The sequence below is a fragment of the Schistocerca cancellata genome, chromosome 3, assembly GCF_023864275.1.
Source record: "Schistocerca cancellata isolate TAMUIC-IGC-003103 chromosome 3, iqSchCanc2.1, whole genome shotgun sequence".
Classification (NCBI taxonomy): domain Eukaryota; kingdom Metazoa; phylum Arthropoda; class Insecta; order Orthoptera; family Acrididae; genus Schistocerca; species Schistocerca cancellata.
Genome location: NC_064628.1, coordinates 522375883 through 522433244, shown reverse-complemented (window position 1 = coordinate 522433244; position 57362 = coordinate 522375883). Strand labels below are relative to the sequence as shown.

The 57362-nt window shown below is 39.5% G+C and overlaps 1 protein-coding gene across 1 annotated transcript; it reads left to right on the top strand.

Annotated features, from left to right (window-relative positions):
* The first annotated feature begins 14435 nt into the window (after positions 1-14435).
* On the top strand, positions 14436-51954 carry LOC126175334 (dynactin subunit 2). The gene is made up of 9 exons (XM_049922053.1): positions 14436-14495; positions 14584-14655; positions 14773-14912; positions 32533-32644; positions 37971-38128; positions 46401-46629; positions 49048-49257; positions 51249-51351; positions 51481-51954. Exons 1-9 carry the CDS (start codon positions 14460-14462, stop codon positions 51660-51662), a joined length of 1242 nt encoding a protein of 413 aa, XP_049778010.1. The 5' UTR covers positions 14436-14459; the 3' UTR covers positions 51663-51954.
* Positions 51955-57362: the final 5408 nt, after the last annotated feature.

The window sequence follows — 57362 nt, the reverse complement described above, 5'->3', positions numbered from 1 at the left end:
TGCGTCTTGCTGTAAGATAATCTCTGGGAAGTGTCGTAGTTATTGTCCTCCGGAAGCTAAGTTCTGCACAAGTCAATGTACTTACCTCATGATAAACAAAGTGAAATGCTTTGCGTATAGATTTCTTAGTTATTACGCTTATTGTCGTGGTGAAGAACGTACTGTGCTGTAACGTATTGTTGTCCTACGAAAAGGCTGTCTCCTTGTAGCAATAGCACAAAAGTTACTACTAAAACATGTTTTACTTTACAGAAGAATTCAGAAAAAACTGTGCAGATATCAAACAGATACACCGCAAAAGCAACATTGTAAATTGTCACTCATTAGTAACGTCGTGATATAATCGTGTAGCTGTCACACAAACCAACCACTGTGTCATCTGGCATTTCACAGAAAGCACCTCAAATCCAGAATCCACTCGTAAGCAAACCAAAATGTTGCATGAAAATTTCATTAGCAGTGCTGGTAAATGTTCTAATCGTGCAACTAACAAGCAAGAATGTACACACACAATTACGCTGTGTCGTCTGTTCGCAATAACAATGCATTCGTAATTTCTGTTTAAATAATTTCTCTTGGTTCTTGACTGGATGGTTAGTTAGCTTTAAAACATAGTTGCATGTTAACAGTTTCTCAGTGTGACAAATTGTACAAGTAGCGTGAAGTGAAAATTGCAAAGACTAAGTTAAAAAGCAGATTATCTGTCAATAAATGGTTTTACATGAGAAATGTGGTGTAAACCTTTACTCTTCCTAGTACGCAGAGTTTCAACTTCAACGCAATTATCATGTGGTATACGTCGGATTCTGTAAGGTCCATTGTAAACTAGAAAGAATTTGTGACTCAAGTGTTTCTTCTTATGTGACAATGAATGAGCTTTAATGAGAACTTTCTGACCAATATATAATTTCTTTGCATTTGCTTTACCGTGTAGTTTTCTCCTTTTGTCTGCTGCAGATTTTATATTTTTAAGAGCCAAATCAATTATGTCTTTGTGTCGACGTTTACGTGTATTCGGGAAAGGTACAAGCTCTCTGATTCTGTTCGGAGGTTCTTCATTCTTCAGTACAAGAGTAGGTGGTAAAGCAGTGGAATCATGAGGCATTTCATTCAGCACATTTTGAAATAAGTGTAAATATCTGTCCCAATGCTGGTGCTTTCTGTGACAATAACGTCTGCAAAGCTTATTGATTTCTTTCATAATCCGTTCAGACGGGTTACAGTGTGGTGAATACAATGAAATAAAAACAGGTTTGATTTTATGATTCCGAAGCATGCGTGACCAAACAGCAGATCTGAATTGCGGTCCGTTATCTGAAATGACTTTACTAACGTGTCCCACTTCACGTAAGAAATTTTTAACAAAGGCGTTGGATACAGACCGTCCAGTGGCTTTACGTAACGGAGTGAAAGAAACAAATTTTGAAGTAAGTTCAACGGCGACTAGAACGTACGAAAATCCATTCGATGTTCTGACAAGGGGTCCCAAGAGATCAACAGCAGCAAATTCTTTTAATTTAGAAGGAATGATAGGAAATAACGGAGCACGATGTGAGATAGTAGATGGTTTCGCCTTTTGACAAAGTTTACAAATAGACAAGACTCTTCGAATTCGCTTTTCCATATTGTTAAAATAACAAGTCGTTCGAAGAATATGATAACATTTTCGTGGGCCAAAATGTGCGTAGCTGAAATGAATGTACCAAATGAGCTTATTAACAAAATCGTCTGGAATGCAAAGTACCCATAGCTTGTCATCAACAGTGCAGCGTTTGAAGAGTATGTTGTTTCTAACCAGGTAATAATGCCGAATCGGAGTGTGTGTCTTTTCATGCCATTTACTTTTGATATCTTTCCAAATCGGATCTTTATCTTGTTCATGAGCAATGTCCTTTAAAGATGTGGTGATGAAGTTTTCAAAGGCGACTTTCTGAATGTAAAGAATACTGAAATTTTTCTCGAGGTTGCCTTCTGTGTTACTTTTCTTAAGCCCAGCCGGTGCGCGTGACAGCGCGTCCGCAACAATGTTCTCCTTGCCGGGAATGTAGACTATTGTGAAGCGGAATTCTTGCAGAAACAATGCCCAACGTTTTAACCTATCATGATTTAATTTTGAAGACATAAGAAATTGTAATGCACGATGATCACTGTATACTTTTACGTGCTTACCAGAAAGAAACAAACGGAATTTGTTAAATGCCCAAACGATAGCTAAAGCTTCTAATTCAGTAACGGAATAATTTTTTTCAGATTTTGTTAGCACTCGGCTAGCAAAAGCAATGGTTTTCTGAACAGTAATGTCATCTTCTATGGCTTCTTGAAATAAATGGGCACCAAGACCAACTTTGGAAGAATCAGTGCTAAGGCAGAAATCTTGTGACAGATCTGGATGAGCTAGTATTGGCGCGTGAAGTAACGCTTCTTTCAAAGAATTGAATTCCAACTGTGCTTGTTCGTCCCAGTTCCAAATAGCATTTTTTCCAGTGAGAGAACAAAGTTTTGGTGTAACTAGAATTTGCATATTCAGAAAACGACGGTAAAAATTTACGAGACCTAGAAAACTGCGGACTTGTCTTTTTGTGGATGGAACAGGAATGGCTCTGATTGCTTCTAACTTTTCTGGATCCGGCTGAATGCCTTCAGAAGAAATAATATGTCCCAAAAACTTCACCTTTGACCTACCGAATTCAGACTTTTCCAAGTTAACTGTAATTCCAGATTCTGCAAAAATACGTAACAAACTGTTGAGGATGCGGTTATGTTGTTCCCATGAAGCTTCTGCTATTAGAATATCGTCCACATATAAAGTGATGTGACGTTTTAAGAACTCAGGTAATATGGAATTTAACCCACGAATGAATGCTGCTGAAGAAACGTTCAAACCAAAAGGAAGTTTCCGAAACTGATAACAAACGCCGAAACAAAGGAAAGCTGTGTATTTTCTGCATTCTGGATGAAGTTCGATCTGATAAAAGCTGGATCTGAGATCAATGGAAGACAACACTTTTACACCATTAAAATTTTGAAGAAGTTCTTCCATCGTCTGCGGCCTGTCTGTTTCAGGAATAATGATAGTATTGATTTGTCTCGAATCTAAAACAAGCCTGATCGATCCATTTTTCTTCTCAACAACATGTAATGGATTGTTGTATGAGCTTACTGCAGGCTCAATAATGCCCTCGTCAAGCATGGATTGTATTTCTGTTCTAACACGGTCCCTATAATGTGCCGGAATTACGTATGGTCTAACACAAAATTTAGTATGCTCACGAACACGAAATTGGTATTGAAACCCCTTGATTGTTCCTGTTTTGTGAGTAAAAACTGTGGAATGTGCTTGTAAAATCTCAAAAAGGTCCTTCCTATCAGTGTCATTACAATTCTCAATTGTCTGAATTTTATTCTGAATTAACTCATTAATTTCAAATATGCCGTCGATGTCATCCCTGTCAGTACTTGCAAAGTGATTGTTGGTGTCTAGTTCCGTAGAAAATTCCGAACTGTTGTCTAACAAAACGTAAAGCCGATTAATTTCCTCATCATGGTTTGAGAGCCAGTCTTCAAATTTCAAAGCTATTGACTTACCTTCTTTCTCTAAACTTATTTCAGCATCGTGAAAGCTTAAGATTGCTTTGTATTCATTCAAAAAGTCTACTCCCAGTATAATTTCCGTCGACAATAATGGAACAATAAGGAAGTTCATAGAGAAGCTGTGGCTTTGACAAAAGAATTCTAAATTGGTTTGTTGGCGTACATCTACACTTTTTCCAAAGATTGCACCTTGTAATTTAATCTTACGTAACGGAAGTGTGGGGCAATCGTTCGCTTTGTTGCATTTGCTAAAAGCTGTTTCGCTAATTACTGAAATGGGACTGCCAGAGTCAAGTACTGCCGTAAATTTTACGTCATTTACAGTAATGTGAATCACAGGATATGCAATGGTGTTACGTGTTACGTCGTGTTCCTGGAGTAAGATGTCCCTAATGTCTTCCATTTTTACGTAATTACTAGCTACGGCAGCTGCGTCATCAGTTTCATAAGTACGTCTTGTGGCTGCCAGTGGTGTGAGTCATCGCCTATTGTCTCTTTGTTGGCGCGCGTCGTTATTGGGATTTGGAGACCTAACTTCTACAAATTCATCGTGACGAGAGTGCTCTGCTCTATTTAAATCTCGCCAGTTCTGATGCAATTCAGGTCTGTCGTTACGATCATATCGTCTGTCGTCATGTCGGTAGGTTCGATAGTTTCTTTCATGTCGGTCATGTGGTGGAGAATTTCTCCCAGAATCGTAACTACGCGCTGGACCGTTGCGTCTAAAGTTATTCTGTCTCCCTTGATAATAGTTATTTTGGTTCCCATATTGTCTGTTTCTCTGATTGTCTCTGTGATAGTCATTACCGCGGAAAGGTGATCTTTCCCTGTAACTATTACTCTGCCAGTGGTTATCATATGGGTGGTGTCTGTTTTGGTCACGATTTACGTTGTAAGAATAGGTTTGTCGTGGCCATTTATTGTTTCTGTCGTCACGGAATTGTGACGGATGTGACCTGTAATGATTGTTTTCCTGTTTTCGCATCCCGCGACTGTCTGTGTCAATTTCCAGTTCTTGTAACAGTCCCTGAAAAGCTTCAATGTCGTCTTTGCAACGTCCTGCTAAAATAATATGTCTCAAATGTTCAGGCAGTTTGATTAAGCAAATGCGGATGAGTTCTGAGGGGCTGTATGGGTTTGACAGGTACTGATTCTTGTGCAACATGTCTTCAAAATATTTGACAAGACTGGAAAATTCAGATTGTTCAAAGTGTTTCATCATCATGATACTATGTTTCACGCGATCTTGTGTAGCTTGTGACCAATATGCTGAGAGGAACGCATGGTAAAATTCTCCTTCACTGTGGCAATCGTGAATGACCGATCGCATTCTTACAGCTGGTTCATTCTCCAAATAGCCACACATAAATTCTAATCTGTGTTCTAATGACCAGTTGGGAGGAAAACAATGAGAGAATTGATGGAGCCATGCTTGTGGATGAATGTCGTTGCCAGAATTCTTAAATGTTTTGAATTTACGTGTAGTAATGAACAGCTTATAGTCAAAATCATCATGTCGGCGAGTCACATATCGGTCATTGTTACGTCGTGTCGGCGGTTCCATCTCAAAATTCGGTGCACCTTGCCAATTCCTTTCATAATTACCGAAATGCTCTGTGTTATTATTTTGTGGCTGTTCCGTATTTCTATGTCCCTCTTCCCTTATTGGGGCGCGAGTGTCCTCTGAAATACGTAATTCTTGTATTACCTGTGTCAGCTGATCTTGTACTTCCCGCATTTCTCTTTTGTATTGCGTATTAATTTGATTCTGATTTTGTTTGAATTTTCTTATTTGTTCATACTCTTCTGTGTCAGTGAAGGCTACGGGTCTTGTGTCATTTAGATCATCATCTACCTTTGTAGATAAGTTAGTGACCTGATCCGAAAGTTCAGCTACTTTCTCCGATAGTGAACACATTTCCTCAGTGTGTTTTTCTGAACCAAGTTTCAGAGTGTCCATTTGTGTTGAAATCGAATCTACTGTGTTCTTTAAGTTTTCCTGAGTTTTTGCCAGTTGCGTAACCGAATCGGTAGATGCAACTGAGTCAATTTTAGCCCACAAGGTCTCATGATTTTCATGAACAATGGTTTGCAGCTCTTTTATGGCTGCTTCGTGATTCTGTAATGCATTTTCATGCCGCGAAAAAATAGGCTGAAAATGCTCACAAATTTGTGTTTTTACGTCATTACAGACTTTTTGACATTTCGATTCAATGTTATGTAATTCAGTAGTTAAATCTTCACGTGTTTGTTCAAGTGTGGTGTCTAACTTCCGAAGATTTTGTTCCATTGTGTCTAACTTTTGCTGTGTTTGTCTCTGGTGTTGTTCCATTGTGTCTAACTTTTGAAGATTTTGTTCCACTGTGTCTAACTTTTTAAGATTTTGTTCCATTGTGTCTAACTTTTGAAGATTTTGTCCCATCTGTCTCTGATTTTGTTCCATTTGTTGCATTAATTGCAATAATAATGTATTAGTGTCTGGAATCTGTTTCTCTATGCTTTTTAGCAGTGCATTTTGACCGGCAACATTCACATTTTGACAAGCAGAAAATGTGTATTGACTCATTTGAGAAAAAGGTGAGGACCCAAAACCTGAATCTACAGTATTTGCAAAATTGTGTCCTATCATTTCGGATTCCTGAGGCGAGCTGTTGCCGACCGATCGATCGATAATGCTTCCCTGATCACTACCTGTTTGACTGTCTACGCCATTGTTTGACGCCCGCTCCATTTCCCTATGCACAGTTACCAAATTACTACTTTGAACATTAGTTAACTCATTACACAGTGGCGCTAACACATTGCTTTCGTCTTCACTGTCGTTTCTTAGTTTACTTTGGAGCCGAGTGTTACGTTTTTCACACGCCATTATTGAGACAATATTTCACACGATAACACACAAAAACACAATTTGAAGAGCAAAAATAAGAGAACACATTAACATAGCACTGAAAATAATATGTAGTTAATTACAAGCGCAGCTGCGAAATACTTGTTGCAAATCTACATGCATGCCACAACTGTTTTACATTACAACAATGAAAGACTGCAACTACAAAGGAGATTCTCTCTACAATTACGCGCTAGCAATAAACAAAAGCTACACTAAATACACAAACTACAAGAAAAAATCAGAAGATTCCAGTGAGGTATCCTAGGCTAAGGGTCGACATATGAAACGTCCCCTTAGAACAATTTATACATATGAAATGTCCGCTTAGAACAATTATACAAGCCTGTGCTTAACCTGACACACAATATTATTTAGCGCAACGCAATCTGACTTTCAATAACCCCTACAAAACAATGGCCCGACTAACTTTAACCTATACCTTTTACAAATCACTTACCTCACAAAAATCTTCGCTACTCAAGCTACTGCAAAACAGCGAGCGCCACTATTGCCAGCTAAATAAAAGATTCAAACCACTGAAGGTACTAACTACTGATAGGGATAGTTAGCAAATGAAAGATATTAATAGAGAACAAACAATGTATTTACCTTAATATTCATAATTGACATTCAGTCTTACAGATTATCAAAACTCCGCCATCTGTCTCCCCACGTCCACCACTGCTGGCGGCTCACCTCCAACTGCCCAACGCTATCTGCTGTTCACATCCAGCTATAGCAGTTCATGACAACAATGGCAGGCAACAATGCAAACTAGCCACATACTGCACACAGCACAGCCAGTGATTTTCATATAGAGTGCTATGTAGCGTTGCCAATAAAAAACATAAACAGCAAACTTACATAAAGAAAACCTAAACAGCCTACTTACATAAAAACATAAACAGCAAACTTACACTTTTACAGAAGTTATTGTAAGGCATTGTGGTAATATGAGTGGCAACAGCAAATCTCACCCTTTATTACACAGGCAGGCAAAGGAAATAATATTTTGCATGTATCAGTTCTTTAGATGGGAGTTGGAAGCGGCAGCCACAACTGACAAAAAAGCGTCACCCAGTGTTGCCAAGTGCCAAGAACGAACAGCTGAGGCATGTGGTATCGGTGTGAGAACTGTACAATGGATCGCCAGTGAAGCCAAAGCATCTACTGAAGAGAACGAATCATTTATTTTTAAGTCACCTGGTAAGTGCCGAAATCGAAAGAAATTCGTAAGTGAGCTCAATGATTTCAACAAGAATGTGTTACAGCGCAAAATATTCGACATGTGTAGCCAAGGTGAATATCCTAAGGCAGATAAATTATGTTCCTACATGAAAGAAGCCGAAAGTTTCAACAGCAGTAAATCTACCATGCTCAGAAAATTAAGGGAGATGGGATTTAAATACAGAAAGAGCAATGGTGGAAGAAAACTGCTCTTAGAGAGAAGTGATACGGTTGCAGCAAGAACTGTGTTCTTGAGAGAAATGCACCAGATAAAACAAGCCAGAAAATCATGTATTTACTATCTCAATGAAACATACATGCACCAGAATCATTCATGACCAAGGTGCTGGAAGACAAGTGATGATGTTAGTGGCCTGAAGGTTCCTGTGGGAAAAGGAAGACGCCTTATTGTGCTTCACGCTAGTTATGCAGAGACAGGCTTCATACCAGAGAGTAAATTAATATTTAAAGCATCTAAGACGAAAGAATCAGTTGACCATCACTCTGAAATGACCTATGCTGTCTTCAAGAGGTGGTTTGTCCAACATCTACATCCGTCCATGGCAGAGAATTCTGTTTTTGTCATGGACAGCGTAAGTGTGCAATCTGTACAAGTGAATAAGGCTCCTGTTTCAAATACCAGGAAGGATGAAATTATTTAATGGTTGTTGTCTAATGGAATTTCTCACACAGCATTACAGACCAGAGCAGAGTTACTCATGCTCATAAATGCATACAGTCCTAAATACCACACTTACGAGATAGATGAACTAGCAAGACAGCATGGTCATGGAGTAATCAGGTTACCACCATATCACTGCCATTACAATCCTATTGAGCTGGTATGGGCGCAAGTTAAAGCTCATATCTCAGAAAGAAACAGCACCTTCTGAATAGCTGATGTGGAAAGACTCACACATGAAGCAGTGGACAACGTAAGCATCTGCATGGACAAACTGTGTCAGACATTCGGAAACACTTCAGGGAGAAGATTTTAAAAAGGAAATCGACAGAGACGCGGTGATGGAGCCATTCATAATTCATCTTCACGATTCAGATTTGTCTTTATCAGACACCGAGGACGAAGACGATTGGGATACCTGTGGCAGTACTGCAATTCTGCGCTAAGCATTTAATCATATATCGTAAATCATAAGCCTGTATTATGTAACTTGAGTCTGGGTTTGCCTGGCTGGTAAAGTAATTATAAAAAGATTTTAGTTTCTTATGCAATTTCGTTGTGGACTTTGTTTAAAGCTTGTCTTCAGTTATTACACTCATCGATTTTCTTATTGAATTATCCATCAAATTACGTAAAATTTGGTTTGTATATATGATAGTCAGACTGCTGTCTTCATTTTTCAAAAAGTAATTGTTCTTGCTTTCCTGAAAATTAGTCCCAACAAACAGCACATGGAAACGTGTTTTGTATTATGTATGATAATAACTATGTACAATAGACACAATATCAACAACTATAAATTATTTGTTGTAAGTGAGATGTCTAGAAACTGAAAGTGGTTTTGGTTCTTTTATTAACGATTTTTAATGTATGACAGGCTGTTTTTATATTTTCTGAAACATGATTCTTTCAGATATGTGCCGAAAAGATGCTCTATATGTAGACTGCTCAGACGTTAACATATGTTTTTGAGTGGGGTCCGCCTTTAGCAAAACATTATTTTGTTTTTGTCTTAGACATGTTTCACTGCAGTTACAGCATCATCAGTGGTTTTTTATTGTTATGGCTGTTAAACATAAGTAATGTACTTTACTGTTTAAATACATACAAATATTAGTTTCTAAATCGTAATTACAAGTTTTTGAGGAGCAAAACTTTTTACGATTGCTTCTTGTTCATTATTTCTGTTGTGTGCACGTGACAGCTGTTTGAAATACTAAAAATTACAAAGCTTACATGAATAACGTAGTGTCAGAAGGCAATTTCGGATGTTGTTCTTGAATGGGTATTTGCTCTAGTAATACAACACATTTGACCTAGTTAAAGTAACTTGTTTTTTGTTGATATATATCGACTAAGTGAGAAGAGAAGGAAGTGATGGGAAAATCATGCTATTGTAATCCATTTAATTCAGTTTTTAATATATTTGGGGATTACCGAAGAATGGGATACAACCTGTTGGCTTTAACCAATGACGTCAGAAGTTACAAGAGATGATGTATTGCACAGAGTTAACCATAGACCATATATAACATAGACCACACATCTTCCTAACTCTACCATGTTAAGGCTTGAAACCAACATCTAAGTCATGTGACTTGGGGCAGAAAGCCGTGTTTCTGTCATTACGCACTGTATGGAGTGGAACTGACATTTACAGTTTCTCTCATTTATAGCTGAAATCAAGCATTGATTTGGACAATTCAACGAAATGTAGTACTACTCTTACACATGTAATAGTGCAGTTAATCTATTTCTCCGAAATTACTGATAATAAAGCGGTGGTTATCGTTTTTACATGTGGTCAAGTTGAAACTTATTGACAATTATTATAACAAGCGTGGAAGACAGGAGTAGAAGACAAAATAACAATTTTGAATGCAGCATCGATTTTCTAACGATTCCACAAGAATATGTGTGTAATGTTTTAGTAAACTTTTCTAAGAAAGGAAATTCGTTTATGTGCGTAATGTCAGGTATTTACACAAAATAAGCGCATATGTTTTCTGACTTTTATTTAATTCAGTACAGACACCGAAATGATATCAAGATAGGAAGTGTAATATATTCCAAAATGTTGATTATACTGATGTAGTGAGCTAGATATTAACGATATGTCGTCTCAAAATCTTAGTCATTCAGCAAGTTTTACTTCCAAGGGCCAACATCCATCCTAACTTTCAGCTTATGGAAATACCTCTGCAAGTATGTTAAAGTAATTCACTTACACAACTGAGATTTGCGTCACACCACCTACTCTGTAGAACACTAAACAAGACTAATCTGGGCATATGTGAAGGTCTTTACTTTTGCATCTAGTAAAAAGCACATTTTATCTGTAGCAAAAATGTCATAAATTGTGCGCTATAATTGCGTAATGACATGCATGGCTTCATTTCCCGAGTTACGTGACGTAGGTGCTGGTTAAAGTAAAATAACATCATGCACAGTTTATGTTACCTATGGTCTATGGATTTAACAGCAAAGACGAATGTTGAGAATAAAAGGAATACAGGACAGAGAAAACAGATGGTAGACCTATATGACATACTTCCATATTTCGAACAAAATGTTAGATATATCGCTTCTTTGAGTCCTAGTATCCTATTCTTCAGTTGACCTATGTAGCTCAGCTGAAAAAATCGATACTAGCGCAAAAAAGGGATAGAAGTAACGTTAGCATGGACTACCTCAGTTGATGTATGAGTTGTATCCAGGAGATGAGTTGATATGTGTAGGTTAACTGCAGTTGGGGATACAAATTTTACAGTTGTTGCTTTTGTCGTCTCCACTACTACTAACATCCTATTTTCAGCTGAAACCAGTACTACCGAAGGCGAAAAGAACGATATGCATAAAATTTGTATCCCATATATCAGTTGACCTATATAGGTCGATTTTTTCGCCGTCGCTCGTACTACTATAATACTTTTCAGTCGATACTATTACTATCATAGGAGAAAAAAATATTGTATCTCATACTTCGTTGATCTATATAGGTAGACTGAAGTATGGGATACAAATTTTTTCGCCTTAGATAGTAATAGTACCGACTGAAAAGAATCATAGAAGTACTAGTGAAGGCGATAAAAACAACAACAGTAAAATTTGTTTCCTGTACTTCAGTTGACCTATGTAAGTCAAATGAGGAATACGATACTAGAGCTAGCGAAGACGAAAAACTCGACATATATAAAATTTGTACCCCATACTTTAGTTAACCTATGTAGGTAAATTGAAGAATATGATACTGCTGCTAGTGAAGACGAAAAAATCATCATAGGTAAAATTGGCGTACTGTAGATCAGCTAAACTACAAAGGTAGTATCTTATTCTTTGGTTGGCCTATATTGGTTAACTGAAGAATAGGGTACTAGAGCTAGCGAAGATGGAAAATAGCGATATACATACCATTTGCATGACATACTTCAGCTGACCCATATAAATCAACTGAGAAACAGGATACTACCTTTATAGTTCAACGGAAGCAGACGATGCCAGTGTTACGTATGTCGCTTTTTTCGTGTTTTTGCTAGCTCCAGTATCCTATTCTTCACTTGACCTAAAGAGGTCAACTGATGTACAGTATACAAGTTTTTCGTATGTCGGTCTTTTCGCCTTCGATAGTTCTAGTATCAACTGTAAAATATAGCAGTAATTCTAGTTCTAGTGAAGGCCAAAAAAAAGCGACAACTGTACCATTTGTACCCTGCACTGCAGTTAAGATAGATGAATCCATACCCATAAACGAACATCAAAGAGTGAAAATTATCCAGAATGAAAAATTATTCTTCCAAAATATCTGAAACTAAGAATGAAAATAAGAACTGAATGAATTGGAGTGAACAAATAAATTAAATTAATACAGGCGACAAAAATCCTACATGATGTCTAGCTCTGTCTTTTAAAAACACATATATTTATTTCAATTTACGATGATGAGGCCTCGCCACAGTAGATAACCGATTTATTATCTACGACTCGAAAATAAAAGCATTAATATCTGTGAGTAAACTACGACACATTGATCAATACCGACTGTTGTATCCCATTCTTCATTTGACCTTGTATTTGTAGTGATAGCAAATGAAACTGGAACTCTAAAACCAATGCTTGTTTGCTAACTGGTACTGCTTATTGTTCGTTACATTTTCAGCTTTCAACACACATGCACAACATTTTTAATATTCACGTTTGAAAAACATTTTTACGTGTTCTTTGCTAGCCCATAAACGTGTGTCAATGGGGAAGGACGCAAAGCATGCTATCATATCTTGTGCATATCAACAAACTGAACGATTACTGAAATGTCAAAGAGATAGATACCTCCACATAGAATAGAGTTCTTGTTTTATTACATGGTCAGTACACTACTTTCACTGTAGTACTCATCTTCTCATTTTGAAGTCTTACTTATGATGCATCATTCAGTGTATGACCAACAATAGCAACTTACAGGGTAAAAAAACCACATAATTTTTTAAACATGTTCCACCGTTGTGCAATACTATACACGTGATTAAGGGAACGATCTCAAACGCTTAGGCCCCATAAAATGGATACTTGTCTTTTACATGTACGTAAGTCTTTCTTTTTTTTTTAGTAATGGCAGCCTACCACTTTTAACATTTAGGCCTACCTTTCCAACAGTAGCATGTTTACTTTTTTTCTGGAATATTTTTCGTCATTAATTCTGTCAGTTTTTCAGTAATAACCAAACACATCACAACTGGAATGTGTGAGTACTTTGATCATCTGCTTCGTTTTACCTCTGAATTACATTTTGAGGTTTTCAAAGTATAGAAGTCTGTACCATGCCTTGTGATATACCAATAGTTTCTTAGTTTCATGTTCTAAGTATCATTTTCACAATAAATTTTAATGATGTGGAGTGAGTAATTTTACATTATCATAATTTTTTTGTAAATATGCCTCCATGCTGATCATTTTTTTAGGTTTTTTGCTTTGTTTTTTAATTAAAGCCAGACATATTTAAGTCACTAATTCATAGTCTTCACCATTTACACATTAAGATAATAGATAGTCTTTTCGCCAAACTTCACGAGGGAATAACTGTATTGTGAAGTGGTTAGATTGCTATCATACGCCGAGCAGCAGGCACACATGACGAAAAGAGTGTTCGGCCAAAGCCATTATCGGCGGGAGGTATTTAGGACATGAAATGCTGCAACAACAATCTGCGCGGTTACGTAGGAGTATGTTGTGCGGGAACGAGACCGTTGATACAGAGTGGCTCCGATGTCGGAGGAATTGCGGTTTGAAAGGCAATGAAAACCACAAGAAAAAAATAAAAGTAAACAGCGCAACCATAATTCATGTGAATCAAAAACTATTGCTTGAACTGCTCCACTTACGAATGAAATGTGATTCCCTTAAACTTGATATTAAGATCGGATAGACTGGCAAATCCGCAAAAGACGCAAACTGACATTTTTGATAAAACAACTACGTCTCCACACAATCAAAGCACCAAATGGTATTTGGGATACGAAAATCGATAGTTATTCCCAACTGTCGAACCTGGACATGGACACATTAGAGAGTGACGTCACGGGGATATGCAGCGCAGTCAACCATAGTGCTATAAATGCGGTGAACCTAACGTTTTGGGCTAAATAAGATGGCGGCCGTCGGCTTCCAGTTTGTGACATAATGACAGCTCCCCTCTTCCTTGTTACCTCCCTGAATCCATACTGCTTGCGGAGTTGCACAGTGACTGAGGCCGTTACAGCCTAATGCATAAAATTAAGAAATTACATTCATTTAAGACAGACTTGTTTGCTCAATAGGAGTTGCGAAAGATACTTTTTATGTTGTTCTTCGGTTTCCTTTTGTTGTCTCTAATGCTGTTCAAATCACTAGGCCAGTATTCATATTCGTCTCTGCAAATCGGGGAACAGTTGCCTAACTTTTCCACTACTGCGTGGTAGAGACTTGGTGATTATTAGCCAAGGAGGTTATAACTTCTTTCTTCCAGCTAAGTTTGACGTTTTGTATGACGTTTATCTCTGAGTTACAGAGTTTTCGATACGAAAACAGCTGGAAATGGCAGATCCAAAGTATGCTGACTTGCCCGGCATAGTAAGCTTCTGAATTTTTTGATCCTGCAATAATTTTAACTACTGTGTTAAAGAATTGAGCAACTGTGTGATATGTCTAACTTTTGCAGGCATATGATCAGCCGGACGTTTACGAAACAAGCGATCTACCAGAATCTGACCAGAATGCTGCGTATTACGAGGTAATTCTGAACATGGGCCGTGGCAGCTTACACAGTGTGGAAAGCTTTATTTATGTATCTGATAGTCTACGAAGTATACGCCCACTTGCTTTATTTTTTCCTTAACTTTCATTGTAGGAAGAGAGTGATTCAATCGAACGCCTCCACATCAGTGCGAATGAAGCTTTCACGAAATTTAATAGGAGCGTGTTGGATACCAATAATGTTGATTTCTCAGATACAGTACGGAGAACTTTGAGAACTGGATATAATTCAAGGTAATACACAGTACATGCATGAAATTTTACACACTATATTTTCTGTAATTTCTGCCTTAAATTGTTTGTGGGGTGATTCAAGTGGTGACCAGTAACCTAACCCGTAATAGTTTACCCGTATTAAAAATGAATCGGTACTTGCTCTTCTGAGTAATAATTGTTTTTTGCCAGAATCGCCCCAGGAACTATAAAGATCCATCAGCGTAAAGGATATTAAATATCTGCATTACTTTAATTTACTGTTCAGCGGACTCGAATTAACCTTATCTCAGTCTCTCCAGAAATCCCAGTTAAATCAAGTGCAGTAAATAAATTGCCCCGAAAAAATAAATTGCCCCGAAAAAATACATTTCGGTACATAAATCACAAGGAGGTAAGGAATTCTAATTTTTCTTCAAACAGTTTCTAGGCAACATAAGTGTTGTCCCAATGAACAAGTGTGGAAACTACTACAGAATGAGGAACAGTTGTGAAGGCAGCTGATGCTTTTTTTTATGCAAGTTGCTGTGAAACAACCATAGTTAAAGATGGTGCAGCTTAAATTGTGCCTACTCCTGTGCAGTGGTGGGGTAATAGTATCTGATTCTGCAACCCAGAGCTAATGAGGAAGTAACATAGACAGGACCAGATCAGTTAAGAGCTGAAGTTGGCGGCAGTAAGGTTATGAGTAGGACTGTTGACTGGTTTGTGGTCAAAAATGTCAGTTCAGTAACGAGATTAAATAAACATTGAAGGTCTATTAACATTGCTCTATACATTTACAACTGATTCAGTGTTTTGGAGATTATGAACAAAAGTGTGGAGATTACCTAGGGAGTTCGGGAACAGGATGACAAGACTGGGACAAAACTTCATGTTAAGGCTAGTAGTAGTAGTAGTAGTAGTAGTAGTCAGAAGATTAAAAAGACCAAGAAGGTCTTCTTCTTAGGCCTTTAGTCATGTGTGGGGATTGTTGTAATACAGGTGTCCCTGTGTAATCAGTACCAAGAACTGGTATTTTGAAGTCTGTGTGGGGCTAAGCAATGTCACTTGTGATTTAGGCACGTGTGTGCAGATTTTGTTTTTCAGTCATTGCTTAGTGCTATTATAAAAACTCATAATCCTTATTCTTGCATTTCTTCAGTTTTATTCTGCAATTTATAACCAGTAAATCGTGGTCAGAGTTCCCACCAGCCTGCTGAAAATATTTTGCAGTCCAGAATTTGGTATCAAGATCTATCTTACCATTAATGTTTGATGCTCTGACCAGTAGAGTGCCAGATGAAAACTTACTAAGAAATGGATATTTTCTGCATTTAGAAATTTTAAATTTTAGCATTTCCAACTATTTTTGTAGAATAGAATAAAAAATGGAGGAAGTTGCATATATGTAAAATAAAATGACATAAAAGAATTTAGACTGTATGTGTATTCAGTTTTGAAAGAAATTTTGAAATCTCAGATATGTAATTAGTGTTAGAAGTAAAACTATTATTGCTGTATATTCATAGAGCTTTTGTCAGCAATATAAATGTCTTAATCAAACATCTTGGTCATGCTTTAGGCGAAACTCAAATGTACTGGGGAAACGATGGTCTTCTGTGGAGATTCTCCCATTGATTTTTCTTAGAGCTCTCAGGAAGGAAAGTTCTTAAATATCACAGAAAACTGTGACTTGTATATGACAGTTCTGACACGTAATGGATGCAGTGCCAGTGTCCTTGAACAGAATGTGTAAACATTGCCAAGTGCGAATCAAAAGAATTTGATACTGGCCAGAGCAGCCACATTTAAGATTCTTGTAAATCACATATCATGCAGCTAGGAAAATGTTATTTATAACTTGTTCCTGGTGGATAGGAATTGGTAATCAAAGCTAATTCAGTGCTCTGGTACGATTGTCTGAATCTTTTGAGGATTTTTCCTGTTACGGCAATGTGTGAAGCAGTATTGGCAATAAAGTTTTTCCAGAACATGACAAGCCATGTCATTTACTTCTCCCTGTAGCTTGTTAATAATTTGTTTTTCACTGTTGGACTGTTCATTGTGCCCCATTCGATATTCTGAAATGAGTCCGCTACTCTGTCGCCCTCCGGCTAGCTACTGTCGCCCTCCCGCTCTCTTCCCTTCCCCTCACATACTCTGCCACTCCCACACTGTATCTGTCCCACTTTCTCCCAACCTCTTCATCCCCTTCCTCACTTCCCTCCCCAACCCTGGTCCATCTCCCCTGTTCTTCCACTGTCTTGCATCCTCAATTCATAAATTACACTTAATGATGCAGAGAGTTAAGGATTGGGCAGAAATACAATGTGCATTCATTTTAATCATGTCTCTTACAGTTTTGTTTGACCAGAAATATTGTAATAGCATAATTCTCCATTTTATCTGTCAGGTTCTTGGGTGTAATGTTTAGTTTCAACCATACTTGTAACATCATAAAGCCTTAGAACTTTTGGAAGTGCATCACAAAATGATTGCACAACTAAAAGACAGAGAGAACACATACACATCACTGTACAGGTCATCTCTCCAAATATTTATTTGCTGTAAGATTACTCCAGGCTCTTGATGAATGATTCCTGTACACTCTCCACCTTCTCTGTTGGCAGTCACAGCCATCCTATTTTCTTTGCACCACATAAGTAGCCAGTCTTTTAACATATTAGTAGATGCTGTGTTACTCCTCTTCACCTTAAGGGTCTAATTATATATTTTCTTTTGTTGGTAATTTCAGGGTGCAGATGATGGAAGGTTCAGTTAATAATGTGAATCACTGACTGTGGGATTTCTTACCAAAATTACTGTCTGTCTCAAACTGTTTTTTTCTATGCCGTGATACAGAATTAATCACTCGGCACTGAGAGTTTGGGAGTGTAAGAATGCAGCACAAATAATTAGTTCATATACATTAGCTAGCACAGACAACTGATGACAATGACAAACTCTTAATCAGCTATTCACTACCACAGTGCTACGCCAAAAGCATCCACAAAACAATAATCACAGTTTCAAAAGTTATTGTCGTGTCCTTGACACATACTCTCTGGTAACACTAATTCCCTAAATTTGACAGGCATTCTGACAAGGGAAGATATAAGGTCCTCAGACATCACCACACCTCAAAAAATAAATTTCACCTGGAAATTTGTGACAACATAGTTTGTTTGTAATTAACAAGCAAAGAAGGGCACCAGCAAGTAGGAAAGAGATGGTATCTAAATATTAGATGATGATAAATTAGGTTACCTATGTTATATACACTTAAGAAACGTCACTACATGAAAATATAACTTCAAATAAGAAGTAAAAATGTTATCAGAGAATAATGCACGAAATATGGTACTCAGGAAAATATAAGTGAAAAAAATACATTTAAATGTAGCAATTACATGTGAAGGTAACTATGTATCAATAGGCACATTTTAATGGGAAAAGAATTAACTGTCTTTCCTCGCATAGGAGTACTCATGACTCTTTCATGAGTATGTGTGTACGAGTATGGGGCCCCAAGCTGTTGCAGAACCTGCATACTTTCCTGTCCCACAGTCTCGTATCTCTGTCTTTCCTTCTCTTGCTCTCTTTCTCATGGTGGCCGCCTTTGATGTCAACCCAGCTATTCCCTAGGTTTTGCTTTTATTACTTGGCATATTCACGCACTACCTTCTGCCTGAAGTAATTTGTGGCCCCATTCTGGATTTGATCCTCATTTTCCAAATTTTTCTGTAGTGTGGATTGACTGAGAAAGAATACCTCAAATAGCAACTATTGTGTGCAGTGTTAAAGATCACCTGCGCACAATACCTTTGTGAGCCCTTACTTGGTCTTCAAAGCCAACACAGTAATCAGTCCAATGTAGTGAGCTCATTATGTACCCTGTCATGTCAGCCCCCTGACAGCACAGGGATCACACTGTTGGTTTCAGTCCCCTGACAACTCAGGGATGCTGGTGGCTGAGCTGCTAGCTCCCCACATGTGCCAAGGAGTAGATGCCTGTCTTCGTGGAGTAACAGGACTCCTGGCAACAACCATTGTGGCAGATTGCCTTTGCTGCGAATGGGTGGCACCCATGGGGAGAGCCCTTGATTGGAGTAGGTGGCATCAGGGCAGATGTTTTACATATGAAATATATTAAACTGTATCAAAACAGTGGCTCCTTTTATCCAACCATGTCATCACACAAGAATAGAAATTTCAATGTGCATAGTTATAACCCTACTACTTTACCAATCCTAGGTTATCCTGTGGGAAGAGGGACAAGCCTGACATGTAGGAGTGAAACATTTTCCCCAATATTTAGTGGATGTTGTAACTGATGGAGGTACTTTCACTGTGACAAATCCATTATTTTTTGTGGGACATACTGAAGATAAATCTAGAGAAGTGGAATTATTAGGAAAAATGTGAAATGGATTGCTGTTGATTCCAGCCTCTTCTGCTGCACAGTCAACAGCTTGTCAGGCATGAGAACATCTGGGTGATGTACTAGTGACCATTGCTCCACACAGGACTTTGAATATTGTCCAAGAAATCATATTCCAGTGAGACCTTGCACTACAAACAGACAAGGAGCTATGGCTGATCTTGAGCAATGAGTTTTTGGTGCTTGCACTTTGGTCGTAATATCCTGCTGCTTGGCGGATCCAAAATGTGGTAACTGCAGATAATCACCCCATGAAGGTAGTCCTTGTCAGCAACCACCTTTCTGTGTAAATTGCATTGATCATCCTCCACATTCACTAATTTGTGCAGTCTTCAAAAAAGAAAATACAGGAATATAAATCTATTGACTGTCTGTCATACACTGAGGCATGTAAAAAGTATGGATGCATACATCCTGTTGATAATATATCCAATTATGTGAAAGTCACAACCATCATTCCCACTACATCAATTTTTTCGAAACCAGTTCTCCCACTACCCTCCTCTCTCCTGCAGCTCTGTCTTCAGAAACCACTTTCTGCACCCTCCTGGAGAGACGCTTTCCTCCTCCAACGCCTACTGGTGACAGGAGTCCCTCATGGGAAATCTCTCCAAAACACCACAGATCAAAGGCATGATACCAGCCAATGGTTAAGTATACTGTGACCTGTGGACCAGAGCTGCCTGCTATTTGTCTGTCCCTACGCTCATTGCGGATAGGCCCTCCCAAGAATCCCTGCCACCAGTGCATCAATGGCTGCGAAGAAGAAGGAGGAGGAGGAGAAGAAGAAGAAGAAGAAGAAGAAGAAGAAGAACTGGGACAAGGCTACTCCATTGTGTCCAGAGGTGTCAGATCCCGCCATGCCATTGGATCATGAACCAGTGCTCTTAGATAGGAGTCCACCTAAGTCTGTGACAGGCAGTGATCCTGGGGCATGACTAATCCTCCTGACACCTTCATGCTTATCCTGGACACCCATAATGTGTTCAATCAGTGCCATTGTAGTGGATATTACTGTCACCTGCTGGAACTAAAACAGTTTATTTCCTTCTCTTCTGTAATTTGTGTTGCTCTACAAGAAATGCACTTCACTGGTGACAATTGCCCAACACTCTGTGGTAATCATCCATCCTGTCAGAACCATGTTGCGTGGATTCACCTTTGTGCCACAGTGGAAGCAATAGTGGTGTGAGTGCAAAAGACATCAGTGTTCACCATTTGCAATATTTATGTACCTCCAGACAGCCCACAGCCCACTTACTTACCTTGAATTGAGTACCTTAATCCAACAACTCTCTGCCCCTCCCCCTACTTTCCTCCTACTTTAGGATTTCAATCTGCACTGCCCCTCTGTGGAGGAATACAACTTTGTCTGGTAGAAGCCTTCTACTTGACCAACTTATTACCAACCATGATTCTCTCTCCTCGGTAGTTGTACTTGTACCCATTTCAGTGTCTCCCAAGGCACCTTTTCAGCTACTGATCTGATGATTTCTTTTCCCAGTCCTGTGGCTTTACTCCACCATTTTTGTCACAGCGACCACTTTCCAGTAATCCTGTTGTTTCCTCGCCACCACCAAATGGACCAGTTACCACATTGGGTTCTTTGAAGAGACATATGGCAGTTGTACACCTCAGCTGTTACCTTCACCCCATTTCTGCCAGACTGCATTGATGAGGTTGTGCAAGATGTCTCCAACGTGACCACCCATGCTGCTGAAACTGCTATTCCACTTTCTACAGATTCCCCTCTCCCCCTCCCATTAGCCAGTGTCATGGTGGGCAAGACACATTGTAATAATTGTTTAGGATCACCAAAGAGCCCTGCAGTGTTTCAGGTGACATCCCTTGCACCAACCTTGTCACTTTTAAGAGACTTTGTGCCAAGTCTTGCAATCTAATTGAATGAAGGAAGGAGGAGTGCTTGGGGTGCTACATCTTCTCCTTGGGAATGTATGCCTCTTCATCCCATATGTTGGCAGAGCTCTGTGGTCTTGTGGGCTGCCCATGGTCAATAGCTGTTTCGGGTCTTATCCTTCAGGGTGGTCTTTGTAACACTGTTGGTTCTTGCTGAACACCTTATGACCCACTTCATGGCAGCATTGGTATCTCCTTTTCCAGCTACCTTCCTGCTGCAAAAATGACAAATTGAAGACATCCCCCCTATGTTTCACTCCCCTCCAAGCCAAATCATGCAATGAAACATTCACTCACTGGAAACTGCTTCAGGCTGTTTTGTTGTTACATGATATAACCCCAAGCCTTGATTCAATTCATAATCATATGCTCCAACACATGAATATTACTGAGAGGTTACATCTGTTCAGGGTCTTAAAACATTTGGCTCGGAGGGGTCTTCCCTTCGCAATGGTGAGATAGTATCGTCATCCCAATCCTTAAGCCAGGCAGAAACAAAATGTCTCATGACAGCTACCAACCAGTTAGTTCCACCCATGGGCTCTGTAAACTACTTGAAAGGATTGTTGGCCATAGATTATGCTTGTGTTCTTGAGTCAAGGGGCCTTTTGCCCCAGTCCATCATGCTTTCCAGGAAGGATGATCCTCAACTGGTGATCTGGTCCAGTTGGAAACAGCAATCTGTCAGGCTTTTTCTAAACTCCAGCACCTCATCAGTTTTTTTTTTTTACCTACATAAAGCATATGACACTGCTTGGTGCCATCATATTTTACTTACCCTCCCCAACTGGGGCTTTCGAAACTCCTTGCAAGTGTTTATTCATCAGTTTTTATGCCACCGGTTATGGGTTTGAGTTGTTGCTTCATTCAGCTCTCCACACATCCAAGAGAATGGCATCTCACAGGGCTCAGTCCTGAGTGCCACACTTTTCCTAATTGTTGTCAGTGGACTGATGACCTCTGTCGGGCCACTGATCAACCCTGCACTGTATGTTGACGATTTCTGCATTTAGTACAGCTCCCATTTAGTAGCCTTGACTGAACAGCAGCTCCAAAGCACCATCCAAAGGGCCCCTCCATGCACCGTTTCCCATGGTTTCCAATTCTCTCCTGCAAAAATGCAGGTCATGCAACTATCATTATTCACGGCACATCCTTACACAGAACTCTACGAGGGTACTCGTCACTTGAATGTTGTTGCATAATCCAGTTTTTTTTAGCCTCCTTTTTGATAAAAAGCTGACTTGGCTGCCTCCTATTTGTCAGGTAAAGTCTAATTGCATGCGGAAACGACACACTCTGTTCCTTGCCAAAATCTCTTGGGGAGCTGACCGGCTACTCTTCTCCATATTTATTGGGCCCTGGTCTCATCCCAACTGACCTGTTGTTGCCAGGGAGCTTGTCTCCCCCACAGACTCTTCATACTATGCCAGGCAGCCATGTCTGGCCACAATCTAGTCCTTGCAGACTCCGTCGGGCAGCACCGCCTTCTCTTTCCACCACCTGTACCTTGCTATTTGTCCTCCTTCCCCTCCCCAATCAAGATTGCTGCTTTTTCTTGACATGACACCATTGCATTCTGGCTGGAGAGTGGTAAAGTATGTGTGAGGTGTGCTTGCTTGTGTGAATGTGTGTGTGTTTCCTTTTCTGAAGAAGGCTTTTGCCAAAAACTCAGAATGTAACAGTCTTTTCATTGTGCCTGTCTGTAACAGCAGGTCATCTTTGCAGTGAGTAGCAATCTATCCTCTTCATAATATTTGTGGTATTCCAGTCTGGACTCTCCAGTATTTGTGAAATGTTAGCCAAGTTACTATTCTTTACACAAACCTGGTGGCTCTCAAACAGAAGAGGTGTGCCCATATAAAGACTTCCCTCATCTGTTCTCACTTGATGAGTCCTCAGCAATCCTTAGACCTAGCAGAATACACTGTTTTCTTTGCAGAATCAGGATAAATAGATGTCATTTTGTTGGGTACTAGAGCATGTTGGAATCCCTGGTAATGAGACTGTAAATGTAGCAGCCAGGTAGGCTTGTGATGAAAATTGAATGACTTCATGTGAGGTCCCCCTGCAGTCTGTGTCACTGATAAATACATTCATTGTTATGTGTAAAAGTGGCTGCAAATGAGTGAAAATAGTCTGGGTAGTTATACTGGCTACTGGACCATGTCTGAATGTCTGACACTGTCCTTATCTTCCTTCTGTGTCATGGAAAAGCTTCTGGAATACCCTGCACCTGGCATAATTTTAGTAGTTGCCATATTTTGACTGAATGTTTTTTGGACCCTGACAAGAAGTCATTAAGTACGCTGTCTGGAAACATGCTCTCTCTTTTAAATAATCATCAGTTGTGTGTACTACATGTTTCAAAGTTTTGTTAGGAATCAGAGCTATTCTCTCTTGTTAGACAGTGGTAGCTACTTCCTGAGGTATTGTTTTTGCCCAACCGATCTAAATAAGCAGTATTTTATGTTAAGTTCATCATAATTGCATTTAACTGGGATACTTACATTAGTGTATTTTGTGAGAGGCACATAATTGTACAGATTTTTGTTGCTTAGTGGTCTATAAATAATTTTGATTATCTAAAAAATACCTCTGTGTATTTTAAGATTTCATTACAATTTTTTACCTTAGACAAGTGTTGGACGGGTCTGACATTGGTTTCGTTTTTGGGCAGGGTGTGTGTGGGGTTGCAGCTGTGGCTCTCGCTCAAGGTCCTGACAGACAGTGTATCTTATTATCAGTGTTGTCACACTTCAAAGAAAGCTGATAATATATTTCTCTGGTACACCATTGCAGTAATGTGATTTTTAAAGAAAGATTTTTCCCCCATTTCTCAAAATGTACACATTCATATTCATCTAGGGCACAGATAACCTTGCAGTTAAGTCCCTCAAATCACCATCATAGATTGTTGTAGCAATCCCGAATCCATTTATTATCCAACTTTTCAGTGGAATTTGGGAACATAAACAAATTTTAAATCATTCTAGATTCAAAGGGGTTGGCAGAATAAAGTACTAATGCACAAGTGTATTTTGTGTTACTGCTTTGTCACATGCATGGTTAAATCCAAAGATAAGGAGATAAATACAATAAGACAAAACAGTTTGCATAATAGACAGCATTATTAGCAGTACATAGGGAATTACATGTTCCATTCAAGTGAGAGTTGCATTCCGGTTGCAGATGCCTTTAGTAGTGGTCATCTGTGTGTGAGGTGTGCTTATTTGTATGATTGTGTGCATGTTTTCTTTGCTGAAGAAGGCTTCAGCTGAAAGATGTAATGTGAATAGTATTTTCGTTGTGTCTGTGTGCAATTCAGTGGGTATCTTTTTGGAGAGTAGCAATCTATCCTTTTCCTAATAATGTTGATTTACCTGCATGTAATACATTCATAAACACAACAGGCAAGTGATCAGACTTACCAAACTGAGGATTAGCACTTTGCACCAACCCCTTCATATGGAAATATTCATAATTTTCAAATAAAGCTTTAAAGACATAACGACATAGTCATCTCTTGGTGCAGAGGTACAGTACTGGCAAGTTTACAGGATTAGCTGCCATTATTACTATTTTAGTATATGAAATAAATGGTCCACATGGTAGATATATCAGAAACTGTTATGGTAGCTTTATTAGAAACTGTTATTAAACACTATAGCATACAAAAATTATTTGTAAAAGGAATTGTAAATAAAATTTAGGATGTGACATGCTGAACAGTCAATATTCATTAGTTAAGGCTCTTGTGGACCACGCTGAAGTCAGTGTTTGCTGTTGGAATGGATTGGTGATGTGAATAGCAACTTAGTTTGGTGATGAAATCAAAATTTTACTCAGAGGATTAAAAATATGTAGCAAATGGATTACAGTGTTAAAAGGTGCTAGTCTATACCCTGGCATGTACAAGTACCAAAATGTATGGGATTGTTTCTGCAGATGCTTAGCAAGATCCTGTTGACTACAAATATGGCCAGCCTCACATATGCCAGGTGTGTGTGTGTGTGTGTGTGTGTGTGTGTGTGTGTGTGTGTGTGTGTGTGTGTGAGAGAGAGAGAGAGAGAGAGAGAGAGTGGGGGGGGGGGGGTTGCTGAGGACTCATAACCACATAAACTGAACTCGTGCATGCCCTGTAAGCATGGAAGTTGGAAAGTGCTAGTGATTAGATTTGTTGTCATTAACAATGGTGCTAAAATTTTTAGCTATGGGATCCAAAAACCACTTGTTCGTATTTTGCTTAGTGATAAATATTCTTTAAAATGAATAGTTACATGAAAAAATGAGTGTATGTGATAAATTTAAATTGTTTGATGCAAGAATAACTGGTTTATGTTGCCTCACTATCAGTTTTGCTATAACTATTTGTTTTGCTCTCAGGCACAGGCTCAGGAATGCATAAGGTCTGTGTTCGGGGGTGGGTGTTGGCATTACCAGAATACAATTTTAATTTCATTACATGCTTAATAAAAAAAGCCATGAGAGTGCATGTGGTATGCTTCTTTTACAATGAAAATATTTAACTCTGTATAGTTTTCTGATAGACTGTTCTCAGCATGTTTACTGGTCTTTTCTTCCCTGCAATTGGTGAACAGCTGAATATGAAGTGCATTTTAGTTTTCTTTCTTGAAAAAAGAATCTGTCCAGAAATAATTTAATCCCTGGCCCTCCTTCCCCTCCCCCCCTCCCCCTCCCCCTCCCAAAAGTTCTGTAGTAGGATCTCTTCACATGTCTAGTCATGTAATTAATTTGTTAGTTAAACTTTATAGGATTATTTTAGTAAGTTATTAATAGTTCCAACAGTCTGTTCAACTTAATCCTTGTTTATGAAGTAATGAACTGTTAGTGAGGGGCAACAGTGGCTACACACTGAACTCTTAAATCAGTGACTCCTTGTGTTCGTGAATGACTTTGTGAATTCTGGAATAAATCCTTTCAATATGCCTTGACCTGTTCTCAGTACCAAACTTGTCCAGTCCTTGCTTGAGTTTAGCATCCATTGACATTATTGTGGGATACCTTAATCCCGGCATGCCATAATCTTTTTTTTATGTGGTTATAATCAACACCTTGAGAGAAGTGTTTGACTCTCTTCAATTTAGCAAATGCTTTACCAAAATATTTAAGTTTTGCAGATGATACAAGTATTTACTCTATTCTAGTCTGAAATAGTTTGCAGATTAATGTTGTGAGGTAATCAGTTCTGAAAAGCTAGTGTAAAATCCTGTACATTTTCAGATTAGCCATTAGTGACAACTACTTCATTGGTATATTTCACTGATGATGACAGTGAGCTAGTAAGTTGATCGCTTACTGACATTATAATATGAAAATGTCTGCAATATGAATAAAAGTGAGCAAGTTAATATAATTTGCTAAAAATTGGTACACATGAAGGGATCTCTTTAAGAGCAAAGTGGATAAGATAACACTGGAACAGCTTTATTATTACAGAGTTCAGTTATGGATTATATACCCCCTTTAAAGTGAATAACTTAGTTCTGCAATCACAATTGCTTTCATTGTAGAATATTCATTTTGTGCTTTGTGAATTTTTGTTGAGCATTTCATATTAATACATTACATGTGATGTTTTAAATTTTTTCTTGTGCAAGGGCTTGCAGAAAAATAATGCCTCCATTTTTTTTTTTTTTATTCTGTGCTCAATATCAGTTGAGGTATTACACATCATGCATCTTTGCTGATGCAAGTTGCAACCCTCTGCCGCTGGAGGATTCCGAACTGTAACATGTAATATGGCGATTTTTAATGTAACTATGTCGGCACATGGGAAACGGCATGCTGCAATAGTGTTTCTAACCACAGGAAACATGCCTACAATTGAAATCCATAGAAGAATGAAAGCTGTGTATGGTGACGATTATAATGACATCAATATTGCGCAACTGTGTTTTGTTTGTACTCATAATGAAGGAAACAGTGGTTCGAACCTCAGTGTGTGTGATGACAGAGCTCAAAGTGGATGACCATGTACATCAATCAAAGTCTCTCTTCAGAATTGGGTTGATGAACTCATTAGAGAAAATTGTCGGATAACGGATACAACTATAATGTAAGTGTGGCTAATCAAAAGAGGGTATAGAGATCATCACTGCAAAACTGTGGAACAGGAAACTGTGTGCGTGGTGGATGCCTGGAATGCTCACCTCTGACATGAAACAAGGGAGATTGGACATGTCAACAATTTCTTTTGCGTTTTTGAGGGTGATGGGTTCCTTAACAACATTGTGACTGGTTATGAAAGCTGGGTTCACCATTTTGACCCCGAAATTGATAGCATCAGTGGTTTTCTGCCACAAAGGATCACTAGTGCCAAAAAAGTTAAAGATCATGCCATCAGCAGGCAAAGTCATGCTCACAGCGTTCTGGGACCTTCACGGAGTGAATTGTGAATTCATGCCTAGAGGCACTACCAATAACTCTGAAAGGTACTCTGTCACTGTTATAAAACTAAAACTATGAGTTTGAAGAGTTTGTTCACACATGGAACACCCTCTCCTTTAGCATGACCCCCCTCCCCCTCTTGCGGGTCCAAGGGTTAGAATAGGCCCGAGGTATTACTGCCTGTCGTAAGAGACAGCTAAAAGGAGTCTCACACATTTCAGCCTTTATGATGGTCCCCTGTAGGATTTGACCTCCATTTTTCAAAATTTTCCCGAAGTGCGAGCCAGTTGGTAAAGGGCGCCTTACATGGTGCATTGTGTCCATTGTGCATTGAGATCTTTAGCCCACTTTCTTGTCATCGCATTACAGTCCCGTCCATTCTCCATCTCTTGGGCGAGGACACCTTCCTGGGTGCACCTTCCACCATGCCTATGCAGTGTCACTTCCTGTGCCGATGATGACCATGTACTTCTTTGCACCTCATATCCAGCACGGTAGCCAGTCCATTGTGGTGGGGCCACCATGTACCCTGTTGGTTGTAGGCTCCTGACAACACAGGGATCGCTCTGCTGATTCCTGCGCCATTAACTCCCCACATTTGCCAAGGAGTAGATGCCAGTCACCCTGGGGCATCGGGACTCCCGGCAATGGCCATCCAGTGGCCTTTGCTGTGGCTGGGTGGCATCAGAGCAGATGACATGCCATGAAGCATAGTACGTCATCTCATGGGGATGGTCTGCCGCCAGCAGTCTCTAAGTGGGCGAATTCTAACTTCAGTGCCAAGAAATATGACCTCAAGTTGTTCCCCTCCCTGCCCATACCATGGGAGGAATGCCAGGCTAAGGATGGCAGTGAAGCTTATTTGCCCCAGTATATCGTATGTATGAGAAGTGATGGGGAATCTTTAATGTCCATGAAGCCTCAGTTTTTCGCGAAGCACTTGGATGAAAAGTTTGGAGAGGTGGAGGGCTGGTCCAAAATGCACTCTGGGTCAGTTTTGATAAAAACAGCATCCTCTGCCCAGTCATGGGTATTACTTGCTTGTGGCAAGCTGGGGGATGTTTCTGTTATCATCACGCCTAATAAGAGCTTAAATATGGTCAAGGGTATTGTATTCCACAATAACATTCTTTTTCCAGTCTGACGGCGAGCTGCCTGCCAATTTAGAGTGGCGAGATGTTCATTTCGTCCAGCGCGTCCATCGGGGTCCGAGGGATAACCAGGTTACTACTGTTGCCTTCATCTTGGCCTTAGAGGGTGACACATTGCCCAAGAAGGACAGGGTGATGGTCTACCACTGTGACGTCAAGCCAATATGTCCCTCCCCTGATGTGGTGCTTTAAGTGCTGGAATTTCGGCCATATGTCTCCCACTATAATTCCAGCCCCACCTGTTGAGCTTGTGGACGCCCATCACATCCCAATAATCCATGTGCCCCACCTCCCATCTGTGTCAACTGTGGATAGCATCAGTTACCTTGCTTGCCAGACTGCAGGATTTTACAGAAAGAGAGAAAAATCATGGAATATAAGACCCTGGACCGACTGACCCTCACTGTGGCTAAGAGGAAATTTGAGCACCTACATCCTGTGGCTATGACCTCATACGCCGCCACTATGAGAACAGTTGTTGCCCTATCAGTTCCTCAAATTCCTGTCGCCTCTCAGAACCGGGAGACTACACCTGCTTCCTTGATGGTGGAGGCCACTTCCCTCCCTGTTGCTCCTGCACCACCTACTTCAGGAGCAACCCCCAACCATCGGGGATTTCAGTCCCCACTTCTGAGCCAGGGAATCATAAGACTGCTTCGGTTCCTCTCGCTAGGAAGGGATCACTTGGGTCACTCCCTTTCCAGGTTTCTGCTAGTGGGAAAGATGACACCCACCAGTGGCTTAAGAGCTAAAAAACAGCAGGTCGTAGGGCTTCACGCTCATCCTCAGTCCCGGAGACTGATTCATTGAAGTCCTCCCAGCATGGGGAAACCCAAGGAACAGCGCAAGAAATCGAAAAAGAAGACGCCCAAGAACAAAGACCTTTCTGTGGCACCCACACCACTGCTACCTATGAGCTGTGCATTTTGGGGATGGGGTGGAGATTCTGGCGTACACTGTGGACCTGGATCTTGCTGTACCCTCACACTATGGATATAGACTGCTCAGGCAAAAAGTTGGTGGCAGCAGGTGACCCTGAGGCGTAAACTGCCTCAGTGAATGTTCAATGCCTTCCCAGTCTCAAGACGATGTCATCCTCCAGTGGAATTGCGGCGGTTTTTTTCCACTGCCTGGCTGAGCTACAGCAACTGTTAAGCTTTACACTTGCTTTCTGCATTTCCCTCCAGGAAAGCTGGTTCCCAGCTATGCAGACCCCTGCCCTCTGCAGGTAAAGCATATTACAGGAACCATAGTGACTATAATCAAGTGTCAGGTGGAGTTTGCGTTTATGTCCTAAACTCAATCTGTAATGAAACTGTGCCCCTTCAAACCTCTCTTGAAGCTGTGTCTGTCAGAATATGGACGACGCAGGAAATAACTGTCTGCAATGTATATCTTCCTCCAGTTGGTGCAGTACCCCTGAATCTATTAGCTGCACTGATTGGTCAACTCCTTGAACCTTTCCTACTTTTGGTAGATTTTAATGCCCATAACCCCTTGTGGGGTGGCAATGTGCACATTTGCAGAGGCAGAAATGTCAAAAAATATACTGTCACAACTCTATCTCTGCGTCTTAAATACTGGGACCCCAGGACACGTCGGTATCTCAGGCAACGAACTTGCCGACAGGCTGGTCAAACAGGCTATGCGGAAACCACTTTTGGAGATGGGTATCTCTGAACTTGACCTTTGTTCTGATTTACGCCATAGGGTTTTTCGCCTTTGGGAAATGGGATGGCACAACAGTACACACAACAAACTGCATGTCATTAAGGAGATGACGAATATGTGGAAGAATACTATGCAGGCCCCTCGCAGGGTATCAGTTGTCCTCTGCTGGCTCTGCATTGGCTGTGCTTGGGCGACCCATGGTTACCTCCTGCGCTTTGCAGACCCACCTGACTGTCATTGTGGCACATGGTTGAGTGGCCCACTTTTACTGCCCCAGTGATGAAATATTGGTTTACCGGACTCGTTGCTGCTAATTTTATCTGACAACGCCTCATCGGCTGATTTAGTTTTACGTTCTATTCATGAGGGTGGGTTTTATCATTTGATCTAAGTTTTAGTGCATGTCCTTTGTGCCTCTGTGTCCTCCACCCTAGTGCTTCTAGGGTGGAGGTTTTAATGTGTTGCAGAGTGGCTTTCTCCATTTTTATTCTTGTGGTCAGCCAGCCATGGTAATCTGCTGTGTTGTTTTAATCTCTTCATCCTGTTTCTTACATTTCTGTGGTTTTCTTGTCCCCTTTTGTCCATTTACATATATGTTGCGTGGCCGTGCAGTTCTAGGCGCTGCAGTCTGGAACTGCGAGACCGCTACGGTCGCAGGTTCGAATCCTGCCTCGGGCATGGCTGTGTGTGATGTCCTTAGGTTAGTTAGGTTTAACTAGTTATAAGTTCTAGAGGACTAATGACCTCAGAAGTTGAGTCCCATAGTACTGAGCCATTTGAACATATATGTTGCCCTTCATCATTCTAGTGAATTTTCCTTTCATTCTGTTTCGAGTTGTCAGTGTCGTTTGTTTTATTATCACAATTGTGGTATTGTTTTATTCAGAAATAGGGACTGATTACCTCATAGTTTGGTCCCTTCCCCCTTCTTTGAATCCAACCAACGAACTAACTTCAGCATGACAATACCAGACCATACAAAATTGCTGCAACAATCCAGTGCCTTGGGTTCACTGTCATCAGTCATCCTTCATGCAGTCTTGACTTGGCCTCATCCAATTTTTCATCTCATTTGTTTCCAAAACTTAAGAACACCATTGAAGACTTCACTTTGATTGTGATGAAGTGATCCAAGCAGAGGTGAGGTTGTGGCACCATCAACAAAGTCAAACATTCTACAGTTATGGTATCTGCAAACTGGTCTCTTGTTGGAAGAAATGTGTTTGTTCGTGAGGGTGACTTATTTATGAAGTATGTAGACATGATGAATAATTATGTAAAATGTTAATTAAGTTTGTCTTATTGAAAAAGCTATGTTTTCACATAAATTCAGAAGCATTACTTTTCAGCATGCTCTCATAAATTTTCTGTCAGGATAATGATTTGTGATTAACTACTATTTAATGTGTTGTGAATTCCACAGTGAACTTTGTTTTTAGGATATTTTACTGTTATAAACAGTAAAATTCTTCAATGTCTATATGACTGACAGTCCCGCATACCAATACAGCTTTAGTCTGTACAGTATAATGTGGTAAATTTATAGATCAGTCATTTTTTTGAAAACCAATATAATTCAAATCAGTTGTCACTCTTGTTGCTCGTAATTTACATGATGTTGATGTTTGTGAAAATAAATTTAAACAATATAAGGTGGAGAAAAAGGATGAATACCATACATATATATCCATGATTTGTTTTCATTACCTTTGTTAGTATATAGCTTGACAAATGTGAATCACTGACTTCAAATTTTCTAATAGAGTATTTTTTTCATTTATGCAAAAAATTTGTTATTCTATGTGATCAGTGTTAGGCAGTTCCATTAGAAAGCATTTGAATTTGTAAAACAGATGTCATAACTTATAACAGTACTGTAATACTTCATAGTATGCTTGATCTGAATATTGATACATAAAGTGCATTATATCAGCTTGTGTGTTGTTGTTTTGAAATAAATAATAGATTAAAGCATTTAGGATTTTCATTAATAGAATACAATTTGTAAGCCACAATGATTTCAGTGAATGTAGTTGGATGGCTATGCTGAAGATACATATGTTTTCAGATTGAATGAATTGGAGCTAGCTGGCATGGGTGAGAAGGAAACTCCATTCCAAAAATATGAACGTCTTCAGTGTGAAATGAAAGAACTGCTGGAAGAAATATCACAAATTCAGGTTAGAAATACTGTATGGTCTTAATTTCCAAATCCAGTAATAAAAATTCTCTCTCCCATACTGTGTAATAGATATTAAAAACTGAAGTGTTATTCAAGAACACTTTTGTATTATTGTAATACAGCTTAGAGTAAATAGTTACATCCTTCATCATGAAATTACTTGCACATTTGTTTTTATAAATTCATTTACTGTTAATAGGGACTGCAGTGTGATAATACTACAGATTTTCTGTGTTCTGTGAATAATTTCATGGGATGTAGATAGGGATATTTTATTCTATTGTGTTGGTGTTTCATGCCAGTCCATTAAATTGAGCTTCAGAAGAAAGATTGCCTTATTCCTTTGCACATGCTGTTAGTTTCCACTTATCTTCATGCTCGAGGGGGGGGGGGGGGGGAATCAAATAATGAGCTTAAGAATATTCGTGGTTCCACCCCAAAAACCCATAACCCATTCCCTGAAAAATTTTTAGAAGGATTGTGCAAGATGTCTGCTTGAGGTATTTTTTTTTTTTTCACACATACTTTGAAGAGCAGTAAAGTTCATAATGTTCAAGTGCAGAGTGGAGCCTGTCCAGGATAGGCAAGAATGGAGGCATCTGAAGGGAGATTCTTTAATAAGAGTTAATTAAAATTTGACTCAGTATGTTCTTTGGATGGAATGCATTTTAGTTCACCCAAGTTGGTCCATTCAAGCCATCAGCCAGTCAAGATGGTCAGAGAGAAGATGCTACTTTTAGCGTCTGAACAAAGCCTGAGAATTAAGGAGAGTAAGAGCAAGATCACATGCTGGTACCAAAGTGTGCATCCAATCAAGAATCAACAGTACTGACAAAAAGCCAGAAGCCAACACGATTCCTCTCCAAAGCTTATTACTGGCTACCGACAGATGCGCACAGGAACAAACTGTGCTGAACAACCCTACTTGGCATGTATACCACAGCGAACTGCACTTGAACATAACATGACAATGCATACAAAGGGGCACTGGCTGAATTCGCCAGATGGGCTTAAAAAAAAAAGCTCAAGTAACAATTACAGTTAGTCATTTGCAACACTTGTATGACTAATGTTAGAGGAGGACTTGGAGAAAATGTTACAAATTAATGTGGCCTTTGGATACTGGGACTAAACTCTGCAAGCAGTATTTTGTTTTGATTCTCTCAGTTGACATTAATCAAAAGTTCTAAGCATTGAAGGACATGGAAAAAAAGAGTTGAAACAAATATTAAAGCTTTCGACGTGAACTCACTTAAACTTTACTTTGTTGTTAGAAGTGGGTTGAATTTTTGAGATCACTTCGTCAATGTTAAATCTGTAACATATATACATAAAAAAGAATTGAGTGAAACAGTACTAACATTGTGAATATCTCTAAATCATTAAAATTCTTGAGGATTATGGCACCGATAACATAATCTTTATGTGAACAGTCTTAATGAAAATGTGAAAAGAGTATAAATATTAATCTGTTTTCTCAGAACATTAACAGACAATAGAAAACTAAGACCTATTGGGGTCAGTTCTTAAAAACTGTTATTGTAGAACCTAACACTCAAAATTATATTAGCACAATTATTTTGTAGCAATTCCATGGAAATAATTGTTAAATGAAAATTCAGTTTGGAATCTGCGCACCAATTAAGCTAATAAGTTCCCCACAGGTAAGACCCTAACTTGAGTGGAAAAATACTACAGCAGTGATTTAAATCCCATGGTAAGTAGGCTAAATTTTAATTACAGATGACAACTAATTGAACTTATTAGATGCTGAGAGTTACAATACATTGGCATCTTGATCTGATAAAAGGGAGTTCCTTTTTAATCACAATTAATAAGTACAAAAGACAAGATTATTTAGAAAGCATATGACCATACTCATAGCGACATAGTTCTGGATATAAACAAACATAGGTGTTACAATATGCCTATGTACAAATCAAAATTCAGTGTCTGAAATTAAACTGTCATGAAGTTAAACTAAAGTATATTGAAGTGTTAAAGTTGAACAGTATGTAAAACACACAAATGCAGTGTAATAGGAATCAGGAATCATAACTGAGAAGATTATGCATAAACATAAGTGTTGGTGCTATTTGAAAAATAAGTTATTAGGAAGTATCAACTAAAGATAAATTGTTCTGTGAAAGTGAGTGAAGGTGATTATGATAGCCAAGCAAATTTTAAAATGTATGCGGCATATACATGGTGAGGATCACTGTTTTTCAAAGAAAATACGAAAGTTACACTAGCAAGAGGATGGATACAAAGTAGCCATAACTGTTAGTGACACTTACATTGTTATCACACACACATATAAGTTAAAGTTGCGTGACTGATGAAAGGAGACATAGTTATCTTTTATTACTGAAAACTTGTTCGCTAAAAGCAGCACACTTAAATTCATGCGATGATTCAATTGTAATAACGGTGTGAAGTCCAAAGGAATGAACTCTTAGTGCTGCCACAATAAAATAGGTAGGTTAACACAAAAGTAATTAAGTATCATAGAGCAAATGTAAAAGTAAAAAGGTGTTCATAGCCTGGAATTATTTTGAATACTAAGGAAAAGTGTGACACTATAAATTTAGCATTGAGACAAATTTTATTCATTGTAGGTACCAGAAGGGTGAATTTCAGAGAGGAGAGGGATGCAAGGAAGGTTTAAAATACCATCCTACAGTTGCTCCTAATAATTGTGGTTAGTAATTGGGAGAGGGGGATGGAGAGAGAGCGAGAGTGATATCCACTGTTGGATAAAGGCTGCCTCTCTGCCTCTACACCAGACAGAAATATCATTTCAATATCGGTTTGGAGAAGGCCAGAATATACAATGGTTATTAACTACCATATTTACTCAAATCTAAGCCGCACTTTTTTTCCGGTTTTTGTAATCAAAAAAACCGCCTGCGGCTTAGAATCGAGTGCAAAGTAAGTAGAAGTTCTGAAAAATGTTGGTAGGTGCCGCCACAACTAACATCTGCCGTTGAATATATGTAGCGCTACACAAGCATGCTTTGTAGGCACAAAGATAAATACTGGCGCCAAAACCTCTGCTTCAGGAAATTAAAAAAAATGTGGAAGACGAGCTCTTTTCTCCGCCCCGAGTTTCGACCACTGCATTTTCATATATTATCCAACAAAGTAAATACAAATTCCGTATTGTTCATCTTCGAATGTAGCAGTATTTCAATGTACTACGAAAATCCAACTGGCAAGACTGTTTGGCATGTTTGTCAATATGGTCAATTCTACATTCTGAATTTTTTCCTACCTGTGAGAAGAGGTGGTTGCTAATAGGAACTTTCATGAATTGTGAATCACATGCAGTATTCTCTTCATCATACGAATATAAACATTTTGCCATGTATTCTTTTGTGTTTGCTACTATCTCATTTAAATCCTGTCTGCCAAATAAACTACGAAACTAATGTGAGACAACAGCAAACGCGGAAGAATATATATGCCATGTCATGTTTATATTCGTATTATTCTCATGCCTAATAGTGATACAGTCAGAAATGAAGCACGGCAATTGACTAGATTTTTAAATCTAAGATGACTAATATCTGTGCAGAATGTAATGTACAAAAGAGGCGTCTGCAAAGATTATCAAACGGAGAAAAATTTCAGCTAAACTCTCGTTCAGAACATCATCTATCATACGCAGTCTATTATTTGGTTCCTGTCGATCATTATTAAAGAAAGCAGCAGTGTAAGTAACAACAAATAGCAGTCTCTTGCCATTGTTTCACTAATGAGACAATTCCTCTCTCTCTTTTTTTTATTGTGAGCGGCGGTAGCGCGCACAAAAGCACGCCATGCCGCGAGCGGCGACAGGTCGTAAACACACATAATCAGAATGCGACAAACAATGCATGACACAGTACAATAATGCAATGACGTACACACCTATAACAAAAAGAATGGCACTTATCAGATCAAAGAAAAATGAGCAATCGATTCAAACCAGACGAAGCACGTGAAAAAGGAAGGGTACCCGTATAAATACGGACGGAGCGCCTGACACATGGCAATGGCTACCCGGTGAAGCTTGACTGCTAAGCTTAAGACTCGAACCAAACTACTGCAGCTGTATCATAATTAATTCGACCTGAATTGTGTCTCATATTACAACGGACCAACTTTGTTTCGATTTGGAGGTGCAGCCTAAAACTTTTCTCTCCCCTTCAATTTAGAGTCTCAAATTTCAGGTGCGGCTTAGATTCGGGAAAATTTTTTTTCCTTGATTTAGAGTCTCATTTTTCAGGTGTGGCTTAGATTCGAATGCGGCTTAGATTCGAGTAAATACGGTAGTGGGAAGAGTACGCAGAGCCATGTCATGAAATTTCAAAACTATTTCACCATTCACTGGTGATGGTGATTTGTAAGAGTGGTTGCTTAATAAGTCATTTCTTGTGAAACTGGGATCCATTTTTGTCTAGAATTAAAAGTGTAGAATTTTAATTATCAAAATGCCATGGATTCTAAACCTTCCATTTAATTCACATTGGAAGCTAGGTTTTGAAAACACACTTTATATTAGAGAAATCACTTCATGCCATGGTACTCATCTATTTGTTTCTTGTCAATCCTGTCCTTGTTTTAAATTGCCCTAAATAGGAAAAGCTTGTTATCATTCTATTATGAAAAAGATGATTGCTCACTTGTAGTGGAGATGTTGAATTGCAGACAGGCACAACAAAAAGACTGTAAGTAAATTCAGTGGAAAGACCTCCTTCTGAAAAAAACACACACACACACACACACACACACACACACACACACACACACACACACACACACACACAGTGTCTGTGGTTTTCGAGACAGCGGTCATGCATGAGAATTGTGTTTGCATGAATGTGAATGTATGTGGTGTCTTTCAGAAGAAGGCCTTTTGTCCGAAAGCTTACTTGTTTAGCAGTCTCTTTGTTGTGCCTGTCTGCAGCACAATGTCTCTACTATATGGTGAGTAGCAGTCTATCCTTTTCATAATTTTGTCATTATTCCATCGTGGATTTTCTATTGTTTGTTAGATGGTTCTATTCCATTATTAAGTTATACTATTTCCTTTTATGATTTGATGGTTATACATTATTTTAATCTCTTTGTAATGGTTTTTCAAGTGTACTTGGTACTTGTTTTGTGAAATTATGTTGTGAATTGGAGAGTATTGTAATAGGAAATGCTGAACAATAAATTGTGGAGAAAACAGGAGATTGGAGGAGGCTTTGTGAATAATCTGCACAAGTACAAATATTTCAGGAACAAAGAGAACAAGAAATATTTTTTATAAATAACAAAATGTTACTGTGTTTCAGGAATCGCTGAAGGATGCCCCAGAGCAGCAGCAGCCATATTCCCAGTTAGCAGGTCGTATGGAGCATGTCTGCTCTCAAATGGCTGAAGTTCATTTGGAGGAGGCTCTTGGATCTCAGCTTGTATCAAATCTTTCTGACCCACATAATATGCAACATAAGTTAGTACCTTTCTGAACTGGTGGTAAATATCTAAATGTTTAGTATTTTATGTTGGCAGCTGTTAAGACACTGTTTGACAGAACTGTTGTCCAGTACTTATGTTTGGGAGAAGGGTCAGTGCTGCCAACACACATGTATAAGAGTACATATATTATGGCATCTTTCAGGGGACTTCCCCGATGGGGGTGGGGTTGAATTGGGGAAAGACAGCAGACCCCAGGATGAGAGGGAACCCTCTTGTTGCAAGAATGATATTTGTCTCCTCTCACATTCATTACAGATGGGTGCTTGTATGAGTTGACAGTTTTAATATTGTCCATATGAAGGACCAGAGATACCAGCTTTTAAGATAATCATTATAAAGATTTTAGCATACAACCATTGATGTTTGGAAGATAATCTTCAGCAATGCTTTTCAGGAGCCTTAATTTGCACTTCAAACGCACACAAGGTCAAAATTTAAAAACAGATAACATTATTTGAACAGGAAGTCTTAGTTTTACGCAAAAAAATGGTGTGATCAGATTCTCTGCTGTGGTTATTCATGTCACTGCCAATCTACCAAAGCATTCCTTCTGTAAAGTCACATCAGCTGCCTCTTGGTGAACTTCTAGTTCGTAAATGTGTGTACAGCTCGGACGGGTTGCACTGAGGCACCAGACTTTCCCTAACATTCCAAAGTTGTTACAAGGCCCAGGGAGAGACGCTATACCAATGCGTACCTATACAAAATCATTTACATTTATTGTACTAACTCCCTGAAAAAAATAAAAAATCATTGAAAAAGGCATTACCAATCTTACCAGTTTGTACATTAAGTACATCATCAGATTTAACCTAGTGGATTGTTATTTAAGCTTGCTCAAGCTGCTTCTTTATAAATTTAGTGTAAACAAGCTTAGTGAATGGTGCCAATAATGTTCTAGTGAGTGCAGCAGATAGGTTAAATGAACTAAACATTATTAAACAGATATCACTAAATAACTGGTATGATGTGAAGATTGTAAATTACCTTATCTGTATTGGCAAGAAGAAACAGGAAGAAGAAATAGCAAGAGATAAGATCATCATCAATATTCCATGTTTTGGAAAAAATCACAGAAGCTGGTGAACATGTTTGACCATACATCGTCAAGTTGACTTTTACAGCAAAAATTTAATGAGATATAGTTTGTAGCATGAAGTCGCCAAAAGGCTGGTGTTTATAAAATACAGTGGGCATCGTGTGAAGTTAAATATGTAGGACAAACAAATAGGAAATTTTCACTCTGCAGCGGAGTGTGCGCTGATATGAAACGTCCTGGCAATTTAAAACTGAGCCTTGGTCCACTCACAGTTTTAACCTGCCAGGAAGTATGATGAAAGCCTTGTTTGCCGAAAGCTCACTTTCTGACAGTCTCTTTCTTGTGCCTATCCATGATTCAGGATCGCCTCTATATGGTGAGTAGTAACTCAGAGATTATATACATCATAAAATTGATAAAAGTAGATAACAAAGAAAAGAAACTTGGTGTGCTTGAGGAACTTAAAATATCAGTCTAACAGATTAAGTTTGATACTGTGCTTAATATACAGTCTGGCAAGAATAATGATCCCTCTTTAGATGGTTTTTTTGGAACTCTCTGTAGAGCATGATTTTGCATGGATAACCATAGGTATGATGTCTCTCCATGTACTCTGCAACATCTTTGGAATGTTACGGAATAGCTGGTGGCTCAGTGCAGCCTGTCAGAGCCTTACACATGTTTACTAGCTAGTGATGTACCAGTGATGTAACCAGTGTTTACCACTTTGCAGAAGGAACACACTGGCGGATGGGTGATACCATAGATAAGTGGTTCACAGAATTTGGTGTTGCCATTTTAAAAATAAGATGAGGACTATATATACAAATAGTTTTATTTATTTCCTTATTTCAACCTTGCGTGCTTTTAAAATTGCATATAGGATTGCCTGAGACAACCAGATAAGCTTGACTCCAGAACCGCATTGCTGAGGATTATGTTCCTAATATTAGTGGTTCTATGCTAAAGTGTTTATAATGGCAGTTAACTGTTGTCTCTTATTGCCTTTAAAACTCTCGACAGCTCCTGATTATTCAAATTTATCCAGCTTCCAGCTCCTTAATTTCCTACCTGTCTGAGATTTATTCAGTTATAATATGCAGTCCGCAACCAAAGGCCAGTTTCAATATCTGCCGTTGGAAATGTTTTTTAGTTTAAAATCTCATTTTGAAATACATCTTAACAGTGTATAACCATCTTTCATGTTTCTTAAGCTAGTGTTAGCAGTGATTAAATTATGTCCTGTACAAAATTAAATCAGGTGGACTTCCCTATCAGACCTCTCATGCAGTCTGTGGTTCTTGTTTTTTACTTCTTCTCTTTTTTTATTATTATTGAATTCCAGACCCCATCACAGTTAAATTTTCTTTTATCTCATCATACATTCTTTCAACCTCTTCATCTGCGGAACTAATAGTCATATAAAGATGGTGTCTTCGTGTCCATCCCGGTTATGGTAATAATGTCTGTTTGCTATTCATAATAGTGTACAAGCGTTCTATTTTGTTCACTGTTGGGTGTATGCCTGCATTATTCCCGTTTATTTTGTGTTAGTAACCCTATATTCACCTTACCAGAACTTCTGTTCTTCCTACCACTGCACTTCACAAATTCTCACAATATCCAACTTCAACCTCTCCACTACATATAGTAAATAGCCAATTCAGTTTTGTTAGTTAAGTCATGCTACACTCACTGTAACTCACCTTGCTGAACACTGTATGTTTAACTGGGAACACCAGAAGATCATAAAGAAGATACGTACTGGAGACTATATCAATTATGTAAGAAGAAATTGAAGAGTAACATGACATGGCTTAAACTTCAGAGTAGTTTAATTTCATTTTATATTTTGAAGGTTGTCACTTCTCATCACTATTGTTATTTACCATTTTTCTTTATGCAGATTCTGAACACACTTCAGAAGCATCTCAGTTGTTCCTTCTTTTGATGCTGTTTTATGTTTTTGGGGAAATACCCTTCTTGTAGTTTGTACTTACCTAAAGGTCATTCATATTTTGTAAATATTTGGTGCATTTTAAAGCAAACTTGTCGACTATCCACCTAAGAAGCTCTGCTGATATGAGTTTTTTGCTTTCAGCTTGGCTACTTGTTTCCTGAAACTGGAAAAACTTGTTTGTGGCATTAGCGATGAAACTTGTTTTTAAAACTCCAACTGCTTTGCTTAAAATGGATAGCGTGCTATTGCCTAGACAGATCTGTCAGCATATGTTGTAAGGTTTAGCCTAAGATAACATTAGATTAGTTTTTGTAACAGACTCTGCTGAAGTCTATACACCTACATCAGTTGTGGAATTTGTGTGACATGTTTGCAGTACAGGGTATTTTGGCAGGATGAAATTATTTCACCCCTTTTTTAATTTGCTTTGTGACAGTAATAACAAACCACAGGTGAAGTGTATGACTGGTTCATATAAGCTGTAAAGCCTTTTTCTTAAGGGAACCTCTTCAGGATAGCTATAACGTGTGATTGTTCTGCCCCCTTCCTATCATACTCTAATTTGGACAGTGTAACTACATACATGGAAGAGGATGATGATGACAACGCCAATGCCAGACAAGTAAATTTCATGTCGTTGATCACATTGTTTCCAACTTTCTCCAGATACTATTTGACTTCATTGTATTTTGTCTTTACATTTTTATAATAATGCTACCCAGTGAGTGATTTGTCTCAGGTTTTATGATTTTGAATATTTCAGATGTCATGAACGATGAAAACCAATAGCTATTGAGAAATGCTGTTACACAAGTAGTTACTTGGACACATGAAGTTTTGGCACTGTATTCCATCAAAGTTCAGCATCTGAAGGAATCTTCATTGTGTATTCATTTTTTCTGTGCTGCAGGTGCTCAAGAAAAACTACTACCATACAGCTGTTGAAAATACTATCTTATGTAAACTATGTTGATAGTGAGAAAAGTAGGAGAATTAAAATTACCAATACCTCCAAAGTCTGCAAACTCTGAGTTCAAATTGGGCTTGTTAAAGTCTCCTCCTGACCCAGATACAGTGGTTACGTGCATATAATACTCTCAGTTGTGCCTTCTGAAACATGAATAAAACAATCAGTCAGTCAGTTGTAACAAATGCAGTGGTCAGAAAAAGATAAAGAAATGGTTGATGTTCTTCTTTTATGTTCTGGAAACAGAAACAGTTGTGTGTAAAAATGTGCTCAAAGACATTTGTGTGTTTTGACAGTTCTGATTTCAGTTTCAGTTTAGTAGAAGCATTGCAGTTGCAAATGGTCTAAAATTTGCTTATGCGTGCTAGTTTCAGTAACCCATTCTTTTCCCTTTCATCATCAATTACAATAGATGCACCTATCCTCATTGTGGCTGAACTTAACTTTTTATCATTCTCAGTTGTGTGTAATGTTATGTTGATAATAGTGATGTTAGTTTCATCTGTGTGTTACAGAAGGAAACCAGTTTTATCATTTCATGAATGTTACACCTTTAATTTTGAAAGACATCATCAATTATGTGTGTACTATTTTGTTTCATGTGCTAGGCACTGGACTTTCAGGTTAGAAATGCCTCTGACACTATTTGACTTACTGTACTTCACAGATTGAGGAAGTTACAATACACAAATGATGAGAATTACAGAACTGTACTTACATTTCTACTGAGAGATTCAGTACAGCGAGAAGCCACCACACATTGCAAGTGGAGCCTCTAGACAGCATGGTATGGAATCTGAGAAGGCTTAGTGCTGTTGGAGAAACACTGCCACATGATTTGTACGCATGTCAGCAAGCTTAACAGTGGTTGTGGGAGGACCACAACAAATAAATTGCCAACTGACCATATCCAGACATGTTAAATTGAGCTACCTGCAGGAGGGGTAGTGCCTCAGATTCTAAAACTTATCTGGTGTAGAGGTTGCTGTTCAGATTTACTCACATGCTGAAATTGGATCGTCTAATCTCAATGAGGCATACCAGCACCTGCACATATTCACTTCATTTGATGTCTCTGCACCAACTGAGTATGGTGTAAGACTGTATTATCCAGTCTGTCAAGAGGTCACTGCTGGGCCTACATGCCCATAATCTCTCTACAGTCTTTATGACTTATTATGGTTCTACTGTTCTACACATCCTCAAATTTTTGGAGTGATTCAAACCATTCTTTCTGGGTGTTAAAATTTTCACACAGTAGTGTAGAGAGAATTAACATGACAATTATGAACCATATATGATAGTGGAAGACTTCAATCTGCCAGCACTTCATCAGATGATGATAGAGAGAACAATGATACTGTGATTCTTCAGCTTTTACCAGCGCACTTTTTGTCGAAATAGTAGACAAATGAAGTGCCAGATGTAAGTGTTCAATAGGCATAATATTTTGGCAAACGATCATGTTGCGGTCACTAGGTGTGCTAATGAACTGACTGACTGGAGGACGGCACTGAGCTCTCCTGCTCTCCTCCCTCTGATCAGCTGTTCTATTGGCTGTCTGTGCCCAGAATCCCTTCCCCAACTCCTCCCACCAATGCAGTGCTCTGCCGTAGGTTTGTGCCCAGATGCACATACTGGTGGTACCTCTGCTTTTCCTACACCTGCCCCAACATCAGTTTGATGTCTGATATCTCAATTCTCTTCTTGAACATTCTAAAAGCAAGGTCTCATGCCATACTCAGGGGGATGTACTCATTATCACGATTTATTGACAGTTCCCTTACAAGAACCTGAATAGTTTGCTTAATGACACAGCCACAGTAGTTAGATGTCTGTTAGAAACTTTGGTGTGGCATAGTCCATTCCACGTAATTCCCTCAGTCAATGTTCTGCAACTGCAGACGTAATCTGCTGCAATCTTGTGTGCCACTGTGTTCCTGGCAATAATGTTCAACAGTATGCAGAGTCTTACCTATGTATGTTTTAAACGCATTGGCTAGGTATCTGGTAGACCTCCAGATTTCTGTAGTCTAAGGTTGTCTGTAACACTGGCAAACCGTGCCCATGTTTTGACTGGTGTGCAGAAGACCGTCGTCACTTGGTGTTTCTGCAGTATTCGTCCTCTTCCCAGGTAATGCACCACAAAAAGGAATAAATGCAATGGCAGTGTCCTCATGAGAACTGTCTTCTGGTTCCACCAGTTGCACAGTGTGTGTAGGACGTAGGGCTCTTGCAATTTGCCACTCCTTGTAGCTATTCTTCTGGAAAACCACTCTCAGATGTTAAAGTTCTTTGTTGATACTTTCGTTATCAGAGAGGGTTTGAGCACCTGTGTACCAACATTTTGAGCATGCTGTTCCACTGAGCCAGTTGGTGACAGCTGACCGCATGTAAGTGTATGTCAGTGTGTGCCGTCTTCTGGTTCATGCTGTGGCCCAAAGTGCTGTCTGCTCTTCTTTTAACCAAGGCATCCGGAAAGGAGAGCACTGAATCCACCTCAACTTTAAAGGTAAAACTGATGTTCTGTTGTATGGAATTGAGATGTATAAGGAAGTCGTTCAGCTTCTCTCTTCCGTGTGGCTATATGACAAAGGTTTCATCTACATACCAGAAGAAACAAGTAAGTTTTCGTTGGGCTAATTCCAGGGCTTCCTCCTTGAAATATTCCTTATACATATTGGTGACAACTGGTGAAAATGGCCTCCACGTGGCTACTCCTTCTGTTTCCTTGTAGTAGCCACAATCAAAAAGAAAGTATGTCAACATCAAAATGTAAAAAGATTGGTCACCTCTGCCTCAAATTTCTTTCCAATAAGTTCTGAGGATTCCTGTAAAGGCACTATTTGTCGCCAATATGTATATGGATTATTTCAAGGAGGAAGCCCTGGAATTAACCCAGTTGAAACTTACTACTTGTTCCAGTATGTAGATGGCACCTTTGTCATATGGTCTCATGGAAGAGACAAGCTGAATGTGTTACTTAAACATCTCATTTCTGTACACTAGAACATCTATTTTACCATGGAAGTCAAAGTGGATGGAGTACTCCCCTTTCTGGTTAAAAGACAAGCAGACGGCCCCAATGTGTACCAGAAGAAGATGCACACTGAACTATACTTACATGCAGACAGCTGCCATCACCCAGCTCAAAGGAACGGCGTTCTCAAAACATTGGAACATAGGGCTCGCATCCTCTCTGATAGCAGGTGTATCAACAAAGAACTTGAACACTGCAGAGCAGTTTCCCAGAAGAATGGCTACAAGGAGTGGCAAATGCTGAGAGCCGTACATCCTACTCTCACTTTACAACTGGCAGAACCAGAAAAGATTCTCAGGACGACATGGCCATTGCATTTATTCCTTTTTGCGGCACATTATCTGGAATATAGGACCTCTGGGAACACCAAGTGAAGAAAGTCTTCTGTCCACCATCCAAAACTCGGGCACTGCTTGGCTGTGTGAAAGACGACCTTGGACTTATCAGATACCTCGCTAGTGTGCTAACACATACATAGGTCAGATGGTGCATACTGTTGAAAATCATTGCCGAGAGCATCAGCAGCATTGCAGTTTCCAGGAGCCTAACAAGTCAACAGTTGCAGAACATTAGCTGACGGAATTACATGGAATGGACTATAATGATACCAAAGTTATGAAACAGACATCCAACATCTGGGTCTGCATAATTAAGGAGCCTGTTGAGATTCTAGTAAGGGAACTGTCAATAAATCATGGTAGCAGGTACATCCTGAGTAAGGCATAGTACCTTTCTATTAGAATGGTCAAGAAGAGAAATAAGATATCAGACACCAAGCTGATTTCAGGGTGGAGGAACAGCAGAGGTTCCACCAGCACACCCATTTTGGCACGGACCTAAGACAGAGAACTGTGTTGGTGGGAGAAGTGGGATAGTGATTCTAGGCATGGATGGCCAATAGAGCAGCTGATTAGGGGGGAGAGGGGCAGAAGATAAGACTGGCTCTGTCCTCCCATTAGTCAGTTCATCAGTGCATGTTTGTTTTTGCCGACATTGTGCCTATCGGACACTGACATCCAGCAGTTTGCCCGTGACCTATTTTGACAATGAGTACTGTTCCATATTCATCATCGTTTCTTATCCAAAATTCTTGAAATATTCTAGAATGGATCTGAGAACATATGTGTGGTTCATCACAGAACATATATATTTAACAAAATAATGTATTGAAAACATCCTTTTTGCCCACATGACTAAAGTAACACTAATATTCCTCTTTTTTTCTTTTTTCTGAAACTAGAAAGCTGCTTGCAAAACTAGAAGGCTTGTGTCAGACAAATGCAGATGCCACAAAAGTTAAAACAAACAAGGAAGATCAAAGTATTTCTGAAAATGACAGCAATGGGTTGTTGTATCAACTTACCTATCAGCCTGAGCAGGCCCGCCTAGCCCACACTTCTCGTATTGCTGATCTGGATCAGCGGTTGCATCGTTTGGAGACAGTACTTGGACCAGAACCAGTAAAAGCGGTTTGTTTTTTTCATTTGCTCTAAAACTCAGAATTTGCAGAAAAAGTTAATGTGCTTAGTTTGTATGTATTGTGGTGGGATATTAAAAATGTGAATACTTATCTTTAACAGTCCAAGTTTGAGACATTTTGATTTTTCACTAGCTTTATGTGCTAATGAATAAATATTTGTAAACTGTTTTGATGTATTCTATACCATTATGACTTTGTATGAGTGCTTCATCAGCAGATAGATCAGTGTAGACTGACACGGGATAAGGAATATATAATTTTGTCCTTTTTTTTTCCACTATGGTTCTTCTGGAACTTCAAGAATTACCTAGTTATATTTACTAAAAGGAAATGTAGCATGACATTTATTAAAATGACAATGTTTAGACTCAACAAGCTGGTCTTTGATGGAGCAACAGCATTCTCTTGAGAATTTCTCAATTATATCACTTTCTGAATAACAATGACTGCACAAAAACTAAATTATTGTGAAGTACATGCAGAATTTTGACAAGTTTGTTCCAGAATTAAGAACTTCGCGTTGTACTCACAATGGATTTCCTACAAGGTGTTTTATACTAATCTGCACTCTTTATTTTTACATGAAAGAGCATTTCTTAAACTAATTTTTTTTTTTTTGTACATAGTTGTCACATTTGTTCAGACATTTGTCATAGTGGAAAACAAACTTTTCTATGCCTTCATTATAGAAAGATGCCACCATCGAAGACAGCCACGCCTGAACACCATTTTTTCTTAGTTTTCTGTCTGTTTAGTTCCTTCCAGAGGTGAAAAAGTCAGTGTGATACACAGAGAAAACTTTGACACAGAGTTGAAAACAAAAGTCATGGAATACTTGATTCATCACAATGCATGTTGTCATTGTGTTGGTGTCACTCAAAATTTTATTCAACTATTCGGTAGGTAGCAGTTACATCACCCACTGTACAGCCCTGATCTCATACCGTCTATTACTTCTTCTTGAACCTGAAGTGTGATTTCGGAGGAAGGTGCTTTGACAGTGGTGGTGACACAAAAATCAGCGTTCAGCAGTTACTGTCTTCGCTGATGGCATCTTCCTCTGATGAGGGATAGAAAAGTTGGCTTCCCATTGTGACAAATGTTTGAGCAAGGATGGCAACTATGTAGAACACTAGTTTAAGAAATGCTCTTTCTTGTAAAAATAAATTTTGGCTCCAAATAAAGTTTTTTTGAGTCTTTTTTCTGAAGCAGTACTTACTTTCTGGACATGTCTTGTTTGATGGCATACAAAATGTAGGTCATTGATCACACTCTTGGGACTCTGGAGTAGAATAAAGTCTTTTACTTTTCATCCATTTTTCAGTGATAGTTTTCAGTTTATTTATTGGCACTGTGTAGGCACTTTTGGGATAGTTTATTGAAGTTGAGAAGGCCAAGATATTAGTAGCAGTTACGGATCTTTGCAAGCCTAGCTTAGTGCATGTTAATTGTATGTGCACTTCTTGTGTTATACTTATGGATTAATGTTCTTATGTCATACTTGTGTTGGTTTCCTTTAAAAATGGAAGGCAGATACAGACATTTGTTGGAAATAATCTTTACATGATTCACGTGAGCTGAGTCATGCAGTGAACCTGATAACTTTGCTTTTACATTTAAACAGTAACTTTGAATGCACAGAACTACTTCATAGTAGTATTCCTTGATTCAGATGAAAGTGGAAGACTGCAGAATAGCACACTATTAGACTTTTCAACAACATTGCTCCACAGCATGTGCTAGTCTGCCATATACCTTCCCTATGCGAAATCCTAATAGCTTTTCTGTACAGAGCATTCAGATGAAATATGTCTTCAGTTTTATTGTTATTTTTCTGTTGTACTGAATTTGCTTGAAACCTGGCAGTACTTAGCTCCATTGCTATCCCCATACTGTGTTGCACATTTTCGCTATTGGTATAATGTGAGGAGTATTATCTGCATATTGCACTGTATCACACGATACAATTGTAGGTAACCCATTTATGTCAATAATGGATTGGGAAGGTCCAAAAACAGATCATGCGATTAAACCTGTTGTAACTGAAAGACACTCTGATTTTTGATTACTTATCCCCATTCACTGTTTCCTATTATCCAAGTAAGACTGTGTTAGACATAGAGCATTTTCTCTTACTCCTTAGTGGTGTTTTGTAATCAGATGCTTTTCTTATGTCCAACAGTGCTGCACAGCTTATGTCTTATTTTTTAAAGCAGTTATATACTTTTGTTATCACGCTCTCGTAATATTAGCTAAATTTTTTTTTTTGGGTACAGCTTTCTGTTGTTTTTGATATTATATGTACAAATTAGGCTGGTAAATAGTTATCCAGAAAGGCCCCAGCATTAAAATTAAGCATATGCTATGCATGCTACAGTTACTACACTGCATGAATACCTTCCTCCAGGTGGGTCTTACAACACAAGACATCGGTGGGCAGAGAGATGCTCCTAATGGTCTGTTGGAAATAACTCAGCAGCTGAGTGCTCGTGTTGCACTTCTGGATAATTCTCGCCTTGATCTGGCTGAATCCCGGCTTGCAGCTCTTTCTGCCAAAATGGATGCACTAGCTGAAAAGGGGCAGACTGCAACTCAATCTGCTGACAGGGATGCTAAGGTAATACCATTGATTTGCTGATGCCTTTTTAAATGGTAAGCCATTCTAGTGCCACAGAGCATACCCTGCACTAGGAAGTAAGCTCTGGTTTTAGTACAAGTGACTTTCATCCTATGATAAAGTTTCTGTATTAGCACTTAGAGTTGCTCAAAAAGTCTACAGCAGATCTGCAAACATCTATGGCTAGGTGTTTTAACATGCCACAACTCAACACATAGTATATCATAGTATTACGGGTGTATAATGTAACTGGATAGATAAAAAATCTACTCACCACGTGGTGGCAGGAGAACACACATAAAAGGAGGTTATACTTATGCAAGCTTGCAGAGCCAGTGGCTCCTCCTTCCAGCAGAAGGGCTGAAGGGGAAGGGGGAAGGAAGAGGGGTGAAGGAAAAGGACTGAAACGCTTTAGGAAAAGAAGTAGATTTTGGATAAATCACCCAGAACCCCAGGTCAGGGAGACTTACCAGACAGGATGAGAAGGAAAGACTGACTGTTGGGGAATGCACTGGACGAGATTTGAAGACTTGAAAGCTTAACGGTGGCAGACAGGGTAGTATGCAAGGCAAAGATTGCTGCTAAAACATCGTACACAAGTTGATATTAGTGAAAAGCTTAGTGAATGGTACGTAACAGAGATTGGAGGGGTAAGACAAAAAATAGATACATCAGAAAATGAAAGATGTCCTCACTGAAAGTCAGCACACCTCTAGCCACATTAAATCTACAAACAAGCAACAGTACTTAAATTTTGACAGTTGCCATTCTTTCCATGTCAGACGTTCCCTACCATACAGCCTTGGCATTCTAGGCAAACATATTTGTTCGGATGCAGACTCTTTACAGCAATACACTACCATTCTCATCTGGGCCTTCACTGGATGTAATTACCCCACCATACTAATTCAAGAGCAGATTTCCCAGGCCATCACATCCAATCCTGGTACTACTGATCCTTCCAAAAAACTTCCAACCCCTGTGATTGTCGCTGCTGCAAGACTTGACCTATGCATCCTCCTATCATCACCTCTATCCTCCCTGTAATTGGAAAGACATACTATCAAAGGGAGAGCCACCTTAAAATAACATGTCATATACCAGCTGTTATGTAAACATTGTTTGGTCTTTGATATCAGCATGACTGCCACAGTTATCAGTTAGGATGAATGGTCATAGGCAGAGGGTGTATACTAGAAACACACACTACCCTGTTGCAGAGCACACTCTACATTACAATCATGACCTCAGTACTTGTTTCGTCGCATGTGCCATCTGGATTCTTCCCTCAGACATGAATATCTCATAACTCCACCGGTGTGAACTAATGCTACAACATGTCCTTGGTTCTTGCCATCCACGTGGGCTTAATTTGTTAACTTCTTGCGTCTCCGCATTTCTTCTCAGTAACTATTTCTTTCTTTACTCCATTTAATTTTCTACATCTTTCATTTTCTGACCTGTCTCTTTTTCACCATCCCCTTCCCACCTTTGTTACATACAGCACACTTAGCTTTTCACTCATAGTAACTCATGCACGATGTTTTAGCAGTACTTTGTCTTGCATATTACCCTGTCTTCCACCTTTAAGCTCTCAGATTTTCAAATCTTGTCCGGTGCAATCCTCAAAAATCAGTTTTTCCTTCTCATCCCATCTGGTAAGTCTCCCCAGACCCGTGGTTCTGGTTGACTTTTCCAAAATTTACCTCTTTTTCCTAAACCTCTCCCCTTTGACCCTTCTGCGGGAAGGAGGAGCCACTGGCTCTGAAAGCTTTCGTAAGTATAACTTCCTTTTAAGTGCGTTTTCTCCTGCTGCCGCTTGGTGGGTGGATTTTTTTATCTACTCAGTTACATTATATTGTCAAAAATTATTTTTGTTGTTATAGAAATTTGTTGCATTAATCCATAGAGATTGTGTCTTGCATAACTTAAGCCTAATACAGAATTTGGTTTGTGTACAGATTTTTTTAAAATTGTTTAATTTTTCCCAGATTATGGAATTGTATGATTTGGTTAAGAAAAGTGGTGACATGTCTCAAATGCTACCACAAATTGTTGACCGCATGTTAGCTCTGGAAACGCTTCATCATCAAGGTAATTTCACTGTTTCAGAAGTTTATAATTTAATGTGGCAGTAAAAGTAGGCTATATGATGTCTGGATTATGACTGGATTTAATTGTGCTTTTTAATCTACACTGTCATGTGTGTGTCCTTATTTTCAGCCGTTGATTTCAGCAAGTCATTAGGTCAGTTAGAACTAATACAGCAGCAAATAACAACAACACTGCAAAATAATGAAGACCTAATAAAGCAAGTACAGCAGACCTGTAGCCAGAATTTGGAATCTATCAAGAAGAATCTAGGTAACTTAGATGCGAGAGTGGATGCTTTAAAAAAGAAATGAAATTTAATTCTGTAAGATGGATGTACTTTTCTTTACTGTTGTAAAGGTGCACCATAAGTTTCCAGTCTATTTATTACATTAAAAGTACTTACGCAAGAAATGAAATAATTTTGTGAAAAGCTTCAACCACATTTAATTTTTCTAGGCGGCAATTACTGAGTCAATAATGGAACAGTATTGTGAAAGATAATATTTTTCTTGCTTGTAAATGCAAAACGAGATAAAAAGCTTAGCTTTCATGTTTGTAATATTTCCACTAATAAACTATTATTTAAGAAAAGACCAGAAAAAAATTCTTGTGTATCATATTCGGTTTTCCTGTTGTTCATGTTTAAAGTTTCTTATTTACTACTTTCATTACATTTGTTATATAGGGCACACGCCCATCCACCCACCTGAGGTTCAGGAAAAAATACTTGGTTGCTTGACCATTTCAGAAAAATATTTTATACCTGTTGGGTGAATTCCCTAATGTTTAGTGGGCTCAAAAACATTTTTAAATTTTTTTGTTTATTGTTTAGAAACAGTGACAATATTTTTTTCAGGACACACACACACACACACACACACACACACACACACACACACACACACACACTTGATTTATTATTTGTATTGTCTATACAAGACATCCACATGTAATGAAACTTGGCGGTCATTTAAGTTACTCAAAATAAATTTGGGGAAACAGATCTTGTTTTCCACTGTGTTCTGTTTTGGTTTCCTTTTACATATCCGTTTACACAGAATCTTCGTCAGGTATCTCAATGGAATGCTGCAAGAGAAACGATAACTAACAGCAGAAGATAATGACAGAGAAAAATAAAATGGCTACATTGAGACCCAGTTAAATCACGTACTGAACATAAGTTAGCTTGTAACTGCATGCCAGTAAACTGAATCCACTTTTCAGAAATGGTTATCAAAAAGCAGTTCCTGCACTATTCACACACAATTTAATGATGATAAATGTCAAGAATGAAGAATTTCTTTGTAATGGAGTCCTCTAACTCTAGACTTAGGAATAACAAAAGTAAATTGTTGGTATCAGTACTGAGCATTAAAAATCAGAAAAAAAAGAAGTTTGAGGAAAGTGTGAAAATTTCCATTCCCAACTTCCTTGTAGCCCTTTGTAGGAATTTGTGCCTAGTGAATATGGGCATTCTGAGTTTGGGGCTGGTGAGTACCATACACAATGAATAACAACAAAAATAATCAATTTTTTAAAATGTAATTTAATTAGATAGATAAAAAGATCTAGTCACCAAGCTTTAGCAGGAGAACACATACATAAAAAATGTTTTACTTATGCAAGCTTTTGGAGCCAGTGGCTTCTTCTTATAGAAGTTTTGAAGGGGAAGGAAGAGGGGTGAAGGGAAAGGAACTGGAGAGGTTTAGGACAAGGGGTAGAGTTCAGAAAAGACACCCAGAACCCCAGGTCAGGGGAAAATTACCAGGTGGCAACTCTCACCTGACCTGGGGTTCTGGGTGACTTTTCTGAACTTTACTCCTTCTTCTAAACCTCTCCAGTTCCTTTCCCTTCACTCCTCTTCCTTCCCCTTTAAGCCCTTCAGCCGGAAGAGGGAGCCACTGGCTACCAAAGCTTGCATGAGTGAAATCTCTTTAATGTATGTGTTCTGCTGCCGCTTGATGAATAGACTTTTTATCTGAAACTTTCTGGCAGATTAAAACTGTGTGCCCGACCGAGACTCGAACTCGGGACCTTTGCCTTTCGCGGGCAAGTGCTCTACCAACTGAGCTACCGAAGCACGACTCACGCCCAGTACTCACAGCTTTACTTCTGCCAGTACCTCGTCTCCTACCTTCCAAACTTTACAGAAGCTCTCCTGCGAACCTTGCAGAACTAGCGCTCCTGAAAGAAAGGATATTGCGGAGACATGGCTTAGCCTCAGCCTGGGGGATGTTTCCAGAATGAGATTTTCACTCTGCAGCAGAGTGTGCACTGATATGAAATCCTGGCAGATTAAAACTGCTGCTAAAGTGCTGTTTGAGGGAATATGCAGGAAAGTGATGGAAACAAGGGAGGGCAGGTAGATGCAGTCAGAGCTTTGTGGTGTGTGAATAAATGCAAATAAAAAATGTAGATGCTCCATTTGCATGTAAAGTTCAAATGATTCAACTATTGGGAGAGGGGGGGGGGGGAAGTGAAAAAGAAGAAAAGTAAAGGAGGGGAAAAAAGATTAGTGGGAGTGCTGGAGTAATGGAAAGCCGTGTAGTACTTGAGCGGAATCAGGGAAGGGGATAAGTGGGTGAAGGACAGGGTTGAACAATGGCTGAGGCCAGGGGAGTTACAGGAATATAGGATATACTGCAGGGAGAATTCCCACCTGTGCAGTTCAGAAGAGCTGGTGTTGGTGAGAAGGATCCAGATGGTGCAGGCTGTGAAGTAGTCATTGAAGTGAAGAATGTTGTGTTGGGCAGCATGCTCAGCAACTGGGTTGTCCATCTGTCTCTTGGCCACAGTTTGTCAGTGGTCATTCATGCGGACAGACATCTTGTTGGTTGTCATGCCCACATGGAACACAGAACAGTGGTTGCACCTTAGTTTGTAAATCATGTAACTTCTTTTACAGGTAGCCCTGTCTTTGATGGAATAGGTGATGCCTGTGATGGGACCAGAGTAGGTGGTGGTTGGAGGATGTATGGGACAGGTCTTATGTCTAGGTCATCTTGCAGGGATATGAGCCATGAGGCAAGGGATTGGGAGCAGGGATGGAGTAGTGATGAATGAGGAGGATATATTGTGTAGGTTGGTGTGTGTTGAAATACCACTGTGTGAGGGGTGGGGAGGAAAGTGGATGAGATATTCCTCATTTCAGGGTATGATAAGAGGTGGCGGAAACCCTGACAGAGAATGTGATTAAGTTGCTCCAGTACTGAGGGTTACTGAGTCATGAGAGACTACTCATTTGTGGCCAGACAGTGGGACTTTGGGAGGTGGTGGGTGACTGAAGAGATGAGGCATGGGAGATGGGTTTCTGTATGAGGTTGGGAAGTGAATTTTTGTTTGTGAAGACCTCAGCAAAGGCCTTGGTATATTTGGAGGAGGACTGCTAGTCACTACAGGTGTGACAGCTATGGGTGGCTAGGTTGTATGGAAGGGACTTCTTGGTACTGTATGTGTGGTAGCTGTCAAAGCAGATGTATTGCTGGTGATTGGTAGGTTTTATATGGATTGAAGTACTGATGTAGCCATCTTTGAGGTGGATGTCATCATCGAGGATGTGGCTTCTTGGGTTGAGAAGGGCTAGGTGAAGCAAATGGGGAAGAAGGTGTTGAGATTCTAGAGGAATGTGTTTAGAGTGTCCTCACCCCCAGTACACATCACAAAGATATCATCAATGGATCTGAACCAGATGAGGTAGTTAGAAATGATTCCTCTTGAAGACCCATGACTAGGGTGGTGCCATTTGGTTGCCCATTGCTGCCCCATGGATTTATTTGTAGTTAATGCTTCCAAAGGTGAAGTAATTGTGGGTCAGTATATAGTTGGTCATGGTGACTAGGGCCGAGGTTGAAGGTTCTGAATCAGTTGGGCATTGGGAAAGGTAGTGTTCAATGGTAGCAAAGCCATGGGCCTTATGGATTTTTAGTGTAAAGGGAGATGGGATTGATCATGACAGGAACAGAGTCAGTGGAGGAAATGTTGATGTCTTTTATCTAGGAGGATAGGTTATGGGTAATAGGCTGAAGGTGTTGGTATACAAGAGCAGAGATTCTCAGTGGGGACACAATAGCTGGCCACTGTGGGCCATCACCTCCAAACATCTAAATGAGAGGCAACAATGGGCACCCGTCATGACATCATCCAATGCCTGTCTATTTGTGGGCCATCTAGGGGAATCCCCTCACCTGGTGACAACATCTTCGTGATCTGGGTCAAGGATGAGGACTCCATATCCATATTCCTCCAGAACCGCAACACCTTCTTCCCCATTTGCTTCATGTGGTTCTCCTGAGCTAACAAGCCACTTTCCTCAATGATGACCTCCACCTCAAAGATGGCTATGTTAGTACCTCCATCCATATAAAACCTACCAATCGTCAGCAATACCTACACTTTGGCAGCTGCCACCCATTCACTACCAAGAAGTCCCTACCATATAGCCTAGCCACCTGTGGTCATCCCACCTGTAGTGACTAGCAGTCCCTCTCTAAATACACCAAGGCTTTCACTGAGGTCTTCACAGACAAAAATTATGCTCCCAAACTTTTACAGAAACAGAAATCCTGTGCCATGTCTCTTCATTCACCTACCATTTCCCAGAGTCCCACTGTCCAGCCTCAAACAAGAAATCCTCTTGTGATTCAGTACCAACCAGAACTGGAGCAACTGAAAATTTATTCTCCACCAGGGTTCCAGCTACATATTATCATACTCTGAAATGAGGAATATCCTACCCACCATCCTTCCCACCATTCCCATTATGGTATTCTACCACTCAACAAACCTACACAATATATCCCCATCCATGTCTCCACCACATATACTCCCAACCCATTGCCTCATAGCTTACCCTCCCCTGAAAGAGACCTAGATGCAAGATGGGTCTCATTCATCCTACCACCACCACTTACTCCAACCTAGTCACAGGCATCTCCTATTCCATCAAATGTAGGGTTCCCTCTGAAAGCAATCATGTGATCTACAAGCTAAGCTGTAACCACTGTTCTGCATTCTATGTGACGTGACAACAAACTAGATGTCTGTCCACATGATTGACCACTGACAAACTGTTGCCAAGAGACAGCTGCACTGCCCAGTTGCTGAGCATGCTGCTCCACACAACTTTCTTCACTGCAGTGACCGCTTCACAACCTGTGCCATCTGGGTCCTTCCCACCAGCACCAGCTTTTCCTGAAATGCGCAGGTGGGAATTCTCCCTGCAATATATACTACATTCCTGTAACCCCTTGGCCTCAGCCTTTGTCTTTCACCCACTTCTCCCCACCCCTGCACCCACTTCATTGTTACACAGCCTTCTTTTTGCCAGTTCGCCCACTAGTCATTTTTCCTGTCCTCTACCTCCCTCGTTTTCCCTCCTGTCCCCTTCCTTCCACTTCCCCCGTTCCTCTTCAAACCTCTGACTGCACCTAGCTGTCTTCCCTGTCCCACCAAATCCTTGCATGCTCCAACGAGTTGCACTTTACCTTCTCCCACCCACGCTCTGCTATCCTTACCCCTCCCTTTCCCAGCCTCCTCTTTACCCCCACCATCCAAACTACTTGTACTGTTCGGTGCAGTTGCTTGCAATCCGGCCTCAGTGACTGGAGACAGAGGTCATTTGCATGTGAATTTTGTTTGCACTAATGTATATAATAGAGGGAAACATGCCACATGGGAAAAATATATATATAAAAACAAAGATGCTGTAACTTACCAAATGAGAAAGCATTGGTATGTTGATAAAGACAATAAAAAACACACGCACACACACACAAATTTCAAGCTTTCGCAACCCAAGATTGTTTAATCAGGAAAGAGGGAAGGAGAGGGAAAGATGAAAGGATGTGGGATTACAGACTTAAATTGGGAGATAGAGTTTTTGCAGTTACTCAACACTGGCAGTGTATCAGTTTAATTGACAACAGTACCACTGCACATGGCCAGCAGCAGCAGTTCCAGCATGCTCTGCTTCCTGTGGCAGCCGAATTGACCTGACCACCGTCGACTATGAC

Bases quoted from the DNA above. Each gene is read 5' to 3' on its own strand.
- LOC126175334 (XM_049922053.1), top strand. From the start codon at position 14,460: ATGGCAGATCCAAAGTATGCTGACTTGCCCGGCATA. The intron at 46,630-49,047 runs GTTTGTTTTTTT...ACCTTCCTCCAG, and splicing joins GACCAGAACCAGTAAAAGCG to GTGGGTCTTACAACACAAGA. The intron at 51,352-51,480 runs GTAATTTCACTG...CCTTATTTTCAG, and splicing joins GGAAACGCTTCATCATCAAG to CCGTTGATTTCAGCAAGTCA.